We start from the raw sequence: 72,089 nt of genomic DNA, 5'->3' as shown, positions 1-72,089 counted from the left end.
GTAGTAATAGTAGTAGTAGTAGTAGTAGTAGTAGTAGTTATAGAGAAATATTTCTGCTGTGATACACTCCTACTGGGTGTGTTAATGCTATATTCCATGACTATCTCTTCCACAGTAACAGAGCTTTTTTCATCGGAAGTGTTTACGGTAAGTCCATACTCCTTAAAGCTGCCTGTTGAGCGTTGACTCAGACTCAGTGAGAACGGTTCTGATTCAAAATGACTTAGTCAAATGAATCTCCATGAATTTGCTCAGTTCGATTCGTGCGGTGTAAAAGCATCTTGTTTACACTATCGAGCAGTTCGTTGAGCGTGTTTCACTCGTTTCTGAAGCAGTGTTGTCAGATGAGGTAAAGGTAAAGACCCTACACCATTAAATAGAGCCAGTCAGCCTCTTCCCTTACTAGACAAACTCTGCCAGTTTGCCTCTACAGCAATCAAGAGGTGGTTCGGTCTGATAATTCAGAATGGATGGAAACAGTTTGTATACAGTCATTGCGAAAGTCGAACCATACAAAACAAACCAGAAATATGTGTGAAGAGGCTTGTCTGGAAGTAACGCTCGGGGCCCGTATTCTATCTACATAATGCTTATGGTCGACCATAGCTACCTGTCATAACTACAGAATTTATGACTGTTATTTTTTATGGCAGTCAGAAGCCGTCTGTCATCTCAGTCAACGTGTACCTCTAGAACGCATGCTCACAATCTGTCAACTTAAATATTTATGGAATGAAATAGGTTATTGACATTACTTTTTTGGATATGAATTATTCTGATTTCATACTACGACTTTTGGGGAAGTTAGACATTGTATCTAATCAAAAGAAACATGATATAGGAGAAGATTACGGCCGACACACACACACACCGCGGGAGGTAAGGTTTAGGAAAACTGATCGTAGTGCTCCCGGGGAATATTTACAATAATACTTTATTGCCTCAAAGAAGGACATTATTTACTCATAGTTATCAATATTTGTTGTTATATTTATAATAAAAAAAAAAAACAGCTGGGGATCGTGTTATGGTACATACGGCCATGCTGCCATGATACTGACAGACTTCTGACGATCATAAGCGGAGGTAAGACGGGGTGAACCCTGTCATAGCATTTTATGACCGATAATGGAAGTTTATAGATGACGATATTAGTTTATGACAGTTATGTCTGAAATGCGCCATTTTGTTGCGCTAAGACCGACGGACTTGGTTATGACGGTTTGTAAAGTACAGGCCCAGCTACAAACCGTCAGGTTCTTATCTGAATACGCAGCTCTGCAGTACACCACGAGGATACAGAAACAGAGATTGTCTCATTATACCGGAAAAATGTCAAGCCGTACGTACAAAAACAGAGATTGTCTCATTATACCGGAAAAATGTCAAGCTGTACGTACAATTTTCAAAAGCGATCACTTAAAGGTGAGTGCTTGTCTAAAGGGTACTTACAATTAAAACCACTTTTACACCGATCGGACGGGTTAGTTTCTGGTGTTTCGCTCAACCACATCTTTGGACAGCTGCTCGTTCATATTTTCCCGTCGTTTCCCCGCTTCCGCTGACATCTTCGTGTCCGCCACACACCCTCCCAGCTTGTGTATTGGAATGGGATATGGAAAGTGTTTGCCAGTCGACCACTGCTTGATAGTTAATTCTTACCAACACTTCAACATCAGTATTACTTTAACATCAGTTCACAATCACTCCAACATAACTTCTTCAACATTGTCAGTATCTCTTTGTTATTACTTAGTTCAGTTACACTATATAAATGAGTTCAGTTACACTATATAAATGAACAACTCTTTCATACCTTAGAAGTATCCATATAGCAGCAGCAGCAGCAGCAGTAATAGCGGTGTTAATAGTACTAGTGGTGGTAGTGGTGGTGATGGTAGTGGTGTGCAGTATGGTTTACACAAAACTGGCGTCGTTTTATCTGACATTCTAAGAAGATACTCGGCACCGGATGTGTGTGTGTGTGAGAGAGAGAGAGAGAGAGAGAGAGAGAGAGAGAGAGAGAGAGAGAGAGAGAGAGAGAGAGAGAGCTTCTCATCTTTCAGTGATACGTAATAATAATAATAATAATAATAATAATAATAATAATAATAATAGCAACACCAACAATGTAATTAATCAAATGACACACTTCACCTTTCCCACGCAATGACGCGACTTCAAGGAGAGAGCCAGCAGCTCCCCGGGAAGAGTACAGCTTCGAAGGCACTGATTGGCTGAAATATTCTTGCACATGGTAGCTGAACCATTGCTTAGACACAGAACATAAGCAGTATTATAAAAAAAAACATGCTTGATGCTATGAGCGAAATTATCCTCCTATATTATAAATCGATATATGATAAGGACATAAGAACATAAGGAAATAGGGGAAGCCGTAAGAAGCCATCAGGTCTACACGTGGCAGTCCCTGTATGAAACACTCTTACCTGGCTCCACGTATCATCCTCATCGATAAATTTATGTAATCTTTTAAATCTCCCTGATGACTTACGATTATGTACAACGATTAAGTCACCCACTCTATATTTGAGATCCAGTTTCTTCCTATCTCTTTTAATCCAACGTTATCAAGCTCAAACCCATTATTTCCTGTACTACTGTCATAAGGCCGTTCTATTTGCTCCGAGGGCTTAATTCGTTTTTGCTACAATGGTGCTGATGTGAAGATTGCGGAGAACTTTTTACTTGAAGTGGTCATTCAGATGGACGATAGTAATTGAGGTGCTTCCAAAATCTTTACATGTTATCTTAATCAGTGTGACTTTACCAGTTTATAAGCTTTCCAATTGATGATAATTATTGATTAGATCCTTCTGTTTTTCTATATAAGAGGGGCACTAGCTTAGGGCAATAAAAAGAACAAGGTAAAAAAAAAAAAAGGGCCAGTGAGGTGCTAGTCCCAAAAGAAAGGTCAAAAGGATCATTCAAAATTGGAAGATAAGTGTCTGGAAACCTCAGTCTTGAAAGAACTAAAGTTATAGAAAGATGAAAATACAGAAGCAGACAGGGAGTTCCAAAGTGTACCAGAAAAGGGGATGAATGATTGAGAATACTGCATTAGAGAGGTGGACGCAATAGGCGCGAGGTCGCAGGAGAAGCGAGCAGTTCACTTGAAAATGGCTGTAAAAGATAACAAGAGATGCTCAAAACATCAATGTAGCCAAGAAACTCGACCCTTTGGGAACTTCTGATCTCAAACATATGTCTTCTCGCGCCAGCATATAAGCAATTGCTGAAGCGTTGTGAGTCTGCCTAGAAATATATATACTCGTGGGACAAAGAATAATGTTACTTGTTGAGATGTTTTTTTTTTATGATAGTGATATTTCTGTAAAATTGACGTATTAAATTCCTAACTGCACTTTTGCATAAACAATATAGTACCGACACATAATCAAATGCTTTCCAGATAACGAACCACAGATGACAAAAGAACTATAAGAATTAATGAATAGGAAAAAAAACACGCTTATTTTCTATCTCTCCTTACTGCTTATTCTCTCCTGAATATTGTTTTCTCTATGTTTTGTCATTTCTTTGTTCCCTTTTTAAAGTCTGTAAGATTTATTCCGTGGGAGCCGCGTCAGCACTATCCAAGGATGATTATAACCATGTTCCAGTACGTTTTCCCAATCTTCGTCTTATTGGAGCTCCTGGGTCTCATGCTGTAATGTGTAACCTTCTGAGTTTTCTGTTTTATTTCAGAACTCAGACTGCATTCTCAAAGCTTTCCTCAAAGTCTTGTCTCGATTTTTGCAGTGACTCTGGTCAAGTGAAAGCTATTGGGGTTTTTATATTCTTTTTCATTATCTAAAGCGATAGTTTGATAAGGGTTCTTTATCATCAGTGAGTAAAGGCTCATGAAAACCTGATTTATTATATAAATATAAATAGACCTCATAAGACAACAAAGCCTTTCAAAATATGGGTCCACCTTTACTTTTCCTATCAAACCTCCTTCCTCCTCCTCCTGCTCCTCTTAACGACTATAAGGTCATGCATGTCCTCCTCCTCTTGCCCCCCACCCACTCCCGTCGTCATAATCCCCCAACGTTCTTTTAGGTGAGCTTAAAGCAACCTCCTACGCACCGAAAACAAACTTAAAGCAGATAGTCCGTCATGATAAGGCAAACCCTTCAAGGCCTGGATATGCTTGGTCTATTTACGTTGCACGGACTCGGGTAGTTTTATATAATCTATATATCGCAAGTTCCAGGTCTCAAAACAAAATTACATCACTGGTCTTGTGTATGCTGTGTAGAGAAGTGACATCATATCAGGAGTGCGACAAACAGTAGATCTTAGGAGATTTGAAGCCATCCTGCTTGCTTTAGTTACGATGGAGCGAATATGGTCAAGGGAGGGTACTTTTACATGAGTAAAAATCCCTAGGTCTTTACCAGAGAAGAAAGGGATTGGGTGGTTTTGAGTATAATAGTGGCCGAAAGGGGCACGTATAATCAAGTTGCTTCCAAATCTTAAAGTAAGACACTTGTCAGGATGAATGCTAAGACCTCAGAACTCTGCAACATTACTGATGATATCGATATTTCGTTGGCAGTTTGTAATATCGGAAAACATCAAGGAACTACAGTACTGTGTCTATTTACCTTAAGATATATTTTGAAGTCATCTGCAAAAATTTTGTATTGGCAAGTCAGAGATGTCAAATGGTTGATATATATCAAGGATAAAGTAGGACCAAGAACTGATCCTTGTGGAACCCCACTAGTAACATTTCTCGTGGAGCTCTGGCTCTCTCCAGATCCTTGTGGAACCCAACTTGTAACATTTCTCGTGGAGCTTTGTCTTCTTTCAGCAACAATTGACATAACTCTTTCACACAGGAACTGGTGGTCATGATGGAATTTTCCCAGAATCGAAGCTTTTGAGATCATGGTGTTATTTTATTTATTTATTTTTTTTTATGTAGGAAGGATACTGGCCAAGGGCAACAAAAATCTAATAAAAAAAAAAATGCCCACTGAAATTCCAGTCCCATAAAAGGGTCAAAGCAGTGGTCACCGTATGCTATACGGTGTCGAATACTTTGGCAAGATCAAATAGTATCACACCTACAACAAAACCTTTATTCACATACTCTCAGAATTAATAGTTCCTTGACATTTTTCCCTGGTCTAAATCCAAACTGATGGTCAGATAAAAGCAAATTATCATTCAGATACAAAGTGAATTACTTAGATATCCTCTCAAGCATCTTACAAGAGAAGAGGCTTATTGGACCATGGCTCAAGGGCCAGCACCTAGGGGCTTTCTTGAATATAGGGATAATGTTAGATATTTTCCACTTCTTAGGTAAACTGCCAATACTTTAGTGATTTCTGGTATATCAGATATAAGTGATATACAAAATTATTACGAGATGATTTTAGGAGACAGGGCTAAGTCTAATCTGGACCCATACTGGAAGTAATGCCAAGATCTGGTAAAACACCCATTACATTATCTACAGTAATATTGATGGTTGTGAAGCTAGCGTCTGACATATGATAGGATGTTGGGAGAGGAGCGTTGACAGTGTATACAGAACAAAATGCATTAGCAAAACACTTGGCCATTTTTGTTGGATCGCTTATTTTAGTTCCGTCCTCTAGTTGGATGGGACCATTTCCAGGACATCCACTCTTTTTGTGATGAATGTATAAGAAGAAAATTATAGGGGAAGTTTTAATTTTAGGTATCAGGGAAGATTCATACTGAATTTGGGAATTAATACAATAATTCCTATCTTTGTGGTTTAACTCATGAAAGTTCTGCAATGACTGCACCGTAGGTTCAGAAAAGGGACCATATATGGACCTGTTTCGTTCGTAGAGTTGTCATACATCTGAACGTGTGTTAATATTAGCAGGTGTTTTAGTATTTCACGGTGGAGCATAAGCAGAGGAAGGCTTTAGTGGGACATGACCTGATGTTATACAGTTGATAGTTTCCCAAATTCCTCATTCATTTCATCAACGGTACATTATTGAAACAAACGTTCCCATTCAATGGTATTTAACAATAAACTGATCGCTCTGTGATTAGCGTAGGATTTAACGGAGGAGGCAGTAGGCACCTGCCGAAACGTAATTACTCCCAGTGAGATCTAAAGCACTGGATCAGGGGGTGCTGTGAACTTATCATTAACCCCAGCTGTGACCTCACTGAACGTTTTCCTTTGTGTCTCACAATACAAGGGGGCAGTCACAGCCTGCCCTCTAAAGACAACTCTCTTCCTTCACACAAAACTACAAGCACTTAATTAAACACACACCCTTCACTCAAAATTGAAAATCATGGCGACTCCTACACCAGCCTTGGAGTCCCCATCTGGGGAGGGGACCACAAATGTCCCCAGGTCGGACTGCTCTTCTGGTATCGACCCTAATTGTATAGACACCCCCCACAACTTTTTCTTCATTAATTTCTGCAACATTCGCTGTCTTCGATCTAATTTTCAATCTGTAGAACATCACCTCTCCTATAATAAACCTCATCTTCTTTTCCTCACTGAAACAGTGGCAACTGACAGTAGCTTCTTTTCTGTTCCCTCCTACTTTCTCTATCCTTATTTTCAATCCAAAGTTGGATGTTGCGTTTATGTGCGCAATGACCTGCTCTTGTGCCCACGCTTTTGAATCTTCTGAGTTTTCCACCATCTGGCTACGACTATAGAGTCACTCTCAAACTAAATTTATCTGTGCTGTATACCTCTCACCTAACTACTCCGACTATAAGAATTTTTTTGACTACCGATCTTCCTAAGTGGAGCACATTCTGACTCTCTTCCCTTTTCTGGAGATCTCCATTTTTGGGGACTTCAATGTTCACCACAAGCTTTGGCTTTCCTCTCCCTTCACTGACCATCCTGGTGAACTAGCCTTCAACCTTGCTATCATACACGACCTAGAGCAATTGGTGCAACACCCTACTCGTGTTCCTGACCGTCTTGCAGATACGCCCAACATTCTTGACCTTTTCCTGATCTCTAATCCTTCTGCCTATGCTGTTGCCCTCTCTTCTCCATTGGGCTCCTCTGATCACAATTTCATATCTGTATCTTCTCCTATCGCTCCAATCCCTCCTCAGGATCCCCTTAAGCGGAGATGCCTCTGGCGTTTTGCCTCTGCAAGTTGGGGGGACCTGAGGAGGTATTTTGCTGATTTTCCTTGGAATGACTACTGCTTCCGTGACAGAGACCCATCCCTGTGTGCCGAACGCTTAACGGAGGTGATAATGTCTGGTATGGAGGCGTACATCCCTCACTCTTTTTCTTGACCTATACCTTCCAAACTTTATTTTAACACAGTCTGTTCTCATGCTATACATGATAAAGAGGTGGCCCACAAAAGATACTTGAGCCTTCCATTACCAGAATTTCATGCGCTTTATATTTCTTCCGTTGCCGTTGCTACTTCCCTCGGCGTCACTGATGGCCCCTCGTCCAGAAACAACACGTTGCTCTCCTTCGCCTCCCTTTCCACTCGTTGTGCTCCCTTGTCGATGATGCCCGACATGGGTAACCTGGACAGCGTGTCAGCGAGCCTCATGTCTTCTGATCGCCGCAGCTCTACATCGTAGCTATAAGCTGCCAGCTGCAAGGCGTACCGCTGCATCCGTGCCTCCCCGAGTGTCGCCATCTCCCTGTCCGGATTCAGAATCCTTGAAAAGAGCTTTGTTATCTGTAACGAGAATGAATCTTCTCCCATAACAATACTGGTGGGACCTCATTACTCCTTACGATACTGCCACCGTTTCCTTCTCCACGTTGGGGAAGCGACCTCTCTGTCGGGGTAAGTACCCTCGACGTATACGCCACGGGCCGCTCCACGTCCCCTGGACCGACTTGAATCAGCGTCACCCCGACTCCCACATCACTGGTATCTGTTATGAGCTTAATTGGCAACTTAGGGTCATACCTCATTAACACCAAGTTACTGGATAGCATCTGTTTCACCTGTTTGACGGCTTTCTCACACTCGCTCGTCCACACCCATTTTGCCCCTATCTTGAGCAGCTCGTACAGTGGTGTCAGTGTTATGGCGAGGTGAGGTAAGAGGCGCGAGTAATATCCCACCGCACCCAGCAAGCTTCGGAGCGTCGGGACGTCAGTCGGGGGCGGTACTTGTTGTATCGCCTCCGTTTTCTTTGGTATCGGTTTGAGCTCCGTGCTGGTGAGGATCCAACCCAAATACCGCACTTCCTGTTTATCAAACCCACATTTTGATCTTTTCAGCCTCACTCCGTTCTCTCTCAATTTCTGCAATACTTTATCCAGATTTTCAATCAGCCTCTCTATACTGGAACCTGTTAACTAATAGATCGTCCAGGTATGCCACACAACTGGGTATCCCTTCCAAGATTCTGTCAATTGCTGCCTGAAAAATGTCCACACAGTAAGCCAAACCTCGATGTGTTGTTACTGTTGTTAGGTCTTTGACTCATCACTTAGTTCCATCTATAAGTAAGCATCTTTTAAGTCCAACTTGGCAAACCTGGTTCCCTTTATCCTCACAAATAGCTCCTCCGGGATGGGCAAGGGATACTTGACTATATCTAAGTGGGGATTTACTGTAACCCTTTAGTCTGCCGCCAGCCTCACCTTGCCGTCTACTTTGGGTACCACCACCAGGGGGGTCGCCCAACCACTGCTGTTGCTGATTTCCACTGGTTCGGCGATCTCTTCCTCGATCCACCTTTCTACTTCCTGATCCACGAGGGGATAGAGGGCGTGCGGGACGGGACGGGATTTCCTGTTAACTGGCCGTGCTCCTTCCTTTGACATACGTCCTAAAGTCTGAGAAAAAAAAAACTCTGTTTCTCTAGCATGTCGTTCAGCTTTCTATCCTTGCCTCTGGCTTCCTCTGTGCGTGCTGCCCCAATCCTGCCAATCATTTCCTGCCAGTTCAGCTTTAACACAGATAACCAGTCACGCCCCATGACGTACATTTATTACCAGCGGCGGTGCCTTGATACTCGTTTGTGACTGTTTGGGAAGCTTTAAATACCAAACAACTCCCCCTCCTCTTCTTGACTACTCATATGCTCGTTGTCATTCAAATTATTAACTCTCCCTCGAGCTCTACACATGCGTCTAGCATATCCCGTCCGATTGCATTTAAAACTCTTGTTCCTTGAACGGGCAGTCACTAACTTTGTGGTACTTACTGCTGCACCTCCCGCACCACCCGTTGTCCCGAGCCTCACTACTGGGGAAAAAAAAACCTCGCGTTTTGACCCTTGGCCCCTTTGCCATCAAGTTGTCTCTTCCGGTTTCGTGGCGTCGTACATGGCGGCTCCACCTTGTTGACCTGCGCGTCGCGATTCCCTCCAGCCAGCAGCTTGGCCTCCTTGGACGCCGCCTCCATGGACAACGCCAGCTTGCATGCCTTGTCCCACGTCAATTCGTCGCCTTCCTGTAGGAGCTTTCGTTGTATCCTTTCAATGTGCAATCCACAGACGAAGCTGTCTCGGAGATGTTCCTTTAAATTACCCTCAGATTTGCATGTGGAGGCCTTCCTCTTCAGCTCTGCTATGTAACTGCTGATTGTCTGGTTTTCTCATTGATGCTCGGAGTGAACCTCTCTACTACCACTGAAACCTTTGGTGTATAGTGTTGTGCAGCGAGGCTAAACAGTTCTTTCAGTGACTTATCTGCGGGTTTCTCAGATGCACAGGTTTTTCAGCAACTGATACACTACTGGTCCACTAACCGTCAGGAAAAGAGCTCACTTCAGTTTGTCCTCCGTAATATTGTTGGCCTCCAGGAGCTGTCCAAACCTCTCCGTGTAGGCTTCAAAGTCCTCCCCTTCAATGTACTGCTCCACGGCTCCAATCACTGCTGCCATGCGTACTCCTTGGTCCTCGCAACAACCTTCCTCGTCGCCACGTGTAGGATCCGTAGTAATAGATCAGATTGAAGTGGGGTTGTAGTGTATTCTGCTCCCCAGCCAGTACAGTATGAACCCTCCTTGTTCCGTGATATGTAAAGGGCATATATACTGCCATCTGGTGGCTGTGTACTGATTTAGTCAACTACTCGTTGACTACTTAGTCAACTACGCTTTCCTTCTTGTTGGAAATTTGCCTACATTCAGCCTGCTTCTAATCCTTCAAACTACCGTCCTATTGCTTTAATTTCCTGCTTATCTAAAGTTTTTGAATTTATTCTCAACAGGAAGATTCTTAAACATCTATCACTTCACAACTAAATCTGATCGCCAGTATGGTTTCCGTCAAGGCCGCTCTACTGGTGATTTTCTGGCTTTCCTTACTGAGTCTTGGTCATCGTCTTTTAGAGGTTTTGGTGATAGAGTCTGACACAAAGCTTTGATTTCCAAACTACCCTCCTACAGCTTCTATCCTTCTCTCTGTAACTTCATCTCAAATTTCCTTTCTGACCGTTCTATTACTGCTGAGGTAGACGGCCACTGTTCTTCTCCTAAATCTATTAACAGTGGTGTTCCTCAGGGTTCTGTCCTGTCACCCACCCTCTTCTTATTATTCATCAATGATCTTTTAAACCAAACTTCTTGCCCTATCCACTCCTACTCTGATGATACCATCCTGCACTTTTCCATGTCTTTTCACAGACGTTCAACCCTTCAGGAAGTAAACAGTTCATGCAGGGAAGCCACAGAACGCCTAACTTCTTATCTCACTAAAATTTCTGATTGGGGCAGAGCAAACTTAGTATTGTTCAGTGCCTCAAAAACTCAAGTCCTCCGTCTGTCAACTCGACACAACCTTCCAGACAACTATCCCCTCTTCTTCAGTGACACTCAACTGTCCCTCTCTTCTACACTGAACATCCTCGGTCTGTCCTTTTCTTATTATCTTAACTGGAAATTTCACATCTCATCTCTAGCTAAAACAGCTTCTGTGAAGTTAGGTGTTCTGAGACGTCTCCACCAGATTTCTCATCCCCCCAGCTGCTAACTCTGTACAAGGGCCTTATCTGTCCATGTATGGAGTATGCTTCACATGTCTCGCACTGCTCTTTTAGACAGTGTGGAATCAAAACCTTTTCGTCTCATCAACTCCTCTCCTCTAACTGACTGTCTTCAGCCTTTCTCATCGCCGGAATGTTGCATCTCTTGCTATCTTCTACCGCTATTTTCATGCTAACTGCTCTTCTGATCTTGCTAACTGCATGTCTCCCCTCCTCCCGCGGCCTCTTACCCGTATTTTATCCAGCTCTCTAATGCAAGAGTTAACCAGTATTCCCAATCATTCATCCCCTTCTCTGGTAAACTCAGGAACTCCCTTCCTGCTTCTGTATTTCCACCTTCCAATGACTTGAATTCCTTCAAGAGAGAGGTTTCAAGACACTTATCCTTCAATTTTTGAGCACCACTTTGGACCCTATTCGGGAGCGCCATCTCAGTGGTCTTTTTTCTTTATTTGATTTTTGTTGGCCTTGACCGGTGTCCCTCCTACATAAAAAAAAAAAAAAAAATGCCTTGTGCTTGCTCTCTCTGAGTATATTAGTAAATGACACAGGTGAATGGTGGCAATGAGGGAAGGGAGGCATACCATTAAGAATACCAACTCTATCCTCTTCACTGGTCAGCATAAGGTCAAGAATGTTATCAGAAAATGTAAAAGTGGATCCCTTAACCCTAGTGTTTGCTTTGCAATAAGAGAGAGAGAGAGAGAGAGAGAGAGAGAGAGAGAGAGAGAGAGAGAGAGAGAGAGAGAGAGAGAGAGAGAGAGAGAGAGAGAGAGAGAGATTTCACACAAATGCTATGCTAACTTCCTTTCAGAGATGTCCTGAGGCTCCTCTCCTGAAATAGCTCAAGTCATAGGCACAGTAGTGAAATGTATCGAGTCATCGTGAGAGATAAAAAAAAAGGGTGAGGAGAGTTACTGGAAGGTAAGGAGAGGCTGCCCCCAGCTATCTGTCACTCACTTAATATTATCATCGGCCTCTTCAGTACTCACCATGACGTTATCACCTCCGTCCATCTCAGGTCCATATTGTTAAACGTTCCGGTATCTGATCTCGACTACTTTTAACATGGTTTAGTGGAAGTTATTAGGGTTTTCAAGAGTGCTTTCATGATTCTAATGATAGTTAAACAAGGATTATGTATCATCACTGAGAGAAAAACACCCAGGAGAATATAACTAATCATCTCTGTGACCTTTGAAAAATTTTATAGTACTGATGAAAGAACAAAGCGAACCGTCATATTAATTACATTTGATCATAATTCACTTTAATAATAACGAATCCCCCTAAAATAAATAAATAATAAATAAATAAAATATTGATAATAATTTGCCTTTATATAAATCTATCTGTTATTCTCTGGACCTGAATAATAATAATAGTAATAATAGTAATAATAATAATAATAATAATAATAATAATAATAATAATAATAATAATAATAAATAACATGGAACAGAGCAAAGTTTACGTTTAGGAGGACCCGGCCCCACCGACTATCCACAAGTGCATCTCCTGAACAACGTGGCCATGCCGACAGCAATCAAACCCATACCATGATAGCACAGTCCTTCAGTTTATTGTGTTATCGGTTTCGTCACTTTTGCTGGGTGGAAATGATGGGTAACTTGCAAAAAGTGGAAGGATGTCTCACATACGGTTTTTCGATTAACACTCAACCGATTCCGTTGAAACTTGAGCATGTATTGATCATAATTTGGCTTGCTAGATCTGGGTATGCACTGCGCATGTGCAAACGCCACATAGCAACTCATGAATTGATAAGCTGATCAAACTTAAATTTATCAATATATTAAATCTAAGTAATAAGGACAAAGAATGCTTTCGTGAATGAACATGCCAAATGTAGATTTCTTCTCCTTGTAGGCAACTCATGTGATAAACTTAAAAAAAGAATAGGTAGGCTTAAGTTTTTTACAATTTTGACACACTCTCGGCGAAAATGGAGACGTGCCATTAGAAGCAGGATAAAATCTTCTATGAAATGCTTTATAGAGGGAGACCTTCGTCCCTTGCAAAGTTTTGATTTGTAGCTGGGTCTCCCAAGCTGCACGCTTTTAACAAACTTGTATGTTTTTCATTTAATTTTGCGTTTCTTACTTTTTTTTAAGCATATCATAACAAAGTACAGCCCTCAAACCTCTAAACCAGTCCAAAATAAACTTCCTACCATTAACAGTAAGCTTGTTACAACTTATACAATAAATAATGATCCTGCCAGTAATCAGAAATTTTCAGTCATTGATTGTGATCTCAGTGTATCTGAGAGAGAGCACATACCAGACACTGAATAAATGCACTATCGAGCGACTTTAAGATGGTAGTTGTCTGGCAAGCCACTGCTGAATACTCTTGGTGCATTCTGGAAACATAATATTTTACATTCAGAGTATTTAAATTATCAATGTGTGAAAAATCATTTCATGGCAAAAGTGAAGGGATATTAATTATAACTTCGTAGAGCAGATTATACAAATAATAGAGGACAACAGAAAAATCATGAACATTGTAGGAGGAAGAACAGATACAAAGGTATGGAAAGAGGTAATTAATGAGCCAGGCACTTAGAGTTTGAGAATGCATAGGTAGAAACACATTTATCAATAGAAGTCGACTATATCTATTTATATGATATCAAACCCTCCATAGTACCATAATTTCAGTCAAAAAAAAAAAAAAGCCAAATCTTTAATGAAGAAATAGAAAATCTGAAACATTTTCTAGTATATTGTTGCGGCGGGGGGGTGTTGTTGATAGCACTGTGCCACCAGGTAGTGAAATTAAGCGTTGCCAATGATGCAGTAGCTGCTAGTGCAGGCAGCCTAGAGAGACCGGAAGTGGCATGGAAGGTGATCAGTTTGGAGATCAGCAATGTGCTGGCCAATCACAGAGGAACCGACCTTATATAAGGAGCTGTGGCGGCTCCCAAAAGAGAGAGAGCACCCGTTTTCCGCCTATGCAACACCTATGCCGACAGTCTACAATATGCTCCCCTTGTGATACGCTACGATGCTAGTCGCCCGCCGCGTGACTGTGTCCCGGAGCATGCTGTGAAGATTGTGTGCCTTGGCAGTCTGAGACAGTGAGTACCTGACACTCAGGTGTGTGTGTGTGTGTGATACCTGTGTGGTCTGTTATGGCGTGGACTACCGGAGGAGACACTGTCCTGCAGTGCCGCTCTGTCCGGGCAATAAGGACAGGAGTGCCAGTGAGACAGTGTTTTGTTGCCCTTCCCTCTCTCAGTAGTCTGTTGAGTCCAGACATGTGTCATGTCTGCATGCCTCACCCCCACTAGCCAAACGAACCTGACAAAACAGCAGTTGTGGATCCCTGTTTTGTGTGCAAACCACCCTATGCTGCTGCTATGTGCTGACCGCGCCTGAAGGCTGGAAGGGGCGTGAACAACAGTTCACAGTGCAGCTCGTACTTTGTCTGGTGAGGTGTCTGGCAAGCGGACGCAATATCTGACTCAGACAGTTCTGCTAAGAGGGCGAAGGAGGACAGTGCCCAGCAGCTGTGAGAGGAACTGAAAAGCACGTTGGTTGCGATGGCACAGCAAATGAACAAGCAGCTACAGAGTGAGGCCAAGAAACTGGATGCACATGCATAGAGTGCTAACATACAACCACAACAAACAAATGAACAGGTACAGAGTGTGCAGGAAGGACTGTGAGCTGTGATGCAGGAGGCGATGCGGATCACCACAAAACATTGTGAACGGTTCCAGGAGGACCTGGCGCAATAACTGGTCGCAGTGAAGGTTGAGAGCGAGGAGCATGCTGAAGCCGTGAGGCGAGGTTGGAGGAGCTAAGGGATTAAGTAGCAGGACTGCGGCGCTCTCTGGAGAAGCAGTTGGACCCCCAGCTGGCACCAGCGCAGGTTGTCGGTGTGGTGAGGCGGTCTGAGTGTCCCCACACTCAGTTGTTGGCCAGTCTGTGTGGACCATCGCTGTAGATCCTGGCGCAACTAACGGCTGAGCAGCGGTTGTCCTACAGGCGGATGGCAGAGCCGCTGAAGAAGTGCTTTGTCAATGTCTTCCAGGCGCATGTGTATGGGGAACGACGGAAGGGCCGAGCGCGTCTGCTGTGTGAGTCACTCCCACAGCTGACTCAAACTGTGAGTCGTTGGTGAGGCACATGTACCCAGCCACCCCGGAGGACATGGTGGCAGTGTTGGATCGCGACTCCTTCGTAGACGCCCTGGGGAGTCAACAGATGCAGATCTACGTGAAGCAGACGCACCCAGGGGACTTGCTGGAGGCGTTGGGGAAGGCCATGGAGTATGAAGCCTTCCTTTACACTATGGAGAGAACAGCAGCGCCTGGTTCCGCCCTGGCCACACCCCACCTCGGAAACGTCACCACACCAGCCCAAGCATGCGAGACAGCAGAGAACAGCGGCCGGAATGGAGTGGGCAGCGATGAAGTGGAGTGCGTACTACCCACACACTTGGTGGATTTAGTGGAGGGAAGTGCCGCCAAGCTGGCTTCTCGTCAGGTGAGGAAGATGGAAAAGTTGCTGGTGGAATATGCAGATGTGTGAAGTCGAGGTGAACATGACCTCGGTTGTACGTCGCTGGTCCAGCACTCCATCAACACAGCCGACAGCCGCCGATCAAGCAGCCTCCCCGACGTGTTTCGCTAACCAAGATGCAAGAGATGCAACGCATTGTGGACGAGATGGCAGCGCAGAGAGTATTGGAGCATTTGGAGAGTCTGTGGTCATCACCGGTTGTCCTGGTGAGTAAGAAGGACGGCACCAAGCACTTTTGCGTGGATTACAGGGCACTAAACGACGTCAAGGTGAAGGATTCCTACCCATTGCCCAGACTGATGACACCCTGGACGCCTTGGCTGGTATGCAATGGTTGTCCACCCTGGAACTCAAGCCAGGGTACCACCAAGTCATGATGGCAGAAACAGATAAGCAGAAAACGGCGGTCTCCTTCGGCCTGGGATTGTGACAATTCCGTGTGATGCCGTTCGGACTGTGCAACGCATCGGCGTGCTTCGAGCGCCTGATTAAGAAGGTGCTGGTGGGGCTGCAGTGGAATTCCACTTTAGTCTACCTCGATGATGTCCTGGTGTTCACAAGGACGTTTGAGGAGGAGCTGGGAAGGCTGGAGGAGGTACTGCGCTGCCTACGGGAGGCGAACCTGAAGCTGAGCCCCAAGAATTGCCAGCATGAAGTCCCTTTCCTCGGGCATGTAGTGGGGCGAGGCGGAGTACACACGGACCCGGTTAAGATGTCGGTGGTGGACGTACGAAGTTTCCTCTGCCTCTGTAGCTATTACATGAGATTCGTGAAGGGCTTCGCCATCCACGCTACGCCCCTGAATCGGCTGACCAAGAAGAACGCCCGCTTCGTCTGGGATGAAGCGTACCAGCGCGTTTGATGGCCTAAAGGCGGCGCTAACGAGTGCTCCGATGCTGCCGTTTCCTGACCCCACTCTCCCGTTCCTGCTAGACACCAATGCTAGTGCTGAGGGCATCGGGGCAGTGCTGTCACAGGTGAAGGAAGAGAAAGAGTACGTTCTGTCTTACTACAGTGCCAAGTTCAGCAAGCCAGAGTGAAACTACTGTGTAACCAGGAAGGAGTTACTGGCTGTAGTGCGGAGTCCGGCCCACTTCCACTCCTACCTCTATGGGGCTGAGTTTGTCATCTGGACCAATCACGCTGCCTTCCGGTGGCTGAAAACTTTGAAGGACCCGGAAGGACAGCTGTCGAGATGGCTGGACTACCTGGAGGAGTACAACTACCGTGTGATGTATCGGCCGGGGCGGATTCACGGTAATGCAGACAGCTTGAGCCGCCGACCTTGCGAGCCTGGGTGCTTGCACTGCTCCAGGCGTGAGGAAGCTGTTACCTGCCACCGCCTGCGAGTGGAAGTGGACCCAACGAGGCCAGGCGGCGGTGGAGGGACGCGCAGCAAGCAGACCCTGATGTTGCCCCAGTGATGCGGTGGCTGGAGGAGAGCGAGTGGCCGGGCAAGGAAGAATTGTCGCCGGAGAGTCCTGCCACGAAGGTCCTGGTAGAACAGTGAGAGACGCTGAGGCTGCAGGATGGCGTGTTGCAGCAGTGTAGGGAGGACAGGGCCACGGAGGAGCGTGTCTAGTTGCTGGTGGTTCCCCTCTTCCTCCACGCAGAGCTACTCGAGAAAGTTCACGATGGTGTCTGTGGTGGGCATATGGGGCAAAAGAAGACTCTTTGTAGCCTTCGTCAGCGTGTGTACTGGGTCGGTATGAGACAAGACGTGGAGGAGTGGTGCAAATTATGCCACACCTCTGCTGCCAAGAAAGGTCCTGCGCGCAGTACATGCACTCCACTCCATCTTTATCAGTCCAGTGCGCCCATGGAGCGGGTGGCGGTGGATATTGCCGGACCACTGCCTTGCACGCTTTGAAGTAACCGCTACATTCTGGTTGCCATGGACTACTTCTCCAAGTGTCCAGAAGCATATAGGATCCCGGATCACGAGGCAGAAGACCGTGGCTGGTGTGCTCGTGAGAAAATTTTTCACCAGGTGTGGGATCCCGTGATAATTAAACTCTGATCAAGGTCGGGAGTTTGAGTCCCGGGGTGTTCAAACATTGCTGTGAGTAATTGGGAGTGCACAAGACTCACACCACGCCTCTTCGCCCCCAAAGTGATGGCATGGTTGAACGTTGCATTAGGATGCTTGCGGAGGAGCTGGCCAAGTACAGCAGCTCGGACCAGCAGGATTGGAACCTGTAGCTGCCTTTTTCCCTTATGGCGTACGGGTCGGTGCAATAAGAGACCACAGACTACACTCCGGCCTGGATGATGTTTGGTGGGGAAATGCGTTTGCCGCTGGACTTGACTATAGGACGACTACTTGGGGAGTTGCTAGGGACAACGTCTGAGTTTGTAGCACAGTTACAGCGGCGGATGAACGCTACACGTCAACAGGTGGTGGGTAATCTCCAATCGGCAGGACAATCCATGTCCCGCTGGTGTCAGCAGCGTGTCAGGGACGCTCAGTATGCCGTGGGGGATCGCGTCTGGTGGAAGCGAGACCTCGCCCCGAAGCTCCAAAATCACTGTCCTGCAGCCGCTTTCAGCAGTAATCTACAGAATTAGTAGCGGCGCACACAAGCGACCCCACGTGGTACATGTGAACTGTTTGTTTTGGAAAATAAAAAAAAGGAAAAAAAGAAGGAAAACCTTTGCCGTTTCCCTACACTAAAGTGACTCAGGGATTGGCGCCATGTACTGTAGAAGTCCAGTTGTTTCTGAGAAAGAAAACAAACCACATTAAACTAAGAGTTAAAAGCAATAGTTGATAATGAATGAAAACCACAAATCAGTAAGAAGTGAAAGTTGAATGGGACCAAGAGAAAATAAATGATCGATTTAAAGAAGCAAAGGACTGTAATGACATACCACACGTCACCACAGTGGCTGCCTGTCTGCACTTGCAGTGATTCTAATGAGACTGTTCACTTCAGACATGGTGACTAGGCAAGGCGTTTTTGTGCGCGGCCCAGCTGGTGGCGCCACCATGTGTTTATATGGAAAGTACGAGTAATGGAGCTATACTACAAACGACTCCCGACTTTCAAGGCAGCCAGACCGGTATAGACCATGAGTGCAGAAGTGGAAGTGGAAAAAAAAAAATTGTGCTTGTGTCCATACTGGGTTACTGATCTTGTAAGCATTCCAGTGGTGCATCAAAATTTTAATGATGAAATGCTCATTCGTAAAAGGGCGAAGAATTTATCAGGATAATTACGCAAATCATTGCATAAAGAACAAAATTATCAGTTCGTTGATCAGTCCTGAGGGAAAAGGTGGACCCAATCTTCTCTGTGATCGTACATGCCAACACTGATTGCACAACTCCGGGCACAAACAGCTCACCGGCAATTGTTGCTTCTTCCACCTCCATGGCGAGAATGACTGAGCTGTGCACTGCTGGTAGCGCTGCTGGTGGTCACGCCACTATGCTAGTACCACAAAAAAAAAAAAAAAAAAAAAAAGTGGTTCTGCCATGGTGCCGTCATGTGAAAGAAGTTTATTATACTGACTTTGCAGAAGAGAGGGGATGTGGAAAGGAGATAAATGCCTAGATGGCAACTTCTAACACACACACACACACACACACACTTTTCGGGCAGAGGGATGCCGTTGCAAAGCCTGCATCTGAGCTGAGGTGTGATAGAATTGTGAAGATTGATTATATGCTGGTGAATGGGAGAATGCATGAGATTGTGGATCGCATGTTGACTGATGAAGATGGAATGATTGACATTGTCTCAGACCATAATATACTGAATGTAAGTTGCATAGAAGAAAGGGAAAGTACTTAGGGATGTGGATGAGTCCTAGTGGGTGTGCAAAGGCAAAGAATGAAAAGATAAGTATGGTAAACCAGTGGGTAGGTCGATCGGGAAGCGTGGCAAGGATGAGAGCAAGTAAGTATGATGTGTTGAGAGAAGTGTGGAAAAGTGTGGCTGTGCCAAGTATAATAATTATATGGTATGGATGTGATTGCATGGAATGAAAGTGAAATTGATATATTAGAAGTGGCCCAGGATAGAGTAGCAAGGATGGCACTGAGTGCACCGAGGTGCACAGCAGTTGAAGCCTTGAGAGGTGATATGGGATGGAGCACCTTTAGGGAAAGACTCACAAAAGTCACACTTAGGCACAAAATTAGGCTTGAGAGAATGGATGATGCAAGAATAGCAAGGAAGGTGTACCTGTAGAATGAAAGTGGAAGCAAATGGAGAAAGAGGTGCATGAGAATGACAGGCAGGAATCGATTGCAAGTTGTGTGGGCGATAAGAATGGCTGGGAGGAATCAAAATGAGCGTGAATGGGTGGTAACAAGAGGAGGCAGAGTGGGAGCCGAATGGGATGTGAGAAAATGGAAGAATGAGATAGACAAAGAAGTGAAATGTGGGACTGAATGAATGAAAGAATGAGATGGAAAGAAAGAAGACCCTGGAATGGTACAGGGAGAAAGGGGCCCTGAGGTATGAAAGGTGGTTATCTCTTCCGAGCGAGGGCACAGTGTATGAATGTGAACGCAAGGAGTTACAGATGGTCCGAATCCCACAGCAAAGTGTGCCAGATGTGTGACGGGAGAAGATGAGACGGTGGAACATGTGGTGCTGGAGTGTGTGAAGTATGCCAGAGATAGGAATGACATGATACAAGTGATACTGACTGATTTAAGGCATGATAGGAATGAAAGAGTGGAGAAGACAGGAAAGGAGTGGATGGTGGTCCTGGGACTGTGTAGAGAGGTGAATGAAAGGATGATTGAGGCGGTGAAAGTTTCTGGAGAGAATGTGGCATACCAGATATAGAAACAATTAACGTAGAGGATGCTGTTCGTTTCGCTTTTTTTTTTTTTTCTTCTAAAGGAGTTGCCGATCCAAAGGCCTGGCTTTGGAGTGATCCTGAATCACCTGTACTCTCAAGATCAAGATCAGGAAGTGGCTCTTGCCACTTCCAAGAATGCGTGAAATTGTGTCGCACATGTGGATAGATGAGGATGGTTTGGTTGATATTGTGTCCGATCACAACATGCTGGTTGTGGAGTGCTTGATGCAGGATGGGAATGAAGTGAAAGTGGCAAGTAAGAGAAAGAAGTGGAGACTGAGAGATGTAGGGTGGGAGAACTTTCAGGTTGATCTGAGTGAGAGAAGCTGGGACGACGAAAGTGTGCATGACGTGGAGCATCTGAATGAGAAACTGGTTGAGGACGTGAGGGGTGCTGCTGAGAACCAGATAGGGTTTGTGAGAGTAGGTAGAAGAAAGAATGTATGTAAACCATGGTGGAATGATGAAATCAGAGCGGCTAGGAAGGAGCGAAAGAGAATGAGTAGACAGTGTAGATGGCTGAGGAAAAAGAGGCATGAAAGCGATGAGGCAGAGAATGAGTATCTGAATGCATGGGCAGCGTATGTGAAACAGCAGCGGTTGACGAGACGAATGATAATGAATGCTAAAGTGAAGAGTGAAAGGAGAGTGATTCAATCTTTAAGGGAGAAAGGTATGGAAGGTGGCCGTGAATGGTACAAGTTCATGAGAGGTGAGAATATGTCAGGCAGTGTTGGTGTGGAGAGTCTAAAAGCGGAGGGTGTAGTTATAACAGAGAAGGATGGAATCAGGGAGGCAATCAAAGGGTTCTGGGAAGAAGTAGGTGGGGTAGGTGAGATGTTTAGTGTGAGAGAAGAATGTGTAACACTGGAAAGGAAGAATGCAGATGAACTGGATGAAAGAATCAGTAGGGATGAAGTGGAGAGGTGTGTGAGAAGGCAGAAGAATGGCAAGGGAGCAGGTCCAGATGATATACCCTATGAGTTCTACAAGAATTGTGGGGAGGTAGTGATAGACAGAATGACTGAGTTATTCAACCGAGTGTGGGATGAAGAGAGAGTGCCAAGAAAGTGGAATGAGAGCCGAGTGTGTCTGTTGCATAAGGGAGGATTTAAGAGTAAGAATGAGCTGAAGAACTACAGGCCAATTGCATTAGTGAATACAGTAGGTAAAGTTTTCAGTGCAGTGTTGAATGAGAGACTGTGTAAATGGATTGAGAGAGCTGGAGTGCTGGGTGAAGAACAGAATGGATTTCGTAGGGACAGGAGAGCTGAGGACAGTATGTTTGTGGTGAATGAAATGATTGAGAAGAAAAAGAAGGATGGGGGTAAATTGTACCTAGGTTTTTTGGATATAGAGAAAGCTTATGATAGAGTGAACAGAGAAATGTTAGGTAGAGTCTTAGAAAAGATTGGATTGAGTGCAAAGATAGTTAACGTAGTGCAAAGTATGTATGTGGACACAAGAGCTATATACAGGCTAGGAGACATAGAAACAGACTGGGTGAAGAGTGAGAGAGGAGTTAGGCAGGGCTGTATATTGTCACCAACCCTTTTTAGCCTGTATACAGAGGAGCTAGCAGCCAGGATGAGAAGAATGAATGTAGGGGTAAGTGTGGGGAATGATAAAGTATGTGTGCTCCTTTATGCAGATGATGTAGTTGTTATGAGTAAATCGGCAGATGAGCTACTACAAAGTTTGTTGGATGTAGTGGATGGCTATGGTAAAGACTTTGGAGTAAGGTTTAGCAGTGAGAAAAGCAAAGTAATGATTGTGAATAGGTCAGAGGATGAAAGTAATGTGGTATGGAGACTTGGAGAGAATGAGTTGAGACAGGTGCAAGAATACAAGTACTTAGGGATGTGGATGAGTCCTAGTGGGTGTGCAAAGGCAAAGAATGAAAAGATAAGTATGGTAAACCAGTGGGTAGGTCGATTGGGAAGCGCGGCAAGGATGAGAGCAAGTAAGTATGATGTGTTGAGAGAAGACTGGAAGATTGTGGCTGTGCCATGTATAATGTATGGTATGGATGTGATTGCATGGAATGAAAGTGAAATTGATAAGTTAGAAATGGGCCAGAACAGAGTAGCAAGGATGGCACTGAGTGCACCGAGGTGCACAGCAGTTGAAGCCTTGAGAGGTGACATGGGATGGAGCACCTTCAGAGAAAGACTGACAAAAGCCACACTTAGGTACAAAATTAGGCTTGAGAGAATGGATGATGCAAGAATAGCAAGGAAGGTGTACCTGTGGAATGAAAGTGGAAGCAAATGGAGGAAGAGATGCATGAGAATGACAGACAGGAATGGATTGCAAGTTGTGTGGGCGATAAGAATGGCTGGTAGGAATCAAAATGAGCGTGAATGGGTGGTAACAAGAGGAGGAAGAGTGGGAGCCGAATGGGATGTGAGAAAATGGAAGAATGAGATAGACAAAGAAGTGAAATGTGTGGGACTGAATGAATGGAAGAATGAGATGGAAAGAAAGAAGACCCTGGAATGGTACAAGGAGAAAGAGGCCCCGAGGTATGAAAGGTGGTATGATGGAAGCCTGGGCGGTGATCTTCTCTTCCGAGCGAGGGCACAGTGTATGGATGTGAATGCAAGGAGTTACAGGTGGTCTGAGTCCCGCAGCAAAGTGTGACAGATGTGTGACATGGGAGAGGATGAGACGGTGGAACATGTGGTGCTGGAGTGTGTGCAGTATGCCAGAGACAGGAATGAGATGATGCAAGTGATACTGACTGAGTTAGGGCATGATAGGAATGAAAGAGTGGAGAAGACAGGAAAGGAATGGATGGTGTTGTTGCTGGGACTGTGTAGAGAGGCGAATGAAAGGATGATTGAGGCGGTGAAAGAGTTTCTGGAGAGAATGTGGCTTGCCAGGTGTATGAACAATTAGGATAGAGGATGCTGTTCGTTTCTCTTTTTTTTTCCCCTTTCTACAGGAGTTGCCGATCCAAAGGCCTGGCTCAGGAGTGATCCTGTGCCACCTGTACCATCAAGATCAAGATCAAGATGCCCTGATCCTAGGCTAGGACGTCGACTGGCCGAGTGGATGAGGGCGAGGCAGGTATGTTAGGTGTGTTGTGTAGACGACGCATGACGAGGAGGACCCACTGATGTCAGTAAACATGAAAGAAAAGAGACTATCCAGGCAAGTAAATGTATGAAGATTGGCTGTATGAATGTGAGAGGATGGGGTGTGGGCAAGTTTGAGGATGTATGCAAGGAGCTCAGGGAGTGGAAGTTCGACTTAGTTGGGCTCACTGAGACTCACCTGAGAGATGATGTACGAATGGAGGGATGCGAGTATGTTATGATTGGAAAGGGGCGTAAGGCACAGGAAACACTGGGAGGAGGCGTAGCCCTACTCTACAAGAAAGAAAAAAGGACTGAAAGTAGAGGAGATTGATGTGGGGGAGTGTACAAGTAGTGAGGATGTGCTTGCAGTAAGAGTGGAATGCATGGATGGTCGTGGCAGACCAGGGAAGGTGGTACTGGTGGTAGCGTACATGACTGTCATGGGTGAAAGAGCAGAGAGGGAAAGTAGGAGGAAGTATGACATACTTAAGAAAGTTGTGAGAGAGCATGGAGAGGAGAGAGTGCTAATTATGGGTGACATGAATGCACATGTGGGAATACTGGGGGAACAGGTGAACAGGAATGGTGAAATGCTTGGAGAGTTTGTTGATGAACTGGAGCTGGAAAATCTGAATGTTACCTTGGCTGAGGTGCGTGTGACTTGGAGTGCAAGAGAACAAGAATCGGCAATTGACTACATGTTGGTGAATGGAAGAATGCGTGAAATTGTGTCGCACATGTGGATAGATGAGGATGGTTTGGTTGATATTGTGTCCGATCACAACATGCTGGTTGTGGAGTGCTTGATGCAGGGTGGGAATGAAGTGAAAGTGGCAAGTAAGAAAAAGAAGTGGAGACTGAGAGATGTAGGGTGGGAGAACTTTCAGGTTGATCTGAGTGAGAGAAGCTGGGACGACGAAAGTGTGCATGACGTGGAGCATCTGAATGAGAAACTGGTTGAGGACGTGAGGGGTGCTGCTGAGAACCAGATAGGGTTTGTGAGAGTAGGTAAAAGAAAGAATGTATGTAAACCATGGTGGAATGATGAAATCAGAGCAGCTAGGAAGGAGCGAAAGAGAATGAGTAGACAGTGTAGATGGCTGAGGAAAAAGAGGCATGAAAGCGATGAGGCAGAGAATGAGTATCAGAATGCATGGGCAGCGTATGTGAAGCAGCAGCGGTTGACGAGACGAATGATAATGAATGCTAAAGTGAAGAGTGAAAGGAGAGTGATTCAATCTTTAAGGGAGAAAGGTATGGAAGGTGGCCGTGAATGGTACAAGTTCATGAGAGGTGAGAATATGTCAGGCAGTGTTGGTGTGGAGAGTCTAAAAGTGGAGGGTGTAGTTATAACAGAGAAGGACGGAATCAGGAAGGCAATCAAAGGGTTCTGGGAAGAAGTAGGTGGGGTAGGTGAGATGTTTAGTGTGAGAGAAGGATATGTAACACTGGAAAGGAAGAATGCAGATGAACTGGATGAAAGAATCAGTAGGGATGAAGTGGAGAGGTGTGTGAGAAGGCAGAAGAATGGCAAGGCAGCAGGTCCAGATGATATACCCTATGAGTTCTACAAGAATGGTGGGGAGGTAGTGATAGGCAGAATGATTGAGTTATTCAACCGAGTGTGAGATGAAGAGAGAGTGCCAAGAAAGTGGAATGAGAGCCGAGTGTGTCTGTTGCATAAGGGAGGATTTAAGAGTAAGAAAGAGCTGAAGAACTACAGGCCAATTGCATTAGTGAATACAATAGGTAAAGTTTTCAGTGCAGTGTTGAATGAGAGACTGTGTAAATGGATTGAGAGAGCTGGAGTGCTGGGTGAAGAACAGAATGGTTTTCGTAGGGACAGGAGAGCTGAGGACAATATGTTTGTGGTGAATGAAATGATTGAGAAGAAAAAGAAGGATGGGGGTAAATTGTACCTAGGTTTTTTGGATATAGAGAAAGCTTATGATAGAGTGAACAGAGAAATGTTAGGTAGAGTCTTAGAAAAGATTGGATTGAGTGCAAAGATAGTTAACATAGTGCAAAGTATGTATGTGGACACAAGAGCTAGATACAGGCTAGGAGACATAGAAACAGACTGGGTGAAGAGTGAGAGAGGAGTTAGGCAGGGCTGTATATTGTCACCAACCCTTTTTAGCCTGTATACAGAGGAGCTAGCAGCCAGGATGAGAAGAATGAATGTAGGGGTAAGTGTGGGGAATGATAAAGTATGTGTGCTCCTTTATGCAGATGACGTAGTTGCTATGAGTGAATCGGCAGATGAGCTTCAAAGTTTGTTGGATGTAGTGGATGGCTATGGTAAAGACTTTGGAGTAAGGTTTAGCAGTGAGAAAAGCAAAGTAATGATTGTGAATAGGTCAGAGGATGAAAGTAATGTGGTATGGAGACTTGGAGAGAATGAGTTGAGACAGGTGCAAGAATACAAGTACTTAGGGATGTGGATGAGTCCTAGTGGGTGTGCAAAGGCAAAGAATGAAAAGATAAGTATGGTAAACCAGTGGGTAGGTCGATTGGGAAGCACGGCAAGGATGAGAGCAAGTAAGTATGATGTGTTGAGAGAAGTGTGGAAGAGTGTGGCTGTGCCATGTATAATGTATGGTATGGATGTGATTGCATGGAATGAAAGTGAAATTGATAAGTTAGAAGTGGGCCAGAATAGAGTAGCAAGGATGGCACTGAATGCACCGAGGTGCACAGCAGTTGAAGCCTTGAGAGGTAACATGGGATGGAGCACCTTCAAAGAAAGACTGACAAAAGCCACACTTAGGTACAAGATTAGGCTTGAGAGAATGGATGATGCAAAAATAGCAAGAAAGGTGTACCTGTGGAATGAAAGTGGAAGCAAATGGAGGAAGAGATGCACGAGGATGACAGACAGGAATGGATTGCAAGTTGTGTGGGCGATAAGAATGGCTGGTAGGAATCAAAATGAGCGTGAATGGGTGGTAACAAGAGGAGGCAGAGTGGGAGCCGAATGGGATGTGAGAAAATGGAAGAATGGGATAGACAAAAAAGTGAAATGTGTGGGACTGAATGAATGGAAGAATGAAATGGAAAGAAAGAAGACCCTGGAATGGTACAAGGAGAAAGAGGCTCCGAGGTATGAAAGGTGGTGATCTCTTCCGAGCGAGGGCACAGTGTATGGATGTGAATGCAGGAGTTACAGGTGGTCTGAGTCCCGCAGCAAAGTGTGCCAGATGTGTGACATGGGAGAGGATGAGACGGTGGAACATGTGGTGCTGGAGTGTGTGAAGTATGCCAGAGACAGGAATGAGATGATGCAAGTGATACTGACTGAGTTAGGGCATGATAGGAATGAAAGAGTGAAGACGGGAAAGGAGTGGATGGTGTTGTTGCTGGGACTGTGTAAAGAGGCGAATGAAAGGATGATTGAGGCGGTGAAAGAGTTTCTGGAGAGAATGTGGCGTGCCAGGTGTATGAACAATTAGGATAGAGGATGCTGTTCGTTTCTCTTTTTTTTTCCCCCCTTCTACAGGAGTTGCCGATCCAAAGGCCTGGCTCAGGAGTGATCCTGTGCCACCTGTTCCATCAAGATCAAGATCAAGATCATCCAGTAACAACCCAGTATCAGTCACACTGCTGTTCCCTGAAGTGTTGGTATATGGGAGTCACATTCTGTGTGCAAGTAAACACGATAGAGCTGTGCTGCTGGTCAGTGGAAGTACTGTTTGGGTTTTATTATAGTTTAAGCCATTACACACTACGTGGTAATAACCTACCTCATTTTGTTCTTCTCACTATTCACATCATTTCTAATGATTACACTACTTGTCAGAAATTAATAATAACGCCACAATAGGCCTGGGAATGCACAGCGCTCTCAACTTTTTCTAAGTCCACAGGTAAACATAAATGGTGTATTGTTGCCTGAACTTAAGTTGTTAGGTTAGGTTAGGTTAGGGTTTTATTATAGTTTAAGCCATTACACACTACGTGGTAATAACCTACCTCATTTTGTTCTCACTATTCACATCGTTTCTAATGATTACACTACTTGTCGGAAATTAATAATAACGCCGTGGGCTGTGGGTAGAGATTGGGGACATTGGCTTAAACTATAAATTTACCACTGTTTGGAACTCTTGCTTACCTGTTTACGTTTTCAGTACCATTCCAATTCCGGTGTATTATCGCCTCTTGGATAAGGATAAAAGCAGATAATATTGAAGTAACATTATCAGTATCAAGATTCAAGCCTTCCACTTCCTGCCACATACACACTACCGAAATTTCTTATTTTATGTCTATTAGCAAAACGTTAACACAACTTGTATTCATTAGTTCTGCACAAGATGCACAATTTCCTTCACTGTACCAAATCTTGAACTAACATTACTTCCAAGGCTGACTTCAGCTACTCCAGTATTTCATAGACAATTTCCTATACTTGCTAGACTAGCCAGATTATCCGAGTGGCCAACCAGGTGAGTGTTTTCATCTGGGTGCTTGGTTAGGTTAGGTGTAGACTCATGCAGTTTATTAATTTCACTGCGGATCCCTTCATTGTACACATCACAATATGACAAAAAAAAAAAAATATTTTGTCCAGGAATAGATAGTCAACATGAGGAAATTATTCATTATTTCCATAATCCCCAAAAAAGAACCTAATTGTTTAGTTAAGATGGATGGTCTATTGCTCTAAGTAGGATGACAGCAATATATGTCTACTAGCAACCACATGTTATAGCAGCAACCTGACCAAGGCAGATTGTCTTTGGCTCTGGCTGTTTCCTTAGAGTGAGGGGTTGGTATCATGTATGAGTCACCTCTGGTTGTTTCTGACCCATGCATCTTCCTCTGTGACTCACATCCTTTGCAGCTGTACCACAGTTCCACCCCCTTCATCTCACTCTGTCTTTCCCTAGGGCTTCTTCCCTCAAATGATTTTCTCCATCAGATAACTGAGAACAAAAAATTAGATTGATGAATGTCTTCACATTATATTGACCTTTTTACATCTACCACATCTACATAACTTGTTATTTCTTTGCATTTTATACTCTTCTGCAGTGTCCAGATTTCTTACTCAATTTTTTATAATGACATGATGATCTGCCACCAATACAATATTTCAGGGTTTGTTAGGTTTGGTTAGGTTAGATTACTTGTATAATCTAATCTAACTCTGTGTGGAGGGAAGGATTTTGCTATGGGAGATGGGCAGTTGCCCAGGGCAGCATGGAGCACCTATTCAAAGTGATTTCAGAGTGTTACCCTCAGTACTCTGCTATATTGATATACCATTACAGTCTGTAACTTAATGTTAATGTTTGATTGTGTAATTTCGAATCTCAACAAATAATGAAATATATGTTGGCTTTTATGGGGTAGGGGGTAGGGGGGATGCTGAAGTTGAGGTTTGACCAGGATGCCACACAAGCCACCTCCACCACTATGTGTGGCAGTTACAGGAACATGTAATTGAGGTGAGGGAAGGTGCAGCAACCATCATGGGTTGATCTTATTGTTTTGCTTAAACTGTAAGTGGTATTTTATCAAGATAGAAACTTAACTCATCTTAAAATTAATATAATGTAGTTTTCTAAAAATTTATTATTTGAGAAACTTAAAGGGAAGTGAAGTTTTAGGTGGAGAAATATTAAAGAGTAACTGTGGAGCATCAGCCTTTCCCCTTCACCACTAACCCTTCATGCTAACTGCAGTACACAATATTCTCCTGGGTATGTGACTGAGAGGCTGTTCAGAACCGAATCTTACTTGTTAAGCCTGCTAATGGGCTTTTCACTCTCAGCACTACCGACTTCCAACCCCACCAGTAATATAAACAAAAATTGATTCGCTAGAAGAGTTGGAATTTAAAGATACAGTAGAACCTTGGTTACCGAAAGCCTCACTTTTTGAACAAATCAGTTTTTGAACAAAATTTTGAAATAATTATTGCTTCATTTGCAGTACCATAATTTGGTTCTAGAACAAAGTTACTTGATTTCAAATATTAAAAGACATAGCAAAAGCTGTTGTTTATTACTAATTTATAGTTTCTATAAATATTTACTTTGTTTTTATATATTTGGAGAGATACAGTGTAAGACAGTAATTAAATTTTTGAAATAAGATGAATGTGATCCTGTTGAAAAGCCTCAAAGTAAGCAAACAGTTTTCCTTCCTCAGGAGTAAAGCCACTTGTGGCTTTCTTGATGACCCCCAACACCATCACTATTGCACAACTGCATTTTTCCAGTAGCTTTTCCCTGCAACAAGATGTCTAAGTGTTATGATCACCTTCATTTTGGCACTAAGTGGGTTGCTCCCCTCTGTAAGGCTTACCTCAGATCTGTCTAAACAGTATCTTCTGATGAGTTCTGTCTCTAAGTTCATTTAATACATTCTTTCTGGATAAATAATTTGTGAGCTAGAGATGTGAAGCAGCCATCTTGTCAGTGGGAACGTTTCTCATAAGCCGCTGAAAAACTCTAGACTGGTGTCTGGGAACAGACTAATCTATTTTACACTGATTCCTATGGGGAAAGTAGTCTCAGTTTTCAAACATTTCTGATTTTGAACAGCATTCAGGAATAAATTAAGTTCAAGAACTGAGGTTCCATTGTATTTCTACTTTGACTGTGACTCTTGACTCAAGCCGAAAATATCTGACTCTTGGACACCTCAACTCTGACTTCCCCTTGAACTTCAGCTTCACCTTGCTATGATTAACATACACAAATGAAACATTTATATATTATATATTGAATAAAGTGTAATGATAATCACAGCAATATTCTTGTTTTGGTAATAAGTTTTGGTGAAGGGCTGCCTTTATGTTGAGTGAAACTCTTTGTAGTGTGGCAACACATACTGTATTTGACAGCATATAAGATGCATCTAAAAAAAAAAAAGGCTAAAAAAAAAACACCCTGCATCTTATATGCAAATGTGAGGCCTCCCGTGGATTTCATTTTGAAATTTCCATCACCCATACACCCAAAGATTTACTCCACCATATTATAGGCAAGGATGTTGTTTTATATTTTCAACCATAATATTATGTAAGAAAATGTTGAAAATAAAAATGTGGCCCTGTTCAGTGATGCATCAAGTGTGTTGTTGACATCTTGGCAGCTGGGCTGCATTCTTCATCTTGTCTCCGTGACTATAGTCGGTTCAGAGCATGAAGTCCGTTCAAGGTGTGGCAGATTCTGGAATTCCCATGAGTGTGATGTTGCCAGTTCTTCTGCAAATTATCAGATTAACAATCAGTCTCCCTTCCTTCACACCTGTTTCTCTCTCTCTTTCTCTCTCTCTCTCTCATATATATATATATATATATATATATATATATATATATATATATATATATATATATATATATATATATATATATATATATATATATTATTTATATTATTATTATTATTATTTTTTTTTATGTAGTATTCACTTATTATCAGTTTCAATCCTGTGAAGGGAGGTTTTGCAGCCATTGAAGGATATTTTCCTTTCACTTCTTGAATTTTTAGCAGAGTTGGGACTTGATGCCTCTCATAAAATGCCAATACTGTTCTTCTTACAACACATTTATCAAAGATGTGTAGAGTGGTAACAGGTGCAGAATATCTCCTCTTCTTTGGTGACAAAAAAAGTCTTTTCTAGTGATGTTTGGCCTTGTTTTGAGCAGATTCTTTGAACAGTTTTCTCAGAAACGTTGGTGGCTTTTGAAGCCCATGCAGTTGCTTTTGAAGGTGGGATAAGGAATACCTTACAAGCTTTCTCTTCAGTGAAATACTTGTTGACGTAGTAAAGCGTTTCCATTTCTCTGCTATGCAGGACCCTGGAACGCGAGTGAGTTGGAGTTGTAGCTTCCATCAAAATCCCCCACCCACACACACACACACACACACACACACACACACACACACACACACACACACACACACACACACACACACACACACGTGGTAGTGCTAATCCCTTTTAGTGATACCCTAGCACCACCACCACAACCACTAGGATAACGTGGCAATATGGGAAAAAAATATTTGCCACATCATAGAATTTATACAAATCATAGTTATAATCCTAAACATCAACACTCATTGTACTGTGTAGCTTCCCTTACTATATACAGAATACATAAAATATCACTTTCAAATAGCACACAGATGGGAAACAAAGGAAAGAGGCCCATGTAAGAAGGTTGATTTGGCAACATGGCTAGAGGTAAACCACCTTACTAGCCCCACCTTGAATGGACTTCTTACTCTGAACAGACTATAGGCCGCTACCTCTGTTTTATTACATTACATGCTTGAATACATAAAAGAAAAAAAAAAAAACTTTTCCTGAATATGCCCTGCTGAAATGGGAATGCATCTTACATGCCATCAAATAATGTAGGTGTAGCTCACTGAGCATGGTGGAGGTGATGCTGCTGTACACAATGGGTGCCTCTGTTTGGCTTTGTGCACAGGTATACTCTATGCCTGGTATTTGATTGTATACTGTATATTATTTTATATTTTGAACCCTTTTATATTTCTAGTGTTTTCAACTCTAGAATCAGTAACTTTGGATGAGATTGAAATTATTATTATTATTATTATTATTATTATTATTATTATTATTATTATTATTATTATTATTATTTATTATTTATTATTATATGTATTATTGGTATTATATTGAAGTGAGTGTGTTAACAGTAGTTCATAGCCTTGGTGTGACATGCCAGCAGAGTGTGATCCATGCTTGGGAGGCAAGCACTGAGTCCAGCCCCTCTGAGGTTGGCCAGGGGTGGGCGGATGGTGGCCACACACACCCGACCTTTCCCTGTGCTGAGGGACACCCTGGACCCCTCCTGCCCTCAGCTGGAGGCTGGGAAGAGGAGGGCTGAGGAGCAGATTGCAAAGTTGGATCAACTGAACAAAATATGTCTGGCTGGAGGTACTGTGATACTTGTCATAGTGTGCAATTATGGTAAAGTATGTAGAAAGCTGTGTGGCATTGGTGGCTGTGTGGCAGTGTATGAGTGTATGAGTGTATTTCCTGTGGCTGTGACTATGTTAAGGTGATGATTTTTTTTTTTTATGTAGGAGGGACACTGGCCAATGGCAACAAAAATCTAATAAAAAAAAAAGCCCACTGAGATGGTGGTCAAAAATTTAAGGATAAGTGTCTTGAAACCTCCTTCATGAAGGCATTCAAGTCATAGGAAGGTGGAAATACAGAATCAGGAAGGGAGTTCCTCAGTGTACTAGAGAAGGGGATGAATGATTGGAAATACTGGTTAACTCTTGCATTAGAGAGATGGACAGAATAGGGGTGAAAGAAAGAAGAAAGTCTTGTGCAGTGAGGCCGCGGGAGGAAGGGAGGCATGCAGTTAGCAAGATCAGAAGAGCAGTTAGCATGAAAATAGCGGTAGAAGATAGCAAGAGATGCGACATTCCAGTGATGAGAAAGAGGCTGAAGACAGTCAGTTAGAGGAGAGGAGTTCATGAGATGAAAAGCTTTTGATTCCACCCTGTCTAGAAGAGCGGTATGAGTGGAACCCCCCAAACTTACATATGAACATACATGTCCATACATGGACGGATAAGGCCCCTGTACAGAGTTAGCAGCTGGGGGGTGAGAAAAACTGATGGAGACATCTCAGAACACCTAACTTCATGGAAGCTCTTTTAGCTAGAGATGAGATGTGAAATTTCCAGTTCAGATTATAAGAAAAGGACATACCGAGGATGTTCATTGTAGAAGAGGGGGCCAGTTAAGTGTCATTGAAGAAGAGGGAATAGTTGTCTAGAAGGTTGTGTCTAGTTGATAGATGGAAGAATTGAGTTTTTGAGGCATTGAACAATACTAAGTTTGCTCTGCCCCAATCAGAAATTTTAGAGAGAGCAGAAGTCAGGCATTCTATGGCTGCAAGAACTGCATGAACTGTTTACTTCTTGAAGGGTTGGACATCTGTGAAAAGATGTGGAAAAGGGCAGGGTGGTATCATCAGCGTAGGAGTGGATAGGGCAAGAAATTTGTTTTAGAAGATCATTGATGAATAACAGGAAGAGAGTGAATGACAGGACAGAACCCTGAGGAACGTCACTGTTAATAGATTTAGGAGAACAGTGACCGTTTACCACAGCAGCAATAGAATGGTCAGAAAGTAAACTTGAGATGAAGTTACAGAGAGAAGGATAGAAGCCGTAGGAGGGTAGTTTGGAAATCAAGGCTTTGTGCCAGACTCTATTGATATGTCTAAGGCAACAGCAAAAGTTTCACCAAAATCTCTAAAAGAGGATGATCAAGACTCAGTAAGGAAAGCCAGATCACCAGTAGAGTGGCTTTGACTCTATCAAAAGCTTTTGATATGTCTAAGGCAACAGCAAAAGTTTCACCAAAATCTCTAAAAGAGGATGATCAAGACTCAGTAAGGAAAGCCAGATAACCAGTAGAGCAGCCTTGACAGAACCCATACTGGCAATCAGATAGAAGGTTTTGTAGTGATAGATGTTTAAGAATCTCCCTGTTGAGGATAGATTCAGAAACTTTAGATAGGCTGGAAATTAAAGTAATAGGATGGTAGTTTGAGGGATTAGAACGGTCACCCTTTTAAGGAACAGGCTGAATGTAGGCAAACTTCCAGAAGGAAAGGTAGATGTTGACAGAAAAAGTTGAAAGAGTTTGACTAGGCAAGGTGCAAGCATGGAGGCACAGTTTCAGAGAACAATAGGAGGGGCACCATCAGTCCATAATCCTTCCGAGGGTTTAGGCCAGCGAGGGCATGGAAGATATCATTGCAAAGAATTTTTAATAGCATGAAGTAGTCAGAGGGTGGAGGAGAGGGAGGAACAAGCTCTGAATCATCCAAGGTAGAGTTTTTAGCAAAGGTCTGAGTGAAGAGTTCAGCCTTAGAGATAGATGTGATAGCAGTGGCGCCATCTGGTTTAAATAAAGAAGGGAAAGAAGAAGAAGCAAAGTTATTGGAGATGTTTTTGACTGATATATGCCTGTGGCAAATGTGTTGTGTGTTAGTAAATGGCCATATCCACACATTTAATTAAGGCTGAAACATTTATAAGAACTAAGTTAAATGATGAATCTCAAAGTAGTTTATGTATTGTTCTATTGCACTGAGGTTGTAGTGTTATTAATATCATTTATTAATCACACATTCTCACAGTACCAGTGATAATGTAATATGTTGCTTGCTTGTAATATTTGTGTGGTTTATAAATCCAGACACATCATTGAGGTGGACTGAATTCATCACAGATTTCACTTTAACTGAATATGTTATGTAGCAGCTATCCATTTCATGGAGGTGAGTTCATGGGTTAAATGAATGCATAGATCTGTTGGCTATGGCTTTGGGGTGTGGATGTGGTGGTGTGTGTTTCAATGGGGGTCCTGAAGAATCCTGTGGGTCGGGTGTCAAACTCATGGCCTGCGGGCCAAATGTGGCCTGCAGGATGGTCTTAAGTGTCCTGCAAGGTGACGAGATTTTTCAACTTGAGTTACTATAATTGTTATAACTGAGGAAAATGTAACTAAACTGTTAAGATGAGACATAATAACTTTTACCTTCTACTTTAATAATGCATTTTTTGGTAAACCATGATGACCAGCAAAATAAGTTGTAATCTTCAGTCTTGCCAATAAGTAATTACCAAATATTTGATGGCCCTTGAGACAATAATCAAGTGCATAATTGGCCCTCGAAAGGATTTTAATTTGACAACGCTGCTGTGGGTGATGGTGATTGTGACTGTGTATGGCTGTGGTGACTAGTTTGGTGTCGTGTGGTTTTGGTAATGTAGTTGTTTTGTGATGTGCCTGCATTTACCTATTTGTATATGTACAGGACTGAGTTGAGTTTGAAATGTCCCTTTTTTTCTATCATCATATATGTATGTTGTTGTTTAAATTAATATAAAGGTATATTGTTCACACACACACACACACACATGCCTCTTAACTGTATATTTCTTTGCTGACACAAGTCCTCTGTATCTATCTGCCTTTTATTTATTTATTTTTTTTTTACACATTTGTATGCCATAATTATGTTTCCCTTTTTCTGTCTGTTCTCTGGCTGGGGTAATGATAACACCTGGTTGTAATGAGTGTTCAGTGTGAGAGGATGTGATGTCCATCCTGCTTGGTGACTATATATTCTAATTTCTCTAATGTCATGTAATGTTATCAGTTATGTTGTGATCATTGAATCTATGTAATCAAAGCTAACCCCATGCTGACAGGAGGAGAGAAAGGGATTGCACTCCATGTCAAGAAGAACCGCAAGATGCTACCAAGGGACAAATTAAAGCATATCTTGGACCCAGATTCTGACTTCCTAGAGCTCTCCCTGTTGGCCGGCCTGGGGATGGAGTATGGAGATGTGCCTGCTGCTGGCTCTATAACAGGTGAGTGGTGGTTCCTAATGGAGGATAGTTAAGGCTGAAGGCATTACAGGTATGTTCCTGCTGCCGGGTCTGTAATTGGTGAATGGTGGTTCCTTATGAAGTGGCAGGATAGTTAAGGTAGAACATAATTGATTGACTGGTCTTATTGGCCCCTTTGTATTACAGATCTGCATTGTTTGCATAATTTAGAGCCCTTGTTCAATGAACCAGAGCTTTTTTACAGATGTTTTGTTGAACTGTATGTTATTATTGAGCACATATAGCTTCATTAAAGGCCTGAATTTAAATTAATGATTGAGAACAGTATATACTTATTCCATATTTCTTACATATTAATACACATGTCATACTATCAAGTCACTAATGCAATGTAACAAAGAGACTAATGAAAAGAATAAAAAAGTACTTCAAGTAATAGTAACAATAATAGATTAAATAATGCTTGTATATTAATATGTATGAACTAAAATTGTAAAAGCAATATCAGTAACAATAATAATAATATTATTATTATTAATAATAATGATAATGCAGAAAGCCAGCCAGCATACACAAGGCAACTCTCGAGCTGAAGCGCACGATACCAAATGCAACAAATGTGTCTATATTACAGCAGCTGTTGAAAAAGCAACCCTAAAGAGAAAACAGCATGCAAAGAACATGATTTCATATTAACCTGTATAGTGTCATGCTCTGTCAAAGATAGGGATCATGGTAAGTTGCATTTTCATTTTTTTTTTTTTTTCCTTTAAAATGAGAAAATAATAAATCTTCATATATATATATATATATATATATATATATATATATATATATGCGACTCCTACACCAGCCTCGGAGTCCCCATCTGGGGAGGGGACCATAAATATCCCCAGGTCGGACTGCCTTTCTGTTGACGACCCTAAGTGTCTTGACACCCCCCTCAACTTTTTCTTCATTAACTTCTGCAACATTCACAGTCTAAGATCTAATTTTCAATCTGTAGAACACCATCTCTCCTCTTCTAAACCTCATCTTCTTTTCCTCACTGAAACTCAGGTGTCTCAGGCAACTGACAGTAGCCCCTTTTCTGTTCCCTCCTACTTTCTCTATCCTCTTTTTCGATCCAAAGCTGGATGCTGCGTTTATGTGCACAATGACTTAACCTGCTCTCATGCCCACACTCTTGAATCTTCCGAGTTTTCCACCATCTGGCTATGACTACAGAGTCACTCTCAAACTAAATTTATCTGTACTGTATACCTCTCAACTCCTCTGACTATAAGAAATTCTTTGACTACTTAACTTCCAAAGTGGAGCACATTCTGACCCTCTTCCCTTTTGCAGAGATCTCCATTCTTGGAGACTTCAATGTTCACCACCAGCTTTGGCTTTCCTCTCCCTTCACTGACCATCCTAGTGAACTAGCCTACAACTTTGTTATCCTCCATGACCTAGAGCAATGCAACACCCTACTCGTATTCCTGACCGTCTTGGAGATACGCCCAACATTCTTGACCTTTTCCTGACCTCTAATCCTTCTGCTTATGCTGTCACCCTTTCTTCTCCATTGGGCTTCTCCGATCACAATCTCATATCTGTATCTTGTCCTATTGCTCCAATCCCTCCTCAGAATCCCCCTAAGCGAAGGTGCCTCTGGCGTTTTGCCTCTGCTAGTTTTTTTTTTTTTTTATGTAGGAAGGACACTGGCCAAGGGCAACAAAAATCTAATTAAAAAAATGCCCACTGAAATGCCAGTCCCATAAAAGGGTCAAAGCAGTGGTCAAAAATTGGTGGATAAGTGTCTTGAAACCTCCCTCTTGAAGGAATTTAAGTTATTGAAAGGTGGAAATACAGAAGCAGACAGGGAGTTCCAGAGTTTACCAGAGAAAGGGATGAATGATTGAGAATACTAGTTAACTCTTGCATTAGAGAGGTGGACAGAATACAGGTGAGAGAAAGAAGAAAGTCTTATGCAGAGAGGCTGCAGAAGGAGGGGAGGCATGCAGTTAGCAAGATCAGAAGAGCAGTTAGCATGAAAATAGCGGTAGAAGACAGCTAGATATGCAACATTGCGGCGGTAAGAGAGAGGCTGAAGACAGTCAGTTAGAGGAGAGGAGTTGATGAGACGAAAAGCTTTTGATTCCACCCTGTCTAGAAGAGCAGTATGAGTGGAACCCCCCCAGACATGTGAAGCATACTCCATACATGGACGGATAAGGCCCTTGTACAGAGTTAGCAGTTGGGGGGGTGAGAAAAACTGGCGGAGACGTCTCAGAACACCTAACTTCATAGAAGCTGTTTTAGCTAGAGATGAGATGTGAAGTTTCCAGTTCAGATTATAAGTAAAGGACAGACCGAGGATGTTCAGTGTAGAAGAGGGGGACAGTTGAGTGTCATTGAAGAAGAGGGGATAGTTGTCTGGAAGGTTGTGTCGAGTTGATAGATGGAGGAATTGAGTTTTTGAGGCATTGAACAATACCAAGTTTGCTCTGCCCCAATCAGAAATTTTAGAAAGATCAGAAGTCAGGCGTTCTGTGGCTTCCCTGCGTGATATGTTTACCTCCTGAAGGGTTGGACGTCTATGAAAAGATGTGGAAAAGTGCAGGGTGGTATCATCAGTGTAGGAGTGGATAGGAAAAGAAGTTTGGTTTAGAAGATCATTAATGAATAATAAGAAGAGAGTGGGTGACAGGACAGAACCCTGAGGAACACCACTGTTAATAGATTTAGGAGAAGAACAGTGACCGTCTACCACAGCAGCAATAGAACGGTCAGAAAGGAAACTTGAGATCAAGTCACAGAGAGAAGGATAGAAACCGTAGGAGGGTAGTTTGGAAATCAAAGCTTTGTGCCAGACTCTATCAAAAGCTTTTGATATGTCCAAGGCAACAGCAAAAGTTTCACCAAAATCTCTAAAAGAGGATGACCAAGACTCAGTAAGGAAAGCCAGAAGATCACCAGTAGAGCAGCCTTGATGGAACCCATACTGGCGATGAGATAGAAGGTTGTGAAGTGATAGATGTTTAAGAATCTTCCTGTTGAGGATAGATTCGAAAACTTTAGATAGGCAGGAAATTAAAGCAATAGGACGGTAGTTTGAGGGATTAGAACGGTCACCCTTTTTAGGAACAGGTTGAATGTAGGCAAACTTCCAGCAAGAAGGAAAGGTAGATGTTGACAGACAGAGCTGAAAGAGTTTGACTAGGCAAGGTGCAAGCATGGAGGCACAGTTTCGGAGAACAATAGGAGAGACCCCATCAGGTCCATAAGCCTTCCAAGGGTTTAGGCCAGCGAGGGCATGGAAAACATAATTGCGAAGAATTTTAATAGGTGGCATGAAGTAGTCAGAGGGTGGAGGAGAGGGAGGAACAAGCCCAGAATCATCCAATGTAGAGTTTTTAGGAAAGGTTTGAGCAAAGATTTCAGCTTTAGAAATAGATGTGATAGCAGTGGTGCCATCTGGTTGAAGTAGAGGAGGGAAAGAAGAAGAAGCAAAGTTATTGGAGATATTTTTGGCTAGATGCCAGAAATCACGAGGGGAGTTAGATCTTGAAAGGTTTTGACATTTTCTGTTAATGAAGGAGTTTTTGGCTAGTTGGAGAACAGACTTGGCATGGTTCCGGGCAGAAATATAAAGTGCACGAGATTCTGGTGATGGAAGGCTTAAGTACCTTTAGTGTGCCACCTCTCTATCATGTATAGCACGAGAACAAGCTGTGTTAAACCAAGGTTTAGAAGGTTTAGGACGAGAGAAAGAGTGAGGAATGTATGCCTCCGTGCCAGACACTATCACCTCTGTTATGCGTTCAGCACACAAAGGCAGGTCTCTGACACGGAAGCAGTAGTCATTCCAAGGAAAATCAGCAAAATACCTCCTCAGGTCCCCCCAACTAGCAGAGGCAAAACGCCAGAGGCACCTTCGCCTAGGGGGATCCTGAGGAGGGATTGGAGTGATAGGACAAGATAAAGATAAAGATAAGAGATTGTGATCGGAGGAGCCCAACGGAGAAGAAAGGGTGACAGCATAAGCAGAAGGATTAGAGGTCAGGAAAAGGTCAAGAATGTTGGGCATATCTCCAAGACGGTCAGGAATACGAGTAAGGTGTTGCACCAATTGCTCTAGGTCATGGAGGATAGCAAAGTTGTAGGCTAGTTCACCAGGATGGTCAGTGAAGGGAGAGGAAAGCCAAAGCTGGTGGTGAACATTGAAGTCTCCAAGAATGGAGATCTCTGCAAAAGGGAAGAGGGTCAGAATGTGCTCCACTTTGGAAGTTAAGTAGTCAAAGAATTTCTTATAGTCAGAGGAGTTAGGAGAGAGGTATACAGCACAGATAAATTTAGTATGAGAGTGACTCTGTAGTCGTAGCCAGATGGTGGAAAACTCGGAAGATTCAAGAGTGTGGGCACGAGAGCAGGTTAAGTCATTGCGCACATAAACGCAGCATCCAGCTTTGGATCGAAAATGAGGGTAGAGAAAGTAGGAGGGAACAGAAAAGGGGCTACTGTCAGTTGCCTCAGACACCTGAGTTTCAGTGAGGAAAAGAAGATGAGGTTTAGAAGAGGAGAGGTGGTGTTCTACAGATTGAAAATTAGATCTGGTGTAGGAGTCGCCATGATGATTTTAAAATTTTTGAGTGAAGGGTGTGTGTGTTATTAGGTGCTTGTAGTTTTGTGTGGAGGAAGAGAGTTGTCTTTAGAGGGCAGGCTGTGACTGCCCCCTTGTGTTGTGAGACACAAAGGGAAACGTTCAGTGAGGTCACAGCTGGGTTTAATGATAAGTTCACAGCACCCCTTGAACAGTGCTTTAGACCTCACTGGGAGTAATTATCGTTTCGGCAGGTGTTTACTGCCTCCTCCTGAGGAGATATTTTGCTGATTTTCCTTGGAATGACTACTGCTTCTGTGTCAGAGACCTGCATTTGTGTGCTGAGCACATAACAGAGGTGATAGTGTCTGGCATGGAGGCATACATTCCTCACTCTTTTTCTCATCCTAAACCTTCTAAACCTTGGTTTAACACAGCTTGTACTCGTGCTATACATGATAGAGAGGTGGCCAACAAAAGATACTTAAGCCTTCCATCACCAGAATCTCATGCACTTTATATTTCTGCCCGGAACCATGTCAAGTCTGTTCTCCAACTAGCCAAAAACTCCTTCATTAACAGAAAGTGTCAAAACCTTTCAAGATCTAACTCCCCTCGTGATTTCTGGCATCTAGCCAAAAATATCTCCAATAACTTTGCTTCTTCTTCTTTCCCTCCTCTATTTCAACCAGATGGCACCACTGCTATCACATCTATTTCTAAAGCTGAACTCTTCGCTCAAACATTTGTTTAAAACTCTACCTTGGACGATTCTGGGCTTGTTCCTCCCTCTCCTCCACCCTATGACTATTTCATGCCACCTATTAAAATTCTTCGCAATGATGTTTTCCATGCCCTCTCTGGTCTAAACCCTCAGAAGGCTTATGGACCTGATGGGGTCCCTCCTATTGTTCTCCGAAACTGTGCCTCCGTGCTTGCACCTTGCCTAGTCAAACTCTTTCAGCTGTATCTGTCAACATCTACTTTTCCTTTTTGCTGGAAGTTTGCCTACATTCAACCTGTTCCTAAAAAGGGTGACCGTTCTAATCCCTGAAACTACCCTCCTGTTGCTTTAATTTCCTGCCTATCTAAAGTTTTTGAATCTATCCTCAACAGGAAGATTCTTAAACATCTATCACTTCACAACCTTCTATCTGATCGCCAGTCAAGGCCGCTCTTCTGGTGATCTTCTGGCTTTCCGTACTGAGTCTTGGTTATCCTCTTTTAGAGATTTTGGTGAAACTTTTGCTGTTGCCTTGGACATATCAGAAGCTTTTGATAGAGTCTGGCACAAAGCTTTGATTTCCAAACTACCCTCCTATGGTTTCTATCCTCTCTGTAACTTGATCTCAATTTTCCTTTCTGACCGTTCTGTTGCTGCTGTGGTAGACGGTCACTGCTCTTCTAAATCTATTAACAGTGGTGTTCCTCAGGGTTCTGTCCTGTCACCCACTCTCTTCTTATTATTTATTAATGATCTAAACCAAACTTCTTGTCCTATCCACTCCTATGCTGATGATACCACCCTGCACTTTTCCATGTTTTTTCATAGACGTCCAACCCTTCAGGAGGTAAACATTTCACGCAGGGAAGCCACAGAACGCTTGACTTCTGATCTTTCTAAAATTTCTGATTGGGGCAGAGCAAACTTGGTATTGTTCAGTGTCTCAAAAACTCAATTCCTCCGTCTATCAACTCGACACAACCTTCCAGACAACTATCCTCTCTTCTTCAATGACACTCAACTGTCCCCCTCTTCTACACTGAACAGCCTTGGTCTGTCCTTTACTTATAATCTGAACTGGAAACTTCACATCTTATCTCTAGCTAAAACAGCTTCTATGAAGTTAGGCGTTATGAGACGTCTCCGCCAGTTTTTCTCACCCTCCCAGCTGCTAACTCTGTACAAGGGTCTTATCCGTCCATGTATGGAGTATGCTTCACATGTCTGGAGGGGTTCCACTGAAACTGCTCTTCTAGACAGGGTGGAATCAAAAGCTTTTCATCTCATCAACTCCTCTCCTCTAACTGACTGTGTTCAGCCTTTCTCTCACCACCGCAATGTTGCATCTCTAGCTGTCTTCTACCGCTATTTTCATGCTGACTGCTCTTCTGATCTTGCTAACTGCATGCCTCCCCTCCTCCTGTGGCCTTGCTGCACAAGACTTTCTTCTTTCTCTCACCCCTATTCTGTCCACTTCTCTAATGCAAAAGTTAACCAGTATTCTCAATCATTCATCCCTTTCTGTGGTAAACTCTGGAACTCCCTGCCTGCTTCTGTATTTCCACCTTCCTATGACTTGAATTCCTTCAAGAAGGAAGTTTCAAGACACTTATTCATCAATTTTTGACCACTGCATTGACCCTTTTATGGGACTGGCATTTCAGTGGGCATTTTTTTATTGGATTTTTGTTGCCCTTGGGCAGTGTCCTCTCTGCATAAAAAAAAAGAAAAAAAAAACTTCCTCAGTGCTTCGTCCTAAGGGGGTACTGCACCTAACCTTTTCATCTGTTGTGTTGAATTATGCCTCAAGTAGTGAGAGTTGACTATTTTTCTTTGATGAACTCCATGTATGATTAACTGCATTGCAGCTTGATTGTACAAGTACAGAGAAAAATTGTTTGTATATATGTTGGATTTTAATGCAGTTGTCTGCTTGGCTCTGTTTTTTTATATATTCAAGTCTGGACCCTTATCTCACTGCCTTTTCAGTTCTTCTCAGTTCTTCTGTTTGTGTGTGTGTGTGTGTGTGTGTGTGTGTGTGTGTGTGTGTGGCTCATCCCCTCACAACTCCTGAATGCTGCTGCAGGAATTGGCAGAATCCATGGCACATACTGTCTGGTGAGCAGCAGTGATGGCACAGTGAAGAGTGGCACCTTCTTTCCCATCACAGTCACCAAGAACCTACGTGCCATGGCCATAAGTGGCACCAACCACCTTCCTTTGGTACACATTGTGGACTCTGCCGGTGGCTTCCTTCCTAAGCAGGTGAGTAGAGTGGGTGCGCTGATGGCTGTGGGCTGCAAAGGGGAAAGCAGGTGCTAGTATTCCAGTGACAGGTGCTGACTCAGCACAGCCCAGGGGCCATGCAGCACATTTTTTGTTGTGGGGCATTAAATTTTTGTGGAATTTCAAATGAATATTAATTACCAAAGCCTTCATCTCATCACTGATCTTTAATATTCACTCATATAAAGGTGATACTGTAAACTTTAGAGTACATGTATCATGTTTATAGAGAGTGGAGGGCTGTTGAATATCACATGTTACAGGCTGAGCTGTTTGCAGACAAGAACCATGGAGGACGAGCATTCTACACAGAAGCAGTGCTCTCAGCAGCTGGGGTGCCTCAAATTGCTGCTGTCTGTGGTTCCTGCACTGCTGGAGGTAACAAGTGACTGTGCAACTGTACACATGTTTGGAACACAAAATTATCCATGGGATGTCAATGAATATAAAGGACTCATTGATTATGTAACTGTTTTATAATGATTTATCTGTATACCAAGTTGACATCTTTGTGAGGGGAAGTTGCAGAGACAGGGGACCTACACACACACACACACACACACACACACACACACACACACACACACACACACACACACACACACACACACACACACACACACACACACACCCACAAGCATTTCCTCACATCTTAACCTGCAGGCTTGCAGTGAGCAGAGGAACAATCTTCACAGATCACGCTGTGTGAAGGTCACTTGTTCTCCACACTTGGCTGTCTCCTCATCAGGAGTTGACACCAGAACTGGCTAACCACAGGTGCAATAAAATAGGCACATCTCTCTTCCTCCATCTGGTTACTGGTCTGATCACATCAATACTCATGTATCCATAATTGTCTTTGTTCATCCACATAATTCACAGCCGCATTTTTTTTTTTTTCTTTCCACAGATATCTGTATCCTTTCATCTCTTGCACCAGATCATGTAATGTAGCCTCTTGAGAAGTACTGTGTTATTGGTCAGGGGCCCTATAGCACACTGAAGTCCTAACACTGGGAATTATAGCATGCTCTCTATAACATACACAGTTCCCAGATTTGAAACATAAAGCAACCATTATTTCAATGTTCTCTTTTCAAGAAGATAGTGGTTGATGGCCAACATAATTATGATACAGCAAATATCAGAAATTTGAAAATGAGAGATGAAGGTGATCTGTTTGAATAAAATGTTTAGGATTAGAATAAAAAAGTTGCAAATGAGAGAAGGAGACTTTTTTACTGTAAGTAAAGTTGAACAGTAAGTGAAGGAACAGAATAAAGATGACATGAATGTACAGACAGACTGTTCTTATACCATCACAGTCCAGGTGATGAAGCAATGCACTGAAAATGATGATGATGATGATGGAGATTTTTGGTATGTTCATGTTACTAGAAGGAAAAAGAGCAGTGTAAGCTACCGTTGTTTGTTGCAGGTGCATACCAGCCAGCCATGTGTGAGGATGTTGTCATTGTATCTGGTATTGGCACCATTTTCCTGGGAGGGCCTCCCCTGGTGAAGGCTGCCACAGGGGAGGTTATAAGTGCTGAGGAGCTAGGAGGAGGTTTACTGCACTCCAGGTTAGATGTGACTCTTTACAATTCTTATTTGTTATATAATAATTTTAAAATAATCATTTGTTTTATGGAATAAATTTAGAAGTATTCCATTTTTTGTGGTTTTCTTGAAATTTGAGAGAAAGAATTAGAATTTCTTGGCTGGATATTCATCATAATTCATAACTTTCAAAGGCTATATGCATGCTTTCATGTGACACTCATCCAGCCAATGGCATCTTGCTGGGCTGCCTAGTGGAGCAGCCTTCCCTCAGACAACTACATCTGTGGTGTCCTCTTAACCACTTCATTCTTGGATCTCTTTCTTGAAGCTCTGCCAACCACTTTCACTTGCTGACTATTTTTTACCCATTAACTTTGCCATCCTCTCAACATGTTCTTGTCTTTCTCAGTCATCATGAACTAATATATTCAAACTCCCTTATGTAATAGAACTGAATGTACATAATTGGATAAAGTAAAACACCAAATATCTTGTTTCCATTATCAGTCCTGCCTGAAGATGTGCAGTGATGTGTTCTTACCTTGGAGTGAAGTGCAGTCTTTACTTTATTTATTTTTTTAAACATAACCTTACTGAAAGTAAAGATGTATATTTGTGTGTGTGTGTGTGTGTGTGTGTGTGTGTGTGTGTGTGTGTGTGTGTGTGTGTGTGTGTGTGTGTATTTATTTATTTAATTTACTCAATATTTATTCATTTAATTTATTAAATATATATTTATCTTTTCCTTCTTGTTTTCTTTTCACACAGCAATATCCATTCTGAAGTCTTTTTTTTTTTCAGTTTGGATAATTGTAACTTCTCTAATCATTCCTCATAACTTAGCTTCTGAGACTTGCTACCCATCCTAGTACTGCACTTTGTACTTTCTCTGGGTAATGTTTCACCATATAAGCTCACACAGGACGCTCTTCTAATCAGAACAAGTGGAGTGACTGACTACCTGGCTGAGACAGAACAGGAGGCTTTTGAAGTGGTGAGGGACGTTGTGGCCACTTTGGGCATTGAGCCAGTACCCGAGTCCTCATCCCCGCAGGACGATGCATGGAACACTGCACTTCTGGATGGTGAGGTGTTCTGCCTTAGGGTTATCAACAATTAGGGTTCATTATTTATCACTTTTTCTTTTGTACTGTGGTACATTGCTTTTTTTTTTATGAATCTGAGCATTTAAATGAAACATCTTTTTTTTATGTGAGACACTAAGGGCAACAAGAGCAAAAAAAAAAAAAAAATCCACTGAGGTGCCAGTCCCAAAAGAAAGGTCAAAAGAATCATACAAAATTGAAGGACAAGTGGCTTAAAACTTATCTCTTTCAAGAGTTCAAGTCATAGAAAGGAGGAAATACAGAAATAGGTAGGGAGTTCCAGAGTTTATCAGAAAAAGGGATGATTTACTGAGAATACTTGCATTAGAGAGGTGGACAGAATAGGGGTGAAAGTAAAAGTTTTTGTGCAGCGGGGCTGCGGGAGGAGGAGAGGCATGCAATTAACAAGATCAGAAAAGCAGTTAGTGTGAAACCATGCATCTGATCTATACGGAGTTGGGCCTACCTAGCATGGGAACTGACTAGGGTACAATTTGTTGAGGCAGAGGGTAGATTTTGCAGATTGAAATTAATTCCAAGGGATGAGGATGTGGTTGTTTTGCTGGGGGTGGCTGGTGACTTAACAATTCAGTTGTAATAATGGTGTTCAGCTATTAAATAACCAAATATTCCTTCTTTAAAACTTCAGGAGTTAGTATGACTGCCTGTTATGGTGAGGAACTGTAGTGTTGCTACTTGCAAAAGTGATTGGAACACAGGTTGATCAAGATCTCTTGTATTTTCACACCTTCAGATTTCATTTGCTCATATAAGTGTTTTTGTCCTTTGTTTCCTGAACTTGTACTGTCAGTTTCTCATGTAATGAATACTTGTATAACAGGACCTGTCTGTTCCTAAAGGCCATTGATACACCAATCACAGAACAAGAGATAAGGGCTTTTGGTGAATGACAGTGAACCACCAATGCTAAATGAGTCCTTTTTGTTGCCTTTTCAAGGGCCTTTGGTGAATGATTAAACCAACACTTAAATTAGCCCTTTTTCTTGTTTTCTCAGGATTTTGCTGAACAATAATGAACAACTAACACTAAGCAAGTCCTTTCTGTTGCTCCCTCAGCACTGAGTGGTCTGGAGTCAATCAGTCGGCAACAGATGTACGGCATCATTGGGAGAATTGTTGATGGTGCAAGGTTCAGGGAGTTCAAGCAACTCTTTGGGAGCAACCTTGTGACTGGCTATGCCATGATTGAAGGGTGAGACTCAGCCAGCCAAGTCTTGACATTTGTAGACTTCTGACTGCTTTTTTTGGTATGACTGCTACTAGATGAATATTGAGTCAGAGAGAGAGGGAAAGCAAAACTACAGGCTTTTATGATTCTTTAACTACTGCATTATTTTTGCTGTGAATAATGCTCTTCAAAGTTATACTCTAAACTAGCCCAATACAGTTGATTCAAGAGAAACTTTAATGAAGGAGTTAACCACTTTGCTCCGGATGTTTAAAAAAGGTGCATTGCTCATATATGGTGTGGGCTGCGAGTGGTAACTTATCTAATTTCTAATACTATAATTTCTCTCTCTCTCTCTCTCTCTCTCTCTCTCTCTCTCTCTCTCTCTCTCTCTCTCTCTCTCTCTCTCTCTCTCTCTCTCTCTCTCTCTCTCTCTCTCTCTCTCTCTCTCTCTCTCTCTCTCTCTCTCTCAACACTAACACTTTAACACTTTATTATGTTTGTCATTTTACAGTTGATTTAAGAACTTAATATAATTTTATAACAAACAAACAGCCCTTAGCAAGCAACTGCTTTATGGGCAGACAAAAAAAAATTATATATATTTATATATTAGGACTAATTATAAAAATAACTTAGAAAAAAAAAAAAAAGAAAGAAGAAGAACATTTAATCCTATATATTAGAGTAATAAAACACTTGTCCATATAATGAAGAATTATCCTTGAGTTTTTACCTTGTGCAATAACAGGAAATCTAAATTTGTACCTATAATAATAATAATATGGGTATATGAAAATATAAATAAGTTGCTAAGTCTAAAGGAACTCCTCATATGAAGCACAAATCCTTTGTTAATACCTAATAATACTGATTTTGGAAGAAATTGCACAGAACAGAAGATAAAATAGCACTTTAACAAATGCGTAATAAATATAATAATAATAATAATAATAATAATAATAATAATAATAATAATAATAATAATAATAACAATAATAATAATAATAAGAAGAAGAAGAAGAAGAAGAAGAATAAAGATACTGACGCTAATAATACAATGTAAATGCATGAAGAATTTATCAATACTAGGAGAAAGTTGAATAAATAAGATACAAGAAAATATAGTATATTATTAGATATACTTTTCACTATTGCCATTTCACATGAATTATTGACTACTGTGATGATACTAGTACATGAGGGTAATGTCTGATGAGCTAGCGTATAACATATAACATATAACAAGTGTATAACATGTGTATAACTAATAAGCGTATAACAAATGACTCTTTAATTTTGTTTTGAAGCAAGATAGACTCTTTGATTGTTTTATATCACCTGGTAAATAATTCCAAATCTTAGGTCCTATATACATGGTGGAGTGTTTGAACAGTGTTAAATTAGGTCTGGGAATGTAGAGTGAATACTGGTTTAGAGTTTGGTAATTGTGTAAAGGTTGTGTATTGTAGTTACTTAAATTTAATGTTTTGTACATTTTGTACATCTCTCTCTCTCTCTCTCTCTCTCTCAACCCTTCAGTTGTCATAAAAGTATGAGGCAGGAGTTGATGTTTTTCTGGGTGTAAGTATGACACACACACACACACACACACACACACACACACACACACACACACACACACACACACACACACACACACACACACACAAAGAAGAGAGAGAGAGAGAGAGAGAGAGAGAGAGAGAGAGAGAGAGAGAGAGAGAGAGAGAGAGAGAGAGAGAGAGAGAGAGAGAGAGAGATGTAGGGAGGAGGGGAGGGAGAGGAGGGTAAGAGGGCAAAGAATGAACAAGGGAAGGGGGAACTGTACCCACCCCAAACAGTCTCCCCTCCCTGGTGGAGGGGGTATAGGATGAAAAGAAGGATAGGGGGATATGGAAGATAAGGGAGGAAAACTATGATGGAAGGCTCTGCCAATGAGACTTGCTCATTCTGGATAGAGGGTGGGGCATGGAGTGGCTCATTTACATGACTGGTGGGGACAGGGAGAGTCGGGGGAGCAAAGTCTGTCAAGACAAATCAAGACAGGATACAGGATTGCTCAACAACAACAAAAATAGAATCCAACCATGATGCCTACGTGTCATTGTATATTCCACTGGCACTTCATGACGCTTACGTAGGCATCATTGTATTGAAGGGGTTAAGGAGAAGGAGCATCACAAGGAAAGGCTGAAGGGTAGATGTGAGTTATGTCAGTGATGGCTTGTGTTACATGTAATAGACTGGAAAGGGCTGAGGACACAAGGAATGGAGATTTTCACCCTGAGAGGGAGAAGGAAATGCTTTCTTACATTTTATTTCAGTATTGAAAAAATTATATTTTGATTCTTTCTGTTGAATAAGACTGAATTTCTTAAGAATACCTAGCTTAGTTTAGGAAGACTTGTAAACTTAAAAATGGAAAATATGGCAGTGGTAATAGAAGTAGGTGGCCAGCTGTGCCTAAGCTCATGGGACGTACAGTAGTAGGGTGGTCCATGAGACTATCCCTTTCCATTAGGGGCAGACAAAGCGAAGAGCGTGAATGATGTAGGTAACTCTCCTGCACATTTACCCTTGCAGGAAATGTGTGGGTGTGCTAGGCAATGCTGGTCCTCTCACTTACCAAGATGGACTGAAAGGTTCACACTTTCTTCAGCTGTGCCAGCAGAGGCAGCTTCCCCTGGTGTTCCTTCAGGTGAGGCAACAAGTTAATACTTTACAGGTATACCTCACCCTATGTCGTTAATTGGTTCAGGAGGTCATGACTTAGGTTGGAAACAACTTAACCTGAGGTATTACTGTATACTAACTTTACCTAGTATATTTTTCTTATTTGTGTTTACCTTTTTGTATTTTTACTGGATAAAGGTAGACTTGTAATATACTCTTGCAGTAACAAATGATCATGCTGTTTCCTTGAAATTTATGTGTATTGTTTACACACACACACACACACACACACACACACACACACACACACACACACACACACACACACACACACACACACACACACACACACACACACACACACACACACACACACACACACACTATTGAACTCTGGAATGACTTGAAAGAAGAGGTGGTTGTGGCAAACAGTGTACACATGTTTAAAGAGAAACTTGGATAAATATAGTTATGGAGACGACAAAATGAGCTTTGGTTCATGCCCTGTACAATACAGCTAGGAAGACCAGTGTCCTTCCTACATAAAAAAAAAAAAAGTAAACTAGGTAAATACACACACAGACTTACACACACACACACACACACACACAAACACACGCACACACACACACACACAGACACACACACAGACACACACACACACACACACACACACACACACACACACACACACACACACACACTGGTTGTGAAGTGTTTGTAAACAAACTGAGTGAGGAGGTGAAACAGAAGGCACATTTTATTGAAACCCCTGTGGGCTTGAGACAGTTGGTGGAGGCAAGCAGAGAAAGGGATTTTTCAGGATTCAGAGAAGAGAAAGGAAATATGAGGAGGATAATCAGTGTAGAGAAAGAAGTAAGGTGTATGAGGGAACTGATCTCTGGCATTCTGGAAAAGCAGGACAAACTTATTGTGCAAAACAAAGAATTGAGAAAGAAGTATAGTGAATGTGAGAGTGCTGTAAAGATAAACAATGAGATGAAAGAGGCAATTCAATTCCTTCATCTATCAACTCGACACAACCTTCCAGACAACTATCCCCTCTTCTTCAGTGACACTCAACTGTCCCCCTCTTCTACACTGAGCATCCTCGGTCTGTCCTTTACTTATAATCTGAACTGGAAACTTCACATCACATTTCTAGCTAAAACAGCTTCTATGAAGTTAGGCGTTCTGAGACGTCTCCGCCAGTTTTTCTCACCCCCCCAGCTGCTAACTCTGTACAAGGGCCTTATCCGTCCATGTATGGAGTATGCTTCACATGTCTGGGGGGTTCCACTCATACTGCTCTTCTAGACGGTGGAATCAAAAGCTTTTCTTCTCATCAACTCCTCTCCTCTAACTGACTGTCTTCAGCCTCTCTCTCACCGCTGCAATGTTGCATATCTAGCTGTCTTCTACCGCTATTTTCATGCTAACTGCTCTTCTGATCTTGCTAACTGCATGCCTCCCCTCCTCCCGCGGCCTCGCTGCACAAGACTTTCTTCTTTCTCTCACCCCTATTCTATCCACCTCTCTAACCCAAGAGTTAACCAGTATTCTCAATCATTCTTCCCTTTCTCTGTTAAACTCTGGAACTCCCTGCCTGCTTCTGTATTTCCACTTTCCTATGACTTGAATTCCTTCAAGAGGGAGGTTTCAAGACACTTATTCATCAATTTTTGACCACTGCTTTGACCCTTTTATGGGACTGGCATTTCAGTGGGCATTTTTTTTATTAGATTTTTGTTGCCCTTGGCCAGTGTCCTTCCTACATAAAAAAAAAAAAAAAACTGAGGAACTAAAGAAAGAAAATGAGATACTCAAGACTAAATGTAATGAATATGAAGTAACTCTGCAAGGGCTGCAGCAAAAGCAGAGGATAGTGCAGGAAAAGTGGAATGGACAGTGTGTGAAACCAAACTGGAGGAACTGAGAAATGCCTGGAAAAAAGAAGATGAGGATGAAAAAGTTAGCTTCACAGAGGTGGTTAAAAAACAAATACAGGAAAAGACCAAGGACACAGTAATTCAGGTAATTAAAGAAAAGGTTTTGGTGAGAGACACAGTTGATAAGAAAAAATGTATGGTCATTTTGGACTGCAAGAGAAGAAAAACCCTGTAAAGTCTGTCAGAGAGAGAGAAGAGGAGTTGGTAAGAAAAATTATTACAGTGGACCAAGATGAGGAACAGGGACTGGAACAAGAAGTGGAAAAAGCATATAGAATTGGAAAATATAGAGGAGGAGGTAAAAGACTGTTAAAAGTGAGAATGAGATCCCAAGTTGCAGTAGAGGAGATCCTAGCAAAAACTGGGAATCTTGCTGAAACTTCAGAATACAAGAATATATGGGTAAAAATAGATATGAACCTGGGAGAAAGGAAAAAAGAGAGGGATCTGAGAAATGAAGCCAAGGAAAAAATGAAAGGACAGAGACTGTAAAGAGGAAATTTTATTGATTTTATTGATATGAGACTTAAGGAAATAGTATATTTAGGAAAGGGAGCAAGAAATGAAAGAACCACAGCAGCAGACAAACAAATTGCATGTGATGGGAAAAGTAGTACATTAAGAGTAATGTATACAAACATAGATGGGTTTCTTTCAGAGATTACTTAAAGGAAAATAAACCAGATGTGTTGTGCTTAAACAAGACAAAGTTAAAAGAGGAAGTCCATTTAAATTTTAAGGAAGAGGGATATAATTATTGGAGGAGAGATAGAAAGGGAAAAGGAGGAAGAGGAGTACTAATGATGGTTCGAGATGATATATATGTGGAAGAAGTGCAATATGGAGATGGCATGGTGGAGGTCATAGGTATAACACTCAGGACCAGTGGGAGAGAAGAGAGAAAGATCATATTATTGTATGTGCCACTGAAGACTAATACATGGAGGTTGGAGGATCACAAGGAAATGCAAAAGGAAGTGTTGAAGTGCCTAGACAACATGATAAGGAAGGACAATAGAATACTACTAGTGGCAGACTTTAACTTTAAAAATGTAAGCTGGGAGGAGATGAAAGTTAATGGAAATGCTGGACCGTAGAGTGAAGAAATGCTACAGTTAGCTATGGTGATTATAATGGACCAATGGGTGGAGGAATTTACAAGATACAAAGGGGAGGAGGAACCATCTATGCTAGACCTGGTATTCACAAAAAAAAACCGGAGTCCAGTCCAACCATTAAATACTTAAGCCCAATGAGAAAAAGTGATCATGTGGTGTTAGAAGTAGTACTGCAAGATTGTAAGGAGGATTATAAAAATGGGAGACTAAATCATGCAAAGACAAATTTTATAGAGTTAAGAAAGTTCTTTGGGAGTATTGATTAGAAGGGACTTAAGGAAGGCAAGACAGTGCAAGAGAAATATGAAACATTCCTGAAAAAGTACAATGAGAGTGTGCAAAAATATGTACCTGTATATAAAGTAAGGAGGAGCAAACATATTTGGTATAATACCAGATGTGCAGAAGCTGAGAAGAGAAAGGATAATGATTGGAAGAAACTGAAGAAACAAAGAAATGAAAGTAATAGAGAGCAGTATAAGGAGGCAAGGAATTAGTATGTTAGAATAAGAAGAGAGGAGAAATAATTTGAAAAGGATGTGGTAAAGAAATGTGAGGAAGAGCCCAAGCTTTTTTACAGATATATCAATGGAAAGATGACAAGCAGAGAGACCATTAACAAGATAGTAAGGGAAGGAAGGATATATCAAACAGCAGAAGAGATGAATGAAATTATGAATGAGAGTTTCAGGTCTGTGTTCAATGTGGAAGCGGGTTTTACAGAACTAAGTGAGGAGGTGAGGCATCGGGGTTTATGGGAAGTCTTGGTGCAAAAACATGAAATTGGCAAATTGTTAGAGAAGTTGGATGTCAGGAAAGCAATGGGGCCTGATGGAGTGTCAGGTTGGACACTAAAGGAATGTAGAGAACAAGTGGTAGAGCCAATTTGGGATGTGATTAACAGCTCACTGATAGAGGGAAGAGTACCAAGAGAGTGGAAGAGAGCAAATATAGTGCCAATACACAAAGGAGGAAAGAGGACCGAGCCACAAAATTATAGACCAGTGTCGCTAACTAGTGTTGTGGGCAAGATTTGTGAAATAGTGATCATGGAAAAGTGGGTGAAATATTTGGAAGAGAACGAAGTTATAACAAATAGTCAATTTGGTTTCAGAAAAGGAAGGTCATGTGTGACAAATTTATAAAGTTTCTTTACAAGAGTAATGGATTTAGTACAAAACAGAGATGGGTGGATAGATGCAGTGCACTTGGACATCAAAAAAAATTTTGATAAAGTTCCACATAAAAGACTATTGTGGAAAGTGGAACATATAGGAGGACTGAGAGGGACAATGCTAAAATGGATGAGAGACTACTTAAAGGATAGAGAAATAAGAACTGTGATCAGCGACACCTGTTCAAGTTGGAGTAATGTAACAAGTGGAGTAACACAGGGTTCTGTGTTAGTACCCATTATGTTCCAAATATACATCAGTGATATGCAGGAGGGTTTGACCATTTATATTAATCTGTTTGCTGATGATGCAAAATTGTTAAGAGTAATAAAGAGCCATGTTGATTGTATAGAGTTGCAAAGAGATATTGGCAAGATTTATGGGTGGAGCAGGAAGTGGAAATTGGAATTCAATGCTAAGAAATGCCATGTAATGGAATTGGGAAAGAGTAAAAGAAGACCTGCATGGGACTATAAAATGGGGGAGGAAGTAATAATGAGGAGCAAGGAGGAAAAAGACCTAGGAGTGGTTTTTTCAAGATATCCTGATCCCAGAACAGCATATAAATGAGATATTTGGCTTGACATAGAGATTGTTAACAAATATTAGAGTGACATTTCATTACATGGATAAAACTATGATGAAAAAAAATTATAGCCACTATACTACGTCCCATACTGGAATGTGCAGCAGTGGTGTGGTCTCTGCATATGAAGAAAGACATAAAGAAGTTGGAAAGAATTCAGAGGGCAGCTACAAGGATGGTACTGGAGCTGAAAGACCTAATGTATGAAGAGAGGTTGAAGGAAATGGGACTGCCAACTTTGCAAGTTAGAAGAGAAAGAGGAGATCTAATAACAATGTATAAAATAGTTAACCACATTGAGAAGGTAGACAAGCAGCATCTGGTGTTGCTGGAAGATGAAGCTGGACGGACAAGAGGGCACTCAGAAAAGATCAGGAAGAGTCAGTGTTTGAGGGACATCAAGAAGTATAGTTCTCCACATAGAACTGTGGATATCTGGAATCATCTAAAGGACATTGTTACAGCACCAAGCATGCATAAATTTAGATATGGATAAATATAGATATGGAGACAGGACACTATCCTGTATCCTGCTCGAATCCTGTATTATACAACTAGGTAAACACACACACACACACACACACACACACACACACACACACACACACACACACACACACACACACACACACACACACACACACACACACACACACACACACACACCACTTCCTTTAGTAATGTATTCCACTGACTTATTGCTCTATTTGTGAATTTACATTTCTGCACTTCTTGTCTCCTCTTCTCTTGTTTAGTTTATTGCTGTGCCCTCTTAATGTTACTAAATGGTGCTGTGTGAGGTGGATAGAGGGGTATGTCAAAGAAAGAAAAAAATCTTTTTGCCAATAAGTGAACATGCATGATCCATCAATTATTTCTCTCTCTTTACACTATCTCTTTACCACTATCAGCTATCATATTACTCTTTCTGTGTTTCCATCTAGTTCTCACACTTTCCTTTGTGAAATATGATGTTTTTGGGCAAAGTTTCTGTTCTACCAGTATAGTGTATTGAAGTCTCTTACAGTTCTGTTTAGGAATCATTATAGTGAAAGTCCTGTCTTTTGGCATTTATGGGGCTAAATAGGTGCCAAAGCATCGAATATGCTGAAAGATCAGATGTGAATTTCATCAGCTCTGTTGGCAATGAGTAAATGAGAACATAAGCGACTGTCTATTTATATATTTGCAGAAAACCCAAACTAATGTCTCCAAGGCATATTTATATAGAAATCACAAACATTTCAAGGCATATATCTTGAAAACAAACAATATAAGTCTACTGTAAGGATGAATTAAGTCCAGACTGTAGTTCTGTTCAGTCTCAGCAAAGTTGATAAATAAACTGAGATTTTTTTTGGGTCCTCCCACAAAACTTTCTCCAGGTCTTCTACCTCCTTGCTTTCCTCCTCTTTTGTCTCCAAAGCAGCAGGATATGTCATGCCTGAAATGGTCTGCTGGTCAGTCTGCTCCTCAGCCACTGGTGGGTTTTTGTTCACAAAGACAGAGTGGAGAGACAAACATGGCACTGTAAACATGATAGACATTCTCACATTCTTTATATATATATATATATATATATATATATATATATATATATATATATATATATATATATATATATATATATATATATATATATATATATATATATATATATATATATATATTTTTTTTTTTTTTTTTTATTTATTTATTTATTTATTTATTTATTTATTTTTACTCTGCCTGTTATGGGTTGGATTGCTAATATTCCTTTCCATTCCTTCTTAGTCTAGTACTTTATTCTTATATTCCAAGTTTATACCCAAAATATCCTCAGATACATCACACACCATCGTACCTAGGGGGTGCTGTAGCTAGCAGGAGAGCCTACACATGATGGAAGATAATTATGTTGCTCTGACACCATTTTTAAACTTGCCACATGCTAATACATTTAGGAAAATATAGTGTCAAAAGATCAGATAACTTTCGGAATGGAACCAATTTGCAAAAGTGCAGGAACATCGTTTTCAAAACATTGGTTGCCAAAGACAGGACTTTTGCTGTGCTTTCAACATGCTTAATGAGTTTTGCATTATCCATAAATAATTGTTTACAAGTTTTAGCTTGTTCTGTGTGAAAAAAATGAAGAGTATGCAAATAAGGTCTTCCAGGCCTTAGTGATATACATTACCAGTTATAACTCAGTGCACTTTGAAGTTTGTATTAGTAATGTTTATCTTTTGGTTTTCTCCACTCATAGTAAGAAATAGCAAAACAGTCTCCCATTTCTATTTGGAATGAAAAATATTTTGTCTTATCAACTGACTGTTTTCAGCCTCTGTCTAATCAATGCAGTGTTGCATCTTTTGCTATCTTCTACTACCATTTTCTTACTAACTGCTCTTCTGATTTTGCTAACTCCATGCCTCCCACTTCTTGCGGCCTCACTGCACAAGACTTTCTACTTTCACTTGTCTTCTGTCCACCTCTCCAATGCAAGAGTTAACCAGTGTTCTTTACCATTCATCTCATTTTTGGTAAACTGAAACTCCCTGCCTACTTCTGTATTTCCTCCTTCCTTTGACTTGAACTCTTTGCCAGAGGGAAATTTTAAGACACCTATCCTCCAATATTCCATTTTTACTTCTTTTTAGAGCTTTCTGTTGTCCTTGGCTAGTGCCCATCTTACATAAAAAAAAAAATCTAACTGTATAACTTTATCTCTGTCTCTGTAACAGAATTCTGGCAGCAAGGAGGCTCATGACAGTGCCTGGCTGGGTGAGGGAAGGGAGGAGCAGCACCTCAGCCTCAGAGGGCGTGCTGCCATGATGGCTGCCCTGGCCTGCATCACAGTGCCCAAGATTGCCATCAATGTAGGGGGTTGTCATGCTGATGACAACTACACTATGGTACTGAAACTTCTTTGCCTTTCTGTGGGATATTTGTTTGTAGCTGGGAAGTTAATGAAATGTCCTATTATGTTTAGTAATTTATATGTACTTGGACTTTCATCGTTAATCTTTTCTATACTGCTTGAGAGATTGTGCAGGTAGGCTCAATTTTTTTTCATTATATACTTAAGCTGTAAAACAATAAGCACTAAGTGTATATCGTATGTTATTATGAGTCTGTTGTCATGTAGTGTTGTTAGATATCATTGAAACTGTTGCTTTACCTGATATTCCATTTCACGTTTGCATCAGGAGGGCATGAAATTATTAATAGCAATCTTTATTGATGTGTGAGTAAGTGTGTAGTGCATTATTTGATCTCCAAGCTAATTGTATGCATCTTTGATAGCATGGTGTTTGTTGAGTCAGTATGCCTCAGCTTTTTTTTTCAGGGTAATTGTTTTCAGATGATAAATATTGTTGGTTTGAAATGTTATCCTGATCTTCTAAGTTGTGTTATGTTTTTCTTAGTGCTTTTTCATTGTAATGTATTGTTTTCCTCATTGTCATCCTTCCTTGATATCAATCACTTTGTTTCCTTGTTGTTCTTTAGCTGAATATAATGTTTGATAATATCTTACTTCATTGTTTAATCTAAGTTTTTTTTTCTTTTCATATTTTATTACCTTCCTCCATTTCTATCTATATTTTTTTTACATTATTTATTTATTTATCTATCTATTTTGTGAAAGAGCCTTTTTCCAGACCAAACTGTGTGATTGATGCCTGTAAAGTGAGGGCAGGAGTACTTTCTCTTCTGTCAATGGGCAAGGGACTGAGAGAGTAGTGTAAGTATGAATGTGAACGTTGTGTGCCTTGTCTTGTCCTCTTTTTGGGAGGGACAGCCTTGGTATATGTATGATGTTAGGTTTGTCTATCCCTCTTTTTGGGAGAGACAGCCTTAGTATATGTATGTATGTATGTATGTATGTATTTATTTATTTATTTATTTATTTATTTATTTATTTTATTTCTTTATTTCTTTATCTATTTATTTATTTATTTTTTTCATTTTATTTATTTATTTATTTATTTATTTATTTATTTATTTTTTTTTTTTGCCTTAGTGTGGACCAGCTTTCTCTCCAAACTTCATCTTTTCCTGGCCGGGCACATCAGTCACACACACCCTTAACCCGCCACCTGCCGACCCACCCTCACAACCCACGCAGGCCCCAGGCAAGGTGAGATCCTGAGCATGGCCGTTGCAGCCTCTTGTTTCTGTAATCTTGGGTTCATTGTATCTTTGCATATCAGATTTTTATATGGAGGTGTCTTAGGGTGTTACCTTTGACTTTCCTGCGATGTTTGTTATGAATTTGTATGGTTTATATTTTTATGATGTATTTAGAGTCTTGTTTGTTAAATTTTAAGATAAAATGGACTCAGGTTTAGGAGTAAAGGTATGATGTCATCATTGTCCACAAGTATAGTGTTAAACAGTAAATGCCTAACCCTCTACCTTGCCTCCACTTCCACTCATGCAGAGGGTTGAGGGCAGATGCTTATTATGGGTGGTAAGGAGTCCAAATACTGGAGTAGTAATAATGAGATATGATCAAGAGGAGAGGAAGTGTTCTCACTGAGGCCATCACACCTCTTTGTTTGAAAGCAACAGGGGGGCATAGCTTTCATGTGCTTTTAGCAGACACAGTGATGCTGCTGTGTAGGAAGACTGTGATTGGCAAGATTCATTTCCTGATCTAATTGGTCAGAAGTGGCAACCAAAGCTTTGTTATTTCGAACTTGAGTTGGATAGATGATCTGCTGTGTTGGCAAGCTTTTGGTAGGAGGAATGTCACAGTACTTCTCATCATTAGCTAAATGGCTTTGAAATACATTCATAATTTGTAGCAGCTTGTGTGATGCATCATGATAACTTAACTAAATAAGGGAAGCTGCTAGAAGCCACCAGACCTACACATGGTCTACAATCTGCCTTTCCTTCTTGCTGAAAGTTAGCCTACATTCAACCTGTTCCTAAAAAGGGTGACTGTTCTAATCCCTCAAACTACCGTCCTATTACTTTAATTTCCTGCCTATCTAAAGTTTTTGAATCTATCCTCACCAGGAAGATTCTTAAACATCTATCACTTCACAACCAGTATGGGTTCCATCAAGGCCACTCTACTGGTGATCTGGCTTTCCTTACTGAGTCTTGGTCATCCTCTTTTGGAGATTTTCGTGAAACTTTTGCTGTTGTCTTGGACATATCAAAAGCTTTTGATAGAGTCTGGCATAAAGCTTTGATTTCCAAACTACCTCCTATGGCTTCTATCCTTCTCTCTGTAACTTCATCTCAAGTTTCCTTTCTGACTGTTCTATTGCTGCTGTGGTAGATGGTCACTCTTCTTCTGCTAAATCTATTAAAAGTGGTGTTCCTCAAGGTTCTGTCCTATCACCCACTCTCTTCTTATTATTCATTAATGATCTTCTAAACCAAACTTCTTGTCCTGTCCACTCCTACGCTGATGATACCACCCTGCACTTTTCCACGTCTTTTCACAGACGTTCAACTCTTCAGGAGGTAAACATTTCTCACAGGGAAGCCACAGAGTGCTTGACTTCAGATCTTTCTAAAATTTCTGATTGGGACAGAGCAAACTTGGTATTGTTCAATGCCTCAAAAACTCAATTCCTCCATCTATCAACTCAACACAACCTTCCAAACAACTATCCCCTCTTCTTCAGTGACACTCAACTCCCCCTCTTCTATACTGAACATCCTTGGTCTGTCCTTTACTTATAATCTGATCTGGAAACTTCACATCTCATCTCTAGCTTAAACAGCTTCTATGAAGTTAGGTGTTCTGAGACGTCTCCGCCAGCTGCTAACTCTGTACGAGGGCCTTATCCGTCCATGTATGGAGTATGCTTCATATGTCTAGGGGGGTTCCACTCAACTCATACTGCTCTTCTAGACAGGGTGGAATCAAAAGCTTTTTGTCTCATCAACTCCTCTCCTCTAACTGACTGTCTTTGTCTTCAGCCTCTCTCTCTCACCGCCGCAAGGTTGTATCTCTAGCTATCTTCTGCTATTTTCATGCTAACTGCTCTTCTGATCTTGCTAACTGCATGTCTCCCCTCCTCCCACGGCCTCGCTGCACAAGACTTTCTTCTTTCTCTCACCCCTATTCTGTCCACCTCTCTAATGCAAGAGTTAACCAGTATTCTCAATCATTCATCCCTTTCTCTGGTAAACTCTGCAACTCCCTACCTGCTTCTGTATTTCCACTTTCCTATGACTTAATTTCCTTCAAGAGGGAGGTTTCAAGTCACTTATCCATCAATTTTTGACTACTGCTTTGACCCTTTTATGGGACTGGCATTTCAGTGGGCATTTTTTTTTTTTTTTTATTGGATTTTTGTTGCCCTTGGCCAGTGTCCCTTTTACATAAAAAAAAAAAAAAAAGGCAGTTCCTGTTTGAAACACAGTTGTCTGTTTCCACCTCTCATCCTCATCCATAAATTTGTCTGATCTTTTAAAGCTCCCTAATGACTCAACACTAACAACATGATTACCAAGTCCATTCCATTCATCTACCACTCTTTGAAAACCAATTCCTTCCCTCTCTTTCTTAAATCCAGACTTTTCGGGCTTGAACCTGTTATTTCTTGTCCTATCCTGATCATGTTTTAAAATACTATAAAACTGATGTAAAGGTTAATTATGAGACCAAGCAGCTGTGGGATGGAACACTCAAGCACACTCACAGTAACAAAGCAATTCATTGTTGATCCCAGCAAGTTGATCACCAAGGCCTGAGTGAATTTTGGTTTACCTTGACTGTCATGCCACCACAATACAAGAATGAACTACTGAGCCTTTCAGTGTGATGTCTCCTTTGTTTCAGAGTGGGGGAAATAATTTATTGTTTATTGCTCCACTTGTGAATAAACTACATGAAACTTACGAAGGACTGAAAGAATTTAGAGATTGGAACAATTACTTGCATTGTGAAACTTGTATCGAGTGTGAAACCCATTTCCTGTCCAAGATTAATTTTGACCATATTTCTTAATTTTGATCTGTGTTCATATTCTAAGTTGAAAATGACAGCTGGTATAAGTAAGTCTTTTTATTAATGCTCCTCCAAACTTTGTATGGCGCAGGAGGTTCGTAAGAAGAAGAGCATGTCGATGTTCAGTTTCCCCGAGGACAGTGCCTTCTACCACGCTGCTCAGGTCCTCAATGATGGAATTATTGTCCCTTCGCAGACTAGACAGGTGGGTGAGAGCTTGTATTGCTTTTATATATATATATATATATATATATATATATATATATATATATATATATATATATATATATATATATATATATATATATATATATATATATATATATATATATATATACACACACACACACACAAGAGGGGCACTAGCCAAGGGCAACAAAAGTCAGATAAAAGGCCCACTTTAGTGCCAGTCCCCTATGCAAGGTCAAAAAGAATCATCACAAACTAGAGGATAAGTGTCAGTTTTAGAAGATTATAGAGTTTTTAGTCAGTTCAGTGTGGCTGTAAAGAAAAAGTTCAGAAAAGCCTTGTAGAACTTGTGCAAGGAAATAAGTGGAGACTGTGACTATGGTACAGGATTTTACTATTAGTGCCTGAGGGATACATGATTACTTGTGTAATTTTTCTTGACACCATCATCTTTCTGTTGTGTCTCAGGTCTTATCTTCAGCTTCTTTAGCTAGACTAGAAGTCAACAAACCTGGCAGTGTGATGCGCTGGATAGCCTTTTCCTTTTTCAGATGTTCTCATTTGTTATTGATGACAAAGTAATTTGAATTTTTCATTTCATATTCTGCACAGTGTATGGGTAAGTGTGATAGGTGTAGGTGTAGTGTTTTATTTTGCCATCTGCAATTTTTTCTTTGAAAACTAAACATGAATGAGAGTTTGTTTCATCAGTATGGTAATTGTGTGTAAGGCACATTGTCTTGCTGTGGAAGTATGTGACCACTTGCCTGAGCTCCTGGAGTGTAGTAGGATGGTCCATGAGACTGTCCCTTTCCACCAAGAGCTGACAGGGCTAAGAGTGTGAATGATAAGTATATGAGTGTGTGATGGTTTGTCACCCTGTGATAGTGTAAGCCCAGATAGATAGTGTAAGCTACAACTTGTGGGAGTGGATCATCCTTATCTACATACATACAGTGTTGCTAATGGTACAAAACAAATTGTTTGATTGAAGTATTGTGTGGTAGATGAAACACATTGCACATCCAAAAATCATGTCTTTTCATTTGATAAGTCTGACACTCAAAAAAAAAAAAAAAAGTAATATAAGCATTGACAGATTATACCATGGTGATGGTTATTTAGTAATTCATAACCTGCAGATGCTTGTTGAGCAATTTTTTGAGAATTGAGTCTTATTAAGTGAGAAACTTTGTGATGTTTACTATCATTACTACTAATTCCAATGACTTAGATAGGGGAATTAGTAGTGGTTAGTAAATTTGTAGATGACACAAAGATAGGTAGATAGGTAGGTCAGACTTGAATGCCATCACCTTGCAGGCAGATTTAGATAGGATAAATGAATGGACAGACAGATGGCAAATGCAGATTAATAACAACAAATGCAAAGAACTTAGCATAAGTAGAGGAAACCCACACAGTAGGTACACAATAAACAACGAAGCTCTGGTTGGTTCACGGTATGAAAAAGATTTAGGAGTTATGGTTAGCTCTGAACTCTGTCTAGAAAAGCAATGCATAGAGGCCAGAAACAGGGGAAATAGGGTATTAGGATTAATTTTTAGGAGTTTTAAAAGTTGAAGGCCCGAAGTAATATTAAAGTTTATTTGGCGCTGGTCAGACCTCATATAGACTATACTGTGCAGTTCTGGTCCCCACATTACAGGAAGGATATAGGTCTATTAGAATCAGTGCAAAGGAGAATGACTAAAAGGATACAGAGGATGAGGAGTATTCCTTACAAGGCGAGATTGAAGCTGTTAAATTTCCATTCTTTAGAGAGACGTAGGTTAAGAGGGGACTTGATAGAAGTCTTTGAATGGTATAAGGCTTATAACAAAGGGGACGTAAGCAAAATTTTTAGGATCAGCAACCAGGACAGAACAAGAAATAATGGGTTCAAGCTTGAAAAATTTAGGTTTAAGAAAGAGATAGGAAGAAATTGGCTTTCAAATTGAGTGGTAGATGAATGGAATGGACTCAGTAATCACGTTGTTAGTGCTAAGACATTAGGAAGCGTTAAGAGAAAATTAGATGGGTTTATGGATGGAGATGACAGGTGGAAATAGGTAGGTATATTTCATACAGTGACTGCCACATGTAAGCCTGGTGGTTTCTTGCAGCTTCCCTTATTTCTTATGTTCTTATGTTCTTATGATTGTTGAGCATGCAGCAGCCAACACAACACTTCATTCAGACACTTCTCACACCTTACAGTTCACTTTGTGCCATGAGTGTTGTACTTCTCTGCACTTTATGAGCTACACACCATGACTATTTTAGCAAGTCATGTCAAGTCATTGTAATGCACAATTCTGACAAAAAAAACTGTGAGCAGATGGCAAAATGTGACACTTGTCCACACTTGTCACTCTTCAAGAGATACTGGTTATCCACACCTGCATTAAAGTGGAGTTCAGTCTGTGGGTGAGCTGCCAGGTGTGAAAAGGATTGGTGATTTTGTCTTTGGTGATTGATGAAAGGGTTGTCTGAGAGCATGGAATTGAGGTGACTTTGTCTTGACTAGTTAATGAGAGGGTTGTTTGAGAGATTCAGATGATTTTGTCATGGATGGTCAGTGGGATAGTTGATAGGAATCATTTTGAGATCTGGGAGGAGCCATCTAGTGCATCATTTTGTCAAATTTGTTGACTGACACTGAATGTAATATGAGCATTTTCTTCTCTGCAGTTTTCCAAATCAGATTCTAAAGTTTGGTTAGTGTAGGAAAGGCATCAGATGGTGGTATTTATGCCTTGAACTTGGTTGATTGGCTTCATCCATAGATTGTGTCCCAGTGTCTGAGGATCTGTCGGCAAAAGGAGGGAATAACCAACAGTGCCAAGGATTTCTCAGTGCTGAGGCTGTGATGAGGGTGTGTAATATGGATGCCTGGCTGCCTGCCCTGCCATACCTCAGCAGTGTGTGGAGAATGTCCAGAGTGACTTGTGAGTGGGTTTCCTTGTATTTGTAACCACACTGTGCAGTTAGATGAATGGTTCTCCAGCCATTCGTGTCTCTAGTTTGGTTAGGTGTTTGAACATCAATGCAATAATTTGATAAGGCAGTACAATTAGTATGATGCAGTAAATAGTATCAGAGAAAGTATGTAGTAGGATGTATATATTTTTATAGAGGTTTTTATATAGAATATCATGTAAGATTACCATCATGAAGGAAACCTTTGTGACATAATGTAATTCAAGATTGTGTTCTCTGAAGTTTTGCAAAAGATGTAGGTGGAAAAAAAAAATATGCCTGTTTCCTATTGTGATATATGTATGCTGAATTGTATGCTTAGATCCAGTGGAGAATTATGAAAAGGGTTGATGGAGAGCAAATACTAACTACTACTGGGTAAGGGAGAGGAAGCATATATATATATATATATATATATATATATATATATATATATATATATATATATATATATATATATATATATATATATATATATAAATACAGCAAACTCTTTCTAACTCAGATGCTTAAATCCTGTATATCGGAGGATGACCTGGATGCTTTCTGGGCCTTATATACTTACGCACAACCTGAATGAGCATTGGGGTTATCAAGAGATTTCCAGTTAGAATCTGGATGGTGGTGTTGAAATGATAGATGGTGTGTCATGCATTATGATAACTAAAAAATGGTCATAAACTGCACAATATCTGTCATGAAATCTGTGTGGGCTGCAACGGCTACCAAGACTGAGTCGGCCCTGTCATAGGACAATATTCTGAAACACTTCTGTGCCACACCTTCACTACATTCAAAAGGCTCCAATTGTAATCACTTGAGTTTTTAACCCTCTCACATTCTAGCAAGTTTTGTAAGTTTTCTTTCCAATGCTTCTTCCGTTGGCAGGCATTTGTAGCCTCTCAATGTGCCTTGCAAAACTTTGATTTAGAAGTTTTAGCAGTTTTCTTTCCTTTGAAACTCATAAGTAGGTACGTATTATATATCACTATATTCATGAGGAAATTACCTTTATGATGATCATATAGGAAAATTACTAAAAAAGTAACTTCACTCATTTTTCCACCAAAAATAAATACAAAAGAAAAAAGTTCACAACCTTGTTGCTCAAACTTTTCCTGTGAGGATTCTGTACACTACACATCATTTAAACTGTGTTTTATAGCTTTACAATGGTACTGTTGTCATTGTGATATGTCAGTTAGATCTCAAGAAAACAAAGAGAAACTGAAATCAGCATTCATCTCAGGTTATGTGCAGACAGAGTTGCTGGCTGAAACTGACAAATTATCTACCAGTTGGCCTATTCTGGGAAGCATCATTAATGCCAGTTCATTACCTATGTGAAGCTTATGCTCATCTCTGACTCACCATAAACTGATGCACGTACACCATACACTTTATTTTTAATGAATTTAAATTAAGATTTTTTTATGCACTTATGCATCAGTGCAATTTCACGTGAAAATATTTTGACACGTGTACATCGTGTGTGTGTGTGTGAGAGGGTTAAGGGTGTTTTTATGGTTGTAATGAAAACTTAACAAGATTTCTACATTATCAATAGGAGAAACACTCTTGAGAACCTGGCTAATCATCTCTGTGGCCTTGGAAAACAAGAGAGCGTTTCTGAGTATGGGGTGTAGTGCGGCTAATAACAGGTGTTTTCACTATCAGGATGCCGCCTTACAACATCAGCATCCCTGGTGAAGGAATAATCTATCCAGAAGGGATATCCTGAATGTTCCTACTGACACAGAAAATATTAGAATAACAAGTACATACAAATGCTCCTTTTACAATTAAATAAGAAAGGTGGACTATATGTTTAACAATTTAGCCCTGTTTGGGCATGGAGAGGGCTGAGGGAGTAAAAATTTCTCACCTTCATCACAGGTCATATAGAATGTGTAGCCTTGTCAGTCTTAGAAAGGCAAGTGATTTTTTCTTTTGGTTTTCATTATCCAGTTTGAATTTCCATATATATATATATATATATATATATATATATATATATATATATATATATATATATATATATATATATATATATATATATATATATATTTATTTATTTATTTATTTATTTATTTGTTTATTTATTTCTCTATTTATTTATTATATGTACATATCTTTGAGTAACTTCAATATTTGTATAACAACAGGTTATCCTCCAGTTGATTCAATTTAGTGAGAGTTTGCTGTATAGACTGAAGACTGTGAATGAAGGGGGAGGAAGCAGGTGTAGATGGGAGAGAAGATGGAAAGAAAGAAGGAGAGAAGTTTAGAAGCAAGGAACAGAGAGGAGCTAGAGATAGTGAATGAGCAGTAGTAGTGAGAAGCAGTTCTAGAGATTGATACACAGAGAAGATGAGAGCTGTGAAGGAAAGGAAATCAAAGAGTGAATGGTTAGAGAGAGATCAGACATGAATAGTTGTATGTTATTTCTTTTCTTCTACAAGTTGCTTTAATCAGAAATAAAGCAGATATCAATTACAAAATAGGAAACAGATTAATATTCAAATACAAATGCAGCCCTTTAGAGAGAGAGAGAGAGAGAGAGAGAGAGAGAGAGAGAGAGAGAGAGAGAGAGAGAGAGAGAGAGAGAGAGAGAGAGAGAGAGAGAGACTTTATTGTAGTGTATAACAGGACATATTTTTATAGTTCCTGTTTACATTATATTTTAGAAAAGTGTTGCATTCTTCTGTCAGACTTTGTATTGTAGTGATAAGACTGTCAGTGATAAATAATGGCCTGATTTATAGTATGTGTGTGATGTGTCTATCTTGAGTGTCCTGCCACCATTCATTCCCTCTCAAATGACCTCATGACCAGTTTGTTTCTGCCCTAAAGTCAGTGTCTCAGCATTTCCATCTTGCTTCAAAAGTCACATTTATCACAGTGAAAAAGGTCCCTATGTAGAAAAGTTCAAGATTCTTTTTTACCATATCTCAATGAGTAGTGTCGTTTGCCATTTAGTACATCTATAGTATTTTGTTATATCTATATATTTTTTACTTTTCTATATATACCAGGCCAGCAATCCCACATAGGGTGGCCCACACATCATTCACACTCTTAGCCCCTTTGACCCATGGTAGAAAAGCATGCTGCAAAACTGTACTCATAGATTTTTTGTGTATATTTATGAGAATGGTACTAGTAATTACAACTCATCTCTTTCATAAACAAAGAATGATTTCTCTACTTTGACATATTTAAAAAATATAATTTTCTTAACTTTCGTGTTAGAGAAAAAGAAAAATTGAGTTCAATTTTTGATAACTCAGCCTGGACATGATTAAGGCAGCTCTGCCGATAGGTGCTCCTCCTGATGAAGCATTGGTCTAAACAGAAATCCATAAATTGCTGCAAAGTGGCATTGTTTGCAAGACTGATGATGACTTGGGGAAGGAACATTATGACTGTAACAAACAGAAGGTTGTTACTCAAGATAGAAAAGCAGAAGGAACTGAGCAGTCAGTAGCATTGTACTTAATGATAAATGAAGCCACTCTGATGCTGGAAACTTGAACCCTTTGACAACTAATGACAGTATGCGATTTATTGTTCTGAGTTACTAGATTACTTTAGTTAACAAAAACACAACTAGAGCACTAAAAGATTTGAATCACCCAGTCACTATGGTGTCACTGGCATCAAAAGTTGTCCTGCAAGATTTTACAACACTTGAGAAGAATCTACAAGTCAAAGTGAAAAAAAAACATGGGATCCTTGACTTATGACAGAGTTTAGTTTCTATGCCACATCATAAATTGATTTTCTATGTTGATTGGAACCAGCCTAAGTAAACACTCACTATGTTAATGCATAGGTGTACTGTAAAGTCATAATTTAAGTCCTAGGAGATAAAAATGTAACTACTTTACATGTAAAAAACACATGGAGGACATACATTTATTAAGTATAAAATAATGAAAAAAATCAGTAATGGAAAAAATCAGCAATGTACAGGGACAAGCAGTGCCAGCATCATAACCTTGAAACAGCAAAAGTTGAGACTGTCATAAACCAAGGCCTCCTCGCACAAGCACTGAAAGATTTTAATTATTTGACCTCTCTTATTTTCAGTGGTGTCTTTTATAATAGTAATACTCTAAACTTGCAACACAGCTCTTTTATAGCTCTTTTATAACTATATTGACTTGGAAGAGAAGTCATTGCAGTCAAAGAGTAATAATAAATAAGACCACAGGCATTACAAGAATTGAGCTGTTTGACTACATGATGTCACTAAACTTGGCACCACATCATCAGATTTGAGGAGAAACCATAGCAGTCAAAAGAGTAATAATAGACTAAACTTCAGGTGCTATAAGGCCTGAACTATTTGATCACTACTGGTGTCTATGGTATCTTGTGATTAAACTAGATATTTCATTTTATCATACTCAAGGAGAAACTGTCATAGTCAGAGAGTAATAATAGATAAGACTACAGGTGCTGTGAGGCTGGAGCTGTTTGATTACTGCCGCTGCTGTCTGTGGTGCCTTGTGATTAAACCAGGTATTGAATTTTATTAGACATGAGTAGAAACTTTTGCAGTCATAGAGTTTAACATTTGTGGTTAGTTTATATCTGTTCTTCTAGTTATGTGGTGAACTGCTGATCATATTTAGATATGGAGAGACCAAGTTCTGTGTTTTGAAAAGACTGAAATATAAGAGTAAGAGTGAGGTCTTTGTGTGTTGGTGAGGCTCATGATAATTCCAAGGCTCAGAAGAAACAAAGTATGACTCATATTTTATTTCTAACTTAATTTCATTGGTTCATATTTTATTTCTAACTTAATTTCATTGGTTATTCAGATTAGGAATAGTTCAGTTTGATATTTTCCCAACAATTTGCATGTGAGAGGTAGAACATTCATGTGGAGTGTTGTCATGCTGTGTGGTGAATCTTGTTTCAGCTTCCTGCTTCACCATGATTTATTTCTCGTTAAAGTGTGATCATCGTTGTGATTGTCATTACAGATAAACTTTATTTGATTTTTAAGACAAAAATTCACCACCTGTGCATGTTGGTAATGCTTCAAAATGATTTACAATATTTTATGGGTTCTGTCACTGTTTTTACATGGAATTCATCCTTTCTTTCAGTTTTAGTCCAGAAAAATCCTAAGATGTTCTCATCACTATCAAATATTAGTAAGTATATGGGAATCATTTGGAAAAGTAGGAAATAATTTGATTCACAACAAATATTTTTGAAACCAAAAAGCCTTTTGTTTATTAGAGAAAAAAATAGAATTAAAGCAATTCTGATGCTTGATGATGACATCCTGAGGGACAAGACAATGCTCATCGGTCGAGAGGTGACACAACATTAGCTACTTCTGTGTATTTTTTACTCGTTTGATATTGTTATAAATCTATGATTATTTCATAATCAGTTCATTAGTTTCCATTGAACAATAACAATAAAGGTTTGTTTTGCATCTCACCTGTGGCCACTTTGTTGATGGTCACAGTATTAAGTTACACATTCATAATCACATTTCAGAAGAATGTTATACTTATTATGTTATATGTCATATCATAATAAAATACTCTCATACCTCTGTACTACCGATCTTGCTTTGACGAATTTCGGAAGCAACGGATAAAATCTGGAGCAGCCGACTCAATTTCAAAGTCCCGCCCGCTATGGATGGAGTTGTGGCAACACTGGACACGAGCCACTGCTTCGAGGCTGACTGTTTGTTGCAGGCGGTCAGTTTATTTACATCAGTGTAACAACACGTGTAGCTCATTGCTCCATGGTTTTTGCCCTTTTTATGTGTTGTGTTTGAATTATCATAATTTTCTATAACCAAGGAGGAAAAAGTAGAAATGACAGCCAGTGAGTGACCTTGACACAATGCTCTCTCTCTCTCTCTCTCTCTCTCTCTCTCTCTCTCTCTCTCTCTCTCTCTCTCTCTCTCTCTCTCTCTCTCTCTCTCTCTCTGTGTGTGTGTGTGTGTGTGTTATCAGAGAGAGAGCGAGAGCGCTGGGCCATAGCCACTGTCAAGGTCATCCACTGCCCGTCTCTCTCTCTCTCTCTCTCTCTCTCTCTCTCTCTCTCTCTCTCTCTCTCTCTCTATATATATATATATATATATATATATATATATATATATGTGTGTGTGTGTGTGTGTGTGTGTGTTTATATATATATATATATATATATATATATATATATATATATATATATATATATATATATATATATATATATATATATATATAGGTTATATCGAGCTGCACAGCTACTTCATCATCATTAATCTCTTCCACCATGAGTGAGTACCATTACTGATTTTTCTCATTAATAGAAACAATAAATAGACATTTTAGGGGTAGCGCCAATATAAATACGGATTTTAGCACTTCATGTGGTGCCTTTGGAACATAATCCCGTGAAAAATTGGGGTTCGTTGTGTCGGTACGTACGAACAATCCATCGGACCGATGCTCCTCCCTTTTAGTCCGTAGTACCGAGGTATGGGTGTATTTAAAAGAATACACACTAAAGTACTTGACCACAGTTACCAATGAGGCAAGGCGACGGTGCTATCAGCGACATCCTTCCACCAACTGGAAAATTAATTGAAATTGCTTAATGTCCCTCTGTGAGAAGGCAGAGCGCTCTAACCACTATTTGTTTGGCAACAGTGCTCTCCTCTGTCCCACGCAATTTGTGTGGCAAAGTGCTCTCCTGTCCCGCAAAATTTGTGTGGCAAAGTGCTCTTCTGTATACCAGAAGAATATTTGGCTGCTCCATTTAGTTTTCCCATTAATGGATTGACATCACTGTTGGAACATTTCCTCTCTAGACACTTGTGAAATGGATACAGGGAGTCCTCGGTTTACAACAGTCTCGACTTCGCTGGTTGGTGGTTTTGACGCTGGCAGTGCATGTCCCTGTACATTCCCCATTGCTATTTTTTTTTATTTTTTTTTTATTTACTGATTTATTTAATTATTTTCTATTTACTGTGTGCCCTCCATGTGTATTTTTACAGGTACAGTAATGGTGTTTTAATGTCCTAAGTTATGACCACAGTACTATAGCACTGGCATAGGTGAGTGATGTACTGTAGGTGCCTACTTAGGCCGAAAATTGGTTTACGACGTGGTGTACAAACAACTCCGCCGTAACTCGAGGACCTGTAATGTGAGC

The 72,089-nt window shown here is 40.9% G+C and overlaps 2 protein-coding genes across 9 annotated transcripts in view; one reads left to right on the top strand and one right to left on the bottom strand.

Moving 5' to 3' along the window:
- The window catches only part of LOC135094160 (dual oxidase maturation factor 1-like), a 27,072-nt gene extending 25,098 nt beyond the window's left edge, over window positions 1-1,974 (bottom strand). For 3 of the 4 annotated variants that reach the window (XM_063993989.1, XM_063993991.1, XM_063993990.1), the window contains exon 1: window positions 1,817-1,974. In XM_063993989.1, the coding sequence (XP_063850059.1) occupies window positions 1,817-1,831 (15 nt within the window). In that variant the 5' untranslated portion in view covers window positions 1,832-1,974. Of the gene's footprint in view, window positions 1-1,452; window positions 1,596-1,816 lie in introns of all 4 variants that reach the window. The other variant, XM_063993993.1, reaches the window with a different exon arrangement.
- Window positions 1,975-26,969: 24,995 nt separating this feature from the next.
- LOC135094034 (biotin-dependent 3-methylcrotonyl-coenzyme A carboxylase beta1 subunit-like) lies at window positions 26,970-70,870 on the top strand. Of its 5 annotated transcripts, XR_010263550.1 has the most exons (14): window positions 26,970-27,110; window positions 32,152-32,363; window positions 35,672-35,836; window positions 43,214-43,392; window positions 43,677-43,791; window positions 44,852-44,996; window positions 45,916-46,061; window positions 47,160-47,295; window positions 49,858-49,972; window positions 57,502-57,672; window positions 58,782-58,898; window positions 61,828-61,941; window positions 64,715-64,876; window positions 70,028-70,870. XR_010263550.1 is itself a non-coding variant. In XM_063993760.1 (13 exons), the coding sequence occupies exons 2-13, from the start codon at window positions 32,165-32,167 to the stop codon at window positions 64,796-64,798; spliced, it is 1,686 nt and encodes a 561-aa protein (XP_063849830.1). In that variant the 5' UTR covers window positions 26,970-27,110; window positions 32,155-32,164; the 3' UTR covers window positions 64,799-70,870. The 5 variants fall into 5 exon arrangements, 3 of the variants coding, with proteins under 3 accessions (XP_063849830.1, XP_063849828.1, XP_063849831.1); XM_063993760.1 differs by having other exon boundaries at window positions 32,155-32,363; window positions 64,715-70,870; XM_063993758.1 differs by having other exon boundaries at window positions 64,715-70,870.
- The last annotated feature ends 1,219 nt before the right edge of the window (window positions 70,871-72,089 follow it).

This window comes from Scylla paramamosain, chromosome 44 (assembly GCF_035594125.1).
Source record: "Scylla paramamosain isolate STU-SP2022 chromosome 44, ASM3559412v1, whole genome shotgun sequence".
In the NCBI taxonomy this organism is placed as follows: Eukaryota; Metazoa; Arthropoda; class Malacostraca; order Decapoda; family Portunidae; genus Scylla; species Scylla paramamosain.
This window is presented reverse-complemented; position numbering and strand designations above follow the sequence as displayed.

Excerpts from the sequence above, each read along its gene's own strand:
- LOC135094034 (XM_063993760.1), top strand. The coding sequence starts at position 32,165 with ATGCTTGGGAGGCAAGCACTGAGTCCAGCCCCTCTGAGGTTGGCCAGG. Across the intron at positions 47,296-49,857 it reads GGCTATGCCATGATTGAAGG|GAAATGTGTGGGTGTGCTAG; the intron begins GTGAGACTCAGC and ends TTACCCTTGCAG. Across the intron at positions 49,973-57,501 it reads TTCCCCTGGTGTTCCTTCAG|AATTCTGGCAGCAAGGAGGC; the intron begins GTGAGGCAACAA and ends TCTCTGTAACAG.